The sequence below is a fragment of the Trifolium pratense genome, linkage group LG4 (genome assembly GCF_020283565.1).
Source record: "Trifolium pratense cultivar HEN17-A07 linkage group LG4, ARS_RC_1.1, whole genome shotgun sequence".
Classification (NCBI taxonomy): Eukaryota; Viridiplantae; Streptophyta; class Magnoliopsida; order Fabales; family Fabaceae; genus Trifolium; species Trifolium pratense.
The window spans coordinates 31,680,390-31,734,187 of record NC_060062.1 but is presented as its reverse complement, the minus strand read 5'-3'; the positions used below and the strand labels follow the sequence as shown (position 1 = coordinate 31,734,187).

The window sequence follows — 53,798 nt, the reverse complement described above, 5'->3', positions numbered from 1 at the left end:
TGTAATATTAAATGCAAATTTCTAATTATAGATACATTAACATGTGCCCTGTATGCACATGTTAACAGCACCCTTGCAACAATGATGCATAGGATAAAGTATTTACATTTATTTCTCAAAAAAAAAAAAAGTATTTACATTTACAGTGTTTTTAATCACCAAACGATCAAATGTAACTACAATAGTAGGGCTGGAAATGAGTCGACTTGACTCAAATTCGCCTCTAGTTTGATACAATTTTTTTTTAACTCGAATTCAGTTTGTTTAAATTCACTAATGATACGCTTTGACTCATTAAATTCAACTTGTTAAGTCAAATCACATGATTTTAAATTTTTTTTTAAAAAAAAAATTCAAAATTTGATCATTAACCTTTAATTTTTCGATAATTTGAAATAATTTATTGATTGCAAAGATCTTACAAAAATCATGTGTTCATGGATAAAAAATACACCAAGTTCAAAATTACATAACTACAAAAGAATATTTTTATCTAACTCATTAATTTTTAGAAGCTCCCCCAGTATTCTGCCCGCAGCTCTAAAGAGAAAAAAACCTAATTCTTTTTTCTTCTTCTTCTTGTTCATCTATTTGATCCAAAATCATCCCTCTTGATCTTTTTTAGTTAGGTTTTTACTTAAATAAGTGATTTTAACATATTCTTGAGTTTGTTTGAGTTTTTCATCTTTGTGATTTATTTGTCCGGTATTGTTTGACGTACCGTATGATGTTTGTTTTGAGTCCCGTCTTTATACGGTGTTTGTTTTGTTCAGATTTGCAGATTTGCTTCGATCTAGATTCAATGACTCTAGCGTCTTCAACGTTGCAGATTCGAAGGCATGACTATTCCAGACACTTGTATATCGTCATATCAATTGTAGGCTTAAAGATAAAGTCGTTTTATGCTATTAACTCAGATGCTGTGAGCTTGTTCACATATTCATCTTTTTTAGTTTTTAGCGATTTTGAATATGTAATCATTTTGATTGATGTAATATCTACCAATTTGAATAAATGAATATCGTTGTGTTTTGTTGGTAAAAAAAAAATATCCTTAATCTTAATGTGTCTCATTAACGTATCAAATTATTTACAATTTCTTTAAAAAATATTATGGATAATCCACGTATACATACAAATGAATTCTGAAATAAGTTTAGTTACATCATTGAATTCTTCTCTTTAGTTTTATTAATAATAATAATTTGACGTGTGTCGTCTAAATACTGTATTTTTTATTTGAAAATTATGTCCAAGCAAATAATTCTAAAATAAAATATGGATTGGATTATGATGCCGTCCCTAAACATGAGTTATGCAATGCTTCAGATCGTGCTATCGATCAGTAGGTGAACAACCCCCCTCAAGGTGATGATGATACGAATGAAGATAAAATATTTCTAGACATCAAAGTAAAAAGAAAAATAAATTGACCAAAAATGTTAATAGTCATCAAAATATAGGATTTATTTAGGGATGACAATTTGACTCATATTCAGAGGGTACCCGCAAAAATTACCCACAACGGGTAGGGTAAAAACCCGCATTTTGGGTACGGGCATGGGTATGAGTAATTACCCGCAAAAATGAACGGGTATGGGTGCGGGTATGAGTACCTTAGTACCCACCCCGCCTCATACCCGCATAATATATATTTATTTATTTTATTTATATTATTATATATGTAAATCAATTTAAAACAATACAACTCTACTAAACTATTACATATACATATTTTTAATAAAAATGTTTATTTATAACATAATATAAAAATAATGTGAATATTTAACATAAATATGAACTTTAACATAAGGTTAGTAATAATTTTGTTTATAATTTTCATTAATCAATATTAAAATCTTTGAAATTTTTTTAATTCTATTAAAATTATATGATATTTTATAATTAATAAATTTATTTTTAGTAAAAATGCGGGTAACGGGTACGGGTATGGGTACATAGTTACCCATAGGGTATGGGGACGGGGGCAAAAGTTATTACCCACGCGGGTATGGGGATGAGTACGGGTATTTTTTCAATCTGCGGGTATGGAGATAGGTACTATAGTACCCTACCCATACCCTACCCATTGCCATCCCTAGATTTATTTTGCACAATGAATCGAATCAAAGAGTATCTTTATAAACATTTTGCCCACTATAAATCTAGGATTTATGGGTTTATGCATTTATATATCTCTAAATTAAACTTACTAAACTAATGCAAATAAAAGTATGTGGTTAAACCCATTAGAAATCCCAACCAATATACCACCAATTCACTACTAAAAATATCACCATAGACAAATCACAAAACAAAACTAATTTTAAAACATTAAACCCACAATTAAGCGTTACCAATTGTAAAATCAATTATCAATATACTTCTCACAAAGTTAATATCCTCAAAATAAATCTAAACATATTAGCTTTACAATTTCAAGGGTTTGTCTTTCTTTCACCCTATTTTCTTCCCCTAGATTCATCTTCATCAAGTCAAATTAAGAAGATTAATTAATGACATAATGTGCTTGATATGTAGTAATTAATTAATTAATTAATGTTAAATACATGGCTGAAACTAGAGTAAATGCAAGCATTACCGATGTTACAAATAATGGAACAATATGGATATGTGAACACATGTTCAGGTATCAAAGGTCAAAAGGAATTTTCTTTTATGATAATCCATTTAGTTTCACATTGCCAGTGCTTTTTCTTCAAACAACCTTAGTTTCTGTCTCTACCACAACTTTACAGCTTATACTTGAACCAATTGGGACGAGTAGTTTCTTTCCACAACTGCTGGTAATATATTTAAATATTAATTTTATGAAATATATATATATGTTTGTTGAAATTGAGATAAGTAAGGATTAATATATATTTGCTATTATTATGACCAAATGTATTCAAAGATTATTAAGTTTAACGTCTGTAATGAACATATTACATCTCTGTCATTTTAATGATCCTTTAGTACAAAATCGCTTATGAGGCCGTTAAATAAGTGACGTATCATAAAAAATGCGTTTCATTTATTCAGAAGGCCCTTCATGTGTATAATTTTGTCTTCTTGTTTCTTTCATATTTTTTTTTGGTTCCCTTCATGGCACATATAAAAATGCTAATTAATTTTTTTTTTAAATGTATTCAGGCAGGCTTGGTACTAGGACCATCCGTTATTGGACAAAATGAGTTCATAAAAAAATGGCTATTCCCACCAAAAACATTCTACATAAGTGAGACAATTGCATTTTTTGGGAGCATGATGTATATGTTCTTAATTGGAGTAAAAATTGATATAAGTAGTGTTACAAGAACAGGGAAAAAAGCTTGGGCAATTGGAATATTTTCATTTATTATACCACTAATGTTAAGCTTATTAATTGCACTTTTTCTAAGAAAAACATTATTAACCCCCGACAAAGGTCTCTACGAGTCTATATTTTCCATTGTATTTATCTTTTCAACGGGTTCATTTCACGTCACTACAATTCTCTTAGCCGATTTAAAATTATTAAGCTCCGAAATGGGGCGATTAGCAATTTCTTCATCCTTGATAAGTGGATTCATTTCGATATTGTGGGTTACGTGTTTGTCAACATTGAAACAATCAGAAACAAAGAAAGACAACGGTCCTTTTAATTGGATGACAATGTCTTTCATCGTTATGATTCTCGTCATCATATATGTTCTACGACCGATAATGTTATGGATGATACGAAAAACACCTGAAGGAAAACCGATCAAAGAATCGTACATATTTTCGGTATTTTTAATGGTATTAAGCTGCGCATTATTTGGCGAATATATAGGACAACATTTTATGATTGGGCCTATTGTTTTTGGTATGGCTGTACCTGATGGTCCTCCATTAGGGTCTGCATTGACTGAAAAATTGGATGCATTGGTGTCAACAATTTTTTTGCCATTGTATTTTCTTTATAGTGGTATTAGATTTGATCTTTATATAATTGATGCTCAAAGCTTTGCAATTGTGCAAGTTGTTGGTATAGTTTCAAGCATTGGGAAGATTGTAGGAACTTTGTTGCCTTCAATTTATTGGAAGATGCCATTTACAGATGTACTATCTTTAGGACTACTTATGAGTACTCAAGGCATCACACAATTGCTTTACTTGCAGTCTTCTCTACACCTTAATGTAAGAATCCATAATCTCTTCTAAGTTTCCATCATGCATGTATGTCGTTAATTTACTAATTAAAAGTTAAAAATGAGGAATAAATATCAATTTAATTACTCTTTATCTCTTCCATTATATGAAATTTCTCAAGTTAGTCCTTAAAGTGACATATTTTTATATTTCAGGGATTAATTATTATATGTGTTTAAGTATGTTATTTATTTTCTACAAGGAAAAAAAAGTGTACTTTTTTATCCTAGTAAATATATCATTTTTTTGCTTTTAATTCTTGTAATTTTTTTTTTGCTGCATTTTGTTTATTATTCTTGTTTTAGACCCAACAATATTTATTTATATTGCAATTGATTTCTGTAATATGTTGAGTGTTTAATTTTAGTATTCAAAATAAGGACTAAAACAAATATTATTGAAACTAATTTTAATATCCATTTTTTTTTGTAATAATTAACTTACACAAAACACCATAGAACAAAAGCAAAAAAAAAATAAAAAAAATAGTGGTAAGAAATTTGGGTAGTATGCATGAAATCCTTTGTTCGATTCTCATTGGCTCCATTGTAAACAAAAAAAATGGACATAACTGAAAATAAAGAATAACATATTTGTTGTAGGAACTAAATTATATATATAAACTTTGTTATATATTTATATACTTTACGGATTAAATTGGAGAGATATTGATACATATATAAAAGATTAAATTGATGGTATATTTCTAGATTTATGTTCCTGTCTCCTTAGAAATCAAGGAGATGGTATATTTGAAAATGAGTGCAACAATATTATTCGTTGCTAGAGTTGCATATATATATTTGAATATGAATACATAATTTGTTGCAGATTATAGATGAACAGTCATATGGCAATGCATTGATAGCTCTACTATGGTTGACAGGAGCTACAACACCAATTATAAAATTCCTATATGAGCCATCTAAGAGGTACTTGTCTTTAAATAGAAGAACCATTGAACAATCAACTTCAGATATTGAATTACGTCTCATGGCATGTATACACACTCAAGATGACACATCATCCATAATCAATCTTCTTGAAATGTCAAACCCTTCATTGGAAAATCCAATTTGTTTCTATGTCTTACATCTACTTCAACTAAAAGGAAGATCTGCACCTCTTTTTATAGATCATCAACCATCAAGCAAAAAGTTGAATGCACCGCATTCAAATCATTCTCAAAACATAATAAATGCCTTTAGATCGTATGAGAAACAAAAATCAAACAATGTGGTTGTCAAAGTCTTCACAACGATCTCGCCTTATGAGACGATGCACGATGAGATATGTATGCAAGTTGATGAGAAAAGAGTTTGTTTGTTGATCGTGCCTTTTCATAGACAATGGAGACCAACCGGGGTTACAGAATCGGCTCAGCCTATTCGAGCCTTAAATCGTCATCTTCTCAGAATGGCACCTTGTTCAGTTGGGATTCTAATCGAACGCGGCACTTTGTGTAGGAACAACCCTTTAACATCTGTCTTGTTTTATAGTGTTGGAATAGTTTTTATAGAAGGAGCCGACGATCGCGAAGCGTTAGCTTACGCGATGCGAATGGCTAATCATCCGAATGTCAGGATAACCCTAGTTCGATTAATGGAACCTCGAAAGAAAAATAGGAACTTAATGCATCGGGATCCAGATGGCGATTTAATTCATAGGTTTAAAGTGGAGTGTATTCAAATTAAACGACACGATTATCGAGAGGAAATCGTAAGAGATAGTGTTGAAATGATAAATGTAATAAGGTCACTTGATGGTTGTTTTGATTTGGTTTTGGTTGGTAGAAGACATGCAACTGAATCAAATTTGTTTAGTGGATTAACTGAATGGAATGAGTTTCCAGAACTTGGTCCTATTGGAGACATGTTAGTGGCTTCTGATTCTACTTTTGATGGTTCAGTTTTGGTGATTCAACAACAAAAGAGATCAGGGGTTGGTTATCATGATTTGAGTTTAGATTCAGGTATCAATACAATGCAAGAATCAATAACAATTGTGGAAGTACCTCGTGAGAGAAAGGTGTGGCCAATTGCTTAATAACCAATTGTATATATTAGGGATTAGGGATAAAAATAATAGTTTTAGATTTTATTTTAATGTATAGTTCACTTTCATTATTCATGATAAACATTATGTAAATACTTAATTTGTTGAGTAAGATTACCCTTTAGATTTGTTAATAAATGTATGGTATTAAATGAGCCAAATTTAAATTTTAAATGTACTTTTAAGGTATGTGTATTTTGGCTATGTTTGGTAAAAAATAGTGGATAGCTGATAATTTAGCTTATAGCAGATAAGTTTATAGCGAATAACTTATAAGTTAGCTTTTAGCTTATAGTGAATAAACTAGTTGTTTGAATTTGTAGTGCTTGGTAAATTTAGCGGTTGAACTAGCTTATAATTATGAAATGACATAAAAATGATATGTTTAATTAATATTTAATTTTTTTTTCAAGTAAGCTGACAGGGATAAAATTGGAAGAAAAACTAATAAGCTATAAGCTACTTGAAATAACGTTTGAAAAATAAGTGACTGAAGTCTGGAAGGTGGATTAGTCTATCGTCGAGTAATAATTCACACTCTAGGTGTCTATAGAATGAGTTCGTATCCACAGGGGTCGTGCCAAGTCGATCGATCTCTTTTAGAAATTTAGATAGTTTTGCATTCGCTTTGGTTTTTAAAAAGGTTTTAAAACAGAATCAAATAATAAAAGATAAAAGAGTTAGGTATAGAGAATAGGTTAAGAGACGGCTTCTCACCTTTTCCTCTCGTGCAACTCTGTTGGTTCTATTTGGGATTTAGTGAGTTCGTGGATTGACATTCCTTTGGTGGAGTCCACTACTTTGCGTGATCATTTTGTCTAGTTTATATCTTTAGCAGGTGGATCTCGAGCGCGTCGATCTATTTTGCAGCTTATTTGGCTCGTATGCGTTTGAGTTGTTTGGACGAAAAGAAATCATCGTCTATATAAAGGCTCAACAGATACGACTTATATTTTGTTGGATAAGATCAAGCTTTTCTCTTTTAGGTGATTGAAGTCGACGAGTATTACATTAGCTTCAAACTACCATAGCTGGTGGTCTCGTCCTTTGCACTGTTTGGGCCTTGTTTGATCTATTTTTATATGTGGTTTTGGATTTTTTGACTCTATGTAAACATTTGTAGTCTACCTCGGTACGTCTTGTGCTGGGGGACTGTTTTATATTAATATATCTCATTTTAGCTTGTTCAAAAAAAAGACTCCCTCCTCTACTCCTACTTGTTAATTCGGTGTTATAGTATCATTATCCCTTTTGTTGCCGGCGGATTAATTACTATTTAATAATATGTACTTTCGCATTCTAATATTATCCTATTGCAAGTGAAAACGCTATTGTTAACCTTAGTATAAGAAAACCCTTGTTATATCATCACGAATTACCATTTTAACAAGTTCTGAACATTTATTTTACTTTAATTAAATAGCCGTAAACATGCAGAATTTAGTATTGGTGCAACTCTTAATCCTAATAACCCATAGCCTTGAGTACTTGTACTACCGTTCCCAGTTCCGACTAGTTATATTACCGTTATATGTCGAGATTAGTCATGCTGTCACGATATCAGCTAACCCGCTAAGTTCATTCAACAATATGGTCGGTATTATGAATAAAGCGTTAAAACAAGAGAATAATGATTAACAAACTGAATAATAATTAAAATAAAATTTTTCGAACCAAATTACATAAATTCAAACATTCATAATAGAGTTCATCTACTCGACCTAACCTAAATGTACTTAGCTACTAAAAGGCATATTAAACAATAAGGAAAATATGCACAAAAATAACCTCGTAGACTTGCAGATGAAGTTTTCTCTCCCATTGATGAGTGAGACTTGCCTTCCCTTGAGAGTTGCTAAGCCCTCTCTGCTTCTCCTCCTTGTGCTCCTTAGAGCTTTTTATTTCTCTAAAGTTCTGAATGAATAATTGTGGAGGAGGAGAACTTTATTTATAATTTTTAAGGCTTAACGGGCTTTTCCATCGCAGACCATCACACTCCATCGTGCCACTGATACGATATGGTCATCGTTGCGTGATACAATTATTTCTTGCTTAACAAATACGCATATTATCATGCTGTCATCATGGCGCTATGAGTATATTTGATTTCCTCATTTTTCGCTCTTTTTATGCATATTCTTTCATTCTTGCTTCTTGGCCAAGTAACTTGGAAACTTTAGGTATTTTGCTTGATTTTGGTCTTCAAAAGCTAATTAACTACTAAAAACTATACTAAATTCTAGCTAAAAATATCATATAATTGACTGTCATCAATAAGTTATAAGTTAGTAAAATAAATTATAACTTCATAATGGAAAGGTTTTTACCAAATAGAGTTTTTAGCTTATAATTAGCTTATTTGCCTGCCCAAACATAGCCTTTATATTTTGTAAGAAAAAAAAAACAGAGCCTTTATATGAAAATTATGAATACTAGTTAGAAATCAATGTTTGTGAAAGACTAGTAAAAAATCACGAATATTAAAAAATAGTGTTTGTATATAAATTTGTAGAAAGTGTTATATTTATATAATTAGCTACGATATATGATATAAAAAGTGTTTCGCAACTACTACCTCCGTCCCTAATTATAAGACTTAGTTTGACCACTGCACGTACGCTAATGCACAAATTCGATCACTAATATCTTTAATTGTCTATTAGTAAAATGTCAAACAAAAGGATCGAACTCACGTCCCTCACATAACAGGCGAGCTTTCCCAACTATATATTGAATATGAATAGTTTTGTAAAAGAAATATTACTAGTACGTGTGAAAGTTCGAAAAAACATGTTATATTATTGAAGATATAATTAGTCTTTCTAAAATTCATCGCTATTATAACCTTTCTACTCATTGCTCCAACGCTCCATCCGGCCCTAGTTTCATTTTACTTTGAGTTTTTTTCATTCTTCATTGGTGAGGGGTAGTTTTAGGTCATTTTTGGGCTAAAATCACCCCTCTGCATCTTTCTTTCTTCGTTTTTGATTTAAACAAGTGATTTTCATATAGATTGAGTCTTTTCGTTTCTTTCTTTTGTTGTGATTTCGTCGTCTGATTACGGCGCTATGTTGTTGGTGATCATTGGTACAATGTGTGATTTTCCGTTTTGTTGCAGTGTTCGTTTGATTCATATTTGAAAGATCAACTTCAATCAATTGCAGATCCAATCAATGATTTGTGCATCATCGTTGCAGATCCGGAAGCATGGTCATTTCAGTGACTTTAAGGTTATCATATTATTTGTATGTATTTTGTCGTTGTATGCTATTAACAAGGATGATGTGAGTTTGTTCGCAGATTCATCCTTTTTGTTTTTAGCAATGCTAAATTTGTACTTATTGAAATGAATGAATATCGTTTTTAGTAAAAAATAAAATATTAGTCTTTCTAAACTTCTACTTACAAGTTAAAAAGCAAAATCAACATTTCACTTTTACACTTTGATTGTTTGCGATGAAATCACGACAAGAAAAGATATGATGAGCGAGAAAGTGAAGAAAGAGAAAAGTTCTCATGTTTGTTTCGCAAAAAATTAGAAGAAAGAGACTAGAAATCATGGACCCCACTACTTTTTTCTTTATGTGCTATTTCTTCGCTCATTTGCAGAGAAAGGAAAAAGGTATTGAAGTTTATCGTTTCTAGTCCCTCTCTTGTAATTCTTTGCCAAAACCAATAGGAGAACTTTGCCCTTTCTCCGCTTTGTGTCTCGTCATATCTTCTCTCGTCGCAATTTCACCGCAAACAACCAAATTGTAAAATATCTTCTATTTCTTATCTATTTCTTATTTATTTCTATCATATTTCTCTCTTTAGACACTCTCTATTACCTATTTCTCTCTTTTTAATTTCTTCTTACAACCAAACAGACCCTTATTCTCATTTTCAACGACGCCCATTTCATCTTTCTCCTCCCTTCAACTTTACATCTTCTCCGTCAACACCCATCCATTGTGTTGCCTCATAGCCAGCGTGAAGCCAATCTTCGCCTCAAATCACCACTGCTGTGTTTTTGTACTTGAATTTGATTACAACGAATAGACAAATATGCATTAGTTCTACATAAAATATGCAACATTGACAAGCAATATTGCATAAAAATTCTGCTTTATTTCTTGAATTTATGTACTCCTGGTAACAACATTGCCACGACAACACCATGTGACCCACCATTAATGGATTTTTTGGGTTGAGTCTGGTTTTATCTGAAAACCGATTTTTTTTTTTTATGGATTTTTCGTTTTTGAAATCTTTATCCACCCAATTATCATTTAATTGGTCCAATTATATACTTGTAAGTAAACCAGATGACAAATAATTTAATTAGTTTTTGACAAATAATATCAACCAATTTAATAGGATTCCACCATCATGTATAAAATAATGTTATATAGCACTAAATTTTTTGTAGATACATACCTGAGTTCTATTATTCCGAAGAAACTCAATAACTCTCTTTGGAGGAATGGAAGGTCTGAAAGAAGTAGCAGAACTGAACACTACATCTGAGAATTTGTTGCTACTTGATTCATCGGTATATTTTTTTATCATGACCTTTATTTCGTCAGACCCATTTGAAGGTAGATTTGTCCAAGCATGTGCTGCTTGGTTCCATCCTACAAGAATTCTACATTAAAATGAAAATATAATTATAAGAAGCAACTGAAAATTAAATTTTGTATAAATTAAATAAATGAAAAAATTGAAAGCAAAAATCGAAATAACAAATCAAACCGAATCATAAATTAGATCCAGTTAGATTTGGTTTATTAACCATGCACACCCCTAATTAAAGTGATTACTTAGTACTACCCGATTGATTAATTTGTCTCATCTTTTAAAAAAACAACGACGGTCGTTTATCTTCTTTTATCTACTAATAATCACTTTTTCATCTTCTATCTACCATAATCACTTCTCTCCCTTCCAATTTTTAGCGCCATTTTTGTAACGACCCAAAATTTAGATGTTTTAAATTAACTGTTTGTTTATATTTATGAATTTATGTAGTTAATTAATTAAGTGGTAATTAATTAGTTGGGATAGAGGAAACAATTAATGAGTTGATATAGTAGAGGGAATGAATTAGTAAGTTATGGGTTTTGGGCTTAAGTAAATGGTCATAGGGTTGGTCATTGGAATGGGTATAAAAAGGCTAAGTTAGAGAGACAAACTCATTTTTATGAGAAGAAAAGAAGGAGGTAGAAAGAGAAAGAACCCTAGAGGAGAAAAGTCATAAAGAAGAAGAGCTAGAGAAAGAAGAAGAGCTAGAGAAAATCAGAAAAATCAAGGTATGAGAATAGATTATGTAATCCAGAGTGATTATTAAAGAGAGGAGAATTTCTATTTCTCCATTCCCAAACTCTCTACACTCTTTGCTTTGGGTTGGGGTTTTTATGTTAAGAAAAGAATGAAATCTTTTGATTCCATGAAACTTATTAAACTCTATTTCAATTGAAAGAATGAATTAATGGGTTAAAAGATGGGAATGTGTAGATGTTTGTCAGAATTTATGAGTTTTGAAAAGTTGTATGAAATGGTGAAGAATCTTGATATTTTGCATACTTTGATGTTGTTTTACACTTTAAGTTGTACTTATATGTGTATATGTATGCTAAATTCTTAAAGTTACTACCTTGTATGTTTTTGATCTAGAAAAATGGGATCTTTGAAGGTTCTACGTATGAACCGCAAGCAGAGTACCCTTTTCTGGGTAATCTCGCTCAACGATGTTGTGGCGACACACAGCGAGACGAGCTCGCTGACTCTTGCCCCCGCTTGCTGAATGTCTATTTTGATTCTGACTTGTCTCACCAACTCTCGCTGGGTCTCGCTAGGCGAAAGGTATTACGGTAGGAGATTGTTTTGGTTGTTCGAAGTTTATTGGATGATGAATGTTTATAACATGAGTTAATTGGAATCTTATGTGTATTAATGGATGTGATGATGATATTGTTTTCATATATTATATGTTGATAGTTATGACATGGTTTATAAAAGGAAATGTGGGCAGAGGGATAAAGCGAATCATTCCCTTATAAGAATGTTTCCTTATTTAGTGAGGAAAGGAAAAGTAGATCTAGATCTGATGGTTATAAGATGAAAGAATGTTGAGTAGGGAATTAGGCAATTATTTTAGTAGTCACTCTACTTGGGAGATTCTAGGTGTCTCGAACTACCTAGCCTATCTTTACATTTTCTGCATTTTATCATTCTATTTCTACTGTAATTTCAGCCATAGAATCACCTACCTTGATTCTATGAGATATTCAATATAACACTTTATTTTGTTCTATATTTTACTACTTGATCAATGTTTAATCGTAATCGAGATCGAGTCCTATCAATTGGTATCCAGAGCCTCGGTTACAATCCAAAATCCAATCATCGAATAGAGAAACGTGTTGATGCGTTAGAACAGAGGATGAGCAAGGCTGAAGTTGCAGTTGAGCAGCTTCGTCAGTTGGTTCTAGAGCTACAAGCACAACCTAAGGTCACGTTGGAACAGATTAAACAGTTGATTCAGGAGGAATTTCCACATCGTCGTAACCGCCATCGTCGAAGAGTGTACCTCGACGAAGAGGAGGAATGGAGTGATAATAGCACGTGGTCGTGGGATTCACGATCTCAACCACAACAAACTAATGGTGGTAACGATCAGAGATTCTACGGCGTCAAAGACGAAACTCACCTCAACAAATCAGAGTTTCAGCCGGAACCACCGCCGAGCATTGATGAAGTACTAGTGTCACAGTTTGATGGAGATGATTACGTGAGCATGATGGAGATGAAAGAGGAACAGGGAACAACGGTAGAGGAGAAAGAAAGCAACCACACAATCAGGTGTGAAGGAATTAGTTCTACGTCCTTGAAGATTCTGACAAATTTGTTGTTAGAGCCAGAATTGACAGATCGGAAAGGGCGAATAGAAAAAACTGAGATGCAGAGCATGGATGGAGTCGTGCAGGAACTTCCGAAACTGCCGGCGCTTCCACCACCATCAAAACTTCCGGAAACGGATATGCTTGTCGATATCGGAGAGGTCCAAACAACACCAATCCAAAATGTTCCGACACAGATGTCAGAGCCGTTAGACTGTGGTCAACCGGAGACCGTACTGCCGCGGCGATGTTCGCCGCCCAAGCCGCCGGATTTGGGCGATTCCGAGAATGGAAAGGGACATCAGGAAACGGAGGCAAATTTGCGTGTGTCAATTGGTAAGATGGAAGTACCTCCAGAGGGTACTCATGATAGGGAAGTGCTTACAATGTTTAATACCTATTCCATGTATGTTGATTGTGCTTTTGTGCTTAAGATTTTCCATGGAAGGCAAATATGGAACTTAAAAGATTGGCCCTCTGTAATTTTCAATTTGAAGACACAAGTTGAGAGAATTGTTGTTGTGTGGCCATGGATGGAAATTGAAGAGGTGTTGCCAAAATCATCAATTTGGAACTCATGGACTAATGACTTTGCACAACAAGGGATGCACGCTGAGTTTTTCAAATACTTCAAAGAATATGGTCATGTTTCTTGGGCAAGTGGGAGTTGTTATCAAGATCATACAAAATCTGATGGGTTCGCAATCATAATTGCCTGTAGAATTGTATGGTCATTGACAGATTATTTCGATGCAGCTGATGCATGCCACCAGAGACTGCAAAAGATTCAATTTGATATTCGTACTTGGTTAATTTGTGCTGCTCACTGGATAACAGTTCCACACCCATTACATGGGAGAGACATTACTGCCAATAATGGTAAAACCTTTTCAATTATTGTGGTTTCTCTAGTTACAATTGGAGTGTCAATTAGGACATTCACAGCAGCCCAAAAATATAACAATGGGATGTCAATGTTCATCATCAGTCTTTCTCTCATCATCAAACAACCATCTGTGTCTTCAACTGAGGTTTTACTTACTCAATACCACTTCCTTATGAAAGACAATAGGGTCAAGTTGCAACATTTGTGCTCCGGTGCATATGAATTGAATATAGATAAAGATTCTACACTCTGTGGGTATGCAACAAAGGGAAACTTTAACTTGTTCAATACTATTGTTGATCCACTTTTACAAATTTTTGAGATAGAAAAGGATTATGTCATCTTTGAAACTCTGGCTCTTGCAACTATAGTATTTTCTAATTTTCTTGTGTGGTATGAATTGTTACAAAGGACTATAGAACATGCCAATGATGAGCACAGTGTGAAAGTTTCTAATTTGGGTGACAAATTTCTAGCAGCATTCTTAATGTTTGATTGGAATCTCAGTGTTTGCTACCTAGAGGGGTTGTTTCATTTAGCCAATGTGAAAATGGTGGTATTAAATTCATCAGTGAGGATAATACCATGGGACCCAGGAAAATTCAATGTTTTTATGGCTAAAATTGCTTGTGAATGCTATTGGAAAAATTCTTTTTCAATCTATTGCTTGCTTAATTGGGTCTATGGAAGAAGGAATCATTTCCAACCTTTACCAACTGGTTTGAACGAGGAGTCGCAGCTGGAACCAGAACCTGAAGCGTTAGATACTCGAAGGAACGACCAAGGAGAAGTGGAAGTTTTAGTCAAATGGGAAGGATTGCCTAAATTTGAAAACTCTTGGGAGTTAGCTGGCAAGATGAGAAAAGAGTTTTCTAGATTCCTCCTTGAGGTCAAGGAGAATTTTGAAGGGGGAGGTATTGATAGTTATGACATGGTTTATAAAAGGAAATGTGGGCAGAGGGATAAAGCGAATCATTCCCTTATAAGAATGTTTCCTTATTTAGTGAGGAAAGGAAAAGTAGATCTAGATCTGATGGTTATAAGATGAAAGAATGTTGAGTAGGGAATTAGGCAATTATTTTAGTAGTCACTCTACTTGGGAGATTCTAGGTGTCTCGAACTACCTAGCCTATCTTTACATTTTCTGCATTTTATCATTCTATTTCTACTGTAATTTCAGCCATAGAATCACCTACCTTGATTCTATGAGATATTCAATATAACACTTTATTTTGTTCTATATTTTACTACTTGATCAATGTTTAATCGTAATCGAGATCGAGTCCTATCATATGTGATTGATGGTAATGTATCTTATGTTTGATATATTACTTAGAGTCGAAGAGTATAAATGATGAAATATCATATGTTGAATATTTGTGTACTATTCATGAATGAGTCTAGAGATGAAGATTGAATTATATTATCCATAATATAGAGCCAACGAATGGTACCGCATGCATTTAATTATGTCTAGGGTGACATAGCATGAACATGGCATTAGATGTATTAGGAATATGTGCATATTATATGATAAATGTTATGTGATATTATCGGAAATTGCATGATGTATTGACTACTTGTTTTAAGACTTGATTGAAGTGTTGAGATGTACATTGTTTCTAAATGTTGCTTCAATGTACTAATACTATGTGATCTTATAATTGATTTAAGACGATGATGTATGGTTAAAAGTTAGATTATTGATAGTGATATCTTAAGTGCTAAGTACGTTCTTGCAAATGGAATTTTATTGGTTACATTTTCTAACTCTCTGTTTTGTGTACGTGCTGGACCTTTGGGGGTTCAGATCCTCAGGTGGATCTTAGTGTCACGGAAGAGTAGGAGTTGCTATTCTCGCTTCTTGTTGTGGTAGGGAGTTGGCGTAGAGCCCTCCATCTTTTGTTGTCCTTATTTTGGTCTAGATTTGAACAACAGAAGAGGAGCTCTGATATTTGTAACATCGGGATCTTTGGATGTTATTTATTCACTTCTATTCGCAGTTGGTTGTATAAGGCCTTGTGCCAAATTTTGATACATGGTTCATTCTATTATGTTGAGAAACTTATGACATGAACTTTTATGTTGATAATTAAGGGTAGTTTTTAAGTTAATAAGTAAGGGTAGAATGGATTAGGGTGTTACAATTTTCATCTTCCTCTTCTCCCTCTCACAGTCACTGGAATCAATTCAATCGCAACTTGAAATATGGAATTCAAATGTATCAAATACAAAATGATATCAAATACAAAATGATATTGTGAATCATAGACCTAGAAGGAAATACACGATCAACCAACATTTCTCAAATTTGAAAAAGAGTCAGAAGAATTGTCTAACCGAGAGATCCATGAATAAGGATCCAATATATAAATACAAATGGTCCAATGGGAGCAAGAATTTCCAGGAATATTTGGACCGTTTCATTTCGGAGCAGAATAGCCGTTTTCAAGTAGTGTTCGACAATGCATATTCGCTTGATTGGTCTGAGGTTATCCACAAAAAAGATTTGTCCTACATTTCCATTGAAAAACCACTTATTTTCAGTAAAACTTCATTTTCACATAAAGTTTCCATTTTTTTAACTTTATCATGAAGATTAAACTAAAAACCAAACATTTGCCACCACTTGGTTTCACTTCCACAAACTTTAAAAACAACTTTGAACAAAAAATCATTCCTGAACTTGTGAACATTTTGCGTGGAACATGTCAGTTTGATACATATGATGCCATTGAAGGTGTTTTGGTGAATAGAGATATTAGACTAAGAACATAGATTCAACAACAGATGCAACATATGTTGAATTGGAGAAACTACAACTTCAAGAGAAGCTTCAAATGGAAGAGCGTTTAAGGATACAAGCTGAGGAAGAGGTTAAGAAAAGAGATAAACTTTGTGAGAAAGGAAAGAGAGTGGAAGAGAGTTATGAAAAATTGTTGAAGGAAGTGAAGGCTGGTATAACTTATAGAGATAATCGTATTATTAAAGAGCTTAAGAAGAAGAATGATGGTTTGGAGTGTGAAGTGAAAAATTTGAAGGAGAAATGTGATGATATAGCAATAAATTTGATGTGATGAGAACAAAGAACGAGGAATTGGAGTCAAAAGTTTCGGAGTTGAGGAAGATGAATGAAAAGTTGGTGGAAGATAATAATAAACATGGTGATGATACTAAAGTACGCGAGATTAGAATTTGAAGTTTTGGAGTTAAGGAAGATGAAGGGAAAATGGGAGAGAGATGCCAATGAACTTGGTAGTTTAAGAAAATTGGTAGGTGAATTACAGAAAGAAAAAAAAAATGGAGTTGAAAAAGTTGAATGAAAAGTTGGTGGAAGATAACAATGCTTTTGATGAGCTTCGAGGTAAGGTTCATGTATTCGAGGGTGATGAACCTTACCTCGAAGCTCATCAAGAGCATTGTTATCTTCCACCAAATTTTCATTCAACTCCAAAAAAAATTTCCTGTAATTCACCACCTATTTTTCTTAAAACACCAAGTTCATTGGCATCTCTCTTTCATTTTCCCTTCATCTTCCTCTAATCCCGCGTACTTTATTATCATCACACCAAGTTTATTACTATCTTCCACCAACTTTTCATTCATCTTCCTCAACTCCAAAATTTTTGACTCCAATTCCACGTCCTTTGTTCCCATCACATCAAATTTATTGCTATCATCATTACATTTCTCCTTCAAATTCTTCACTCCACACTCCAAATCACCATTCTTCTTCTTAAGGAATTTAATAATACGATTATTTCTATAACCTATACCAGTCTTCACTTCCTTCAACAATTTTTCATAACTCTCTTCCACTCTCTTTCCTTTCTCACAAAGTTTATCTCTTTTCTTAACCTCTTCCTCAGCTTGTATCCTTAAACGCTCTTCCATTTGAAGCTCCTCTTGAAGTTGTAGTTTCTCCAATTCAATCTTCTGTTGCAACTGTTGTTGAATCTCTGTTGTTAGTCTCATATCTCTATTCACCAAAACACCTTCAATGGCATCATATGTAGCAAACTGACATGTTCCACACAAAATGTTCACGAGTTCAGGAATGGTTTTTTGTTCAAAGTTGTTGTTAGAGTTTGTGGAAGTGAAACCTAGTGGTGGCGCAGGTTTTGTTTTTAGTTTAATCTTCATGATAAAGTTTAAAAAAAATGAAAACTATTGCTGAAAATGAAGTTTTACTGAAAATGAGTGGTTTTTCAATGGAAATGTAGCTATCAGTGACTGTGAGGGGGAGGAGAGGAAGATGAAAATGTTGCTACAAATCGGAAGGGGAGAAAAGTGATTATGGTAGATAGAAGATGAAAAAGTAATTATTAGTAGATAAAAGAAAATAAATGACCATCGTTGTGTTTGAAAAATATGAGACAAAATCAACCGGGTAGTACTATGTAATCACTTTAATTAGGGGTGTGCATGGTTTATAAACCAAATCTAACTGGATATTTAATATATGATTCAGTTTGATTTTTAGAAAACAATGCAATTTATACAACCAATCTGTTAGAGAAGATCTCTTCGGAGAACAAAATGGGTAGATAGAGAGAGAGAGATAGATTTGTTTAGTTTCAAACTTACAGGGATGAGATTGCTATACAATGAAATTGCGAAAATTCATTCCAGTTTTTTCCTCACAAACAATAATTTTTTATTTGTGATTCAATTTATAACTAGGGCATACAACAATATGTGTAATTTCCGAGAATGTTGTGTTTTATGATGAGAGAGTTGCGATAAATCGATTATTGAGGGGATCTGGAAGCTACATAGAGAGATCGAGAAAAAATCTAATTGATTTGGCTTGTAATTTGAAACTGATTTGAGATTAGGGTGGCGTTTAATGATGTGAAATTTGCAAGAAGGGTGTGATTTATCATTATAGGGTTGCACCTTAAGATGACAGGCGTGATAAATCGATTACTGAAATGGATTTGGCAAAAGGTGGGTTTACCGTTTTGTTTAAAATGGGCTGGTTTAGTTGATTTTTAAAATGGGTTGGGTTAATTACCAATTGTTAGTTGGTCCAATGATTAACGTTGAACTTGGTAAAGAGGATCACGGTTCGATTCCCCACAAGTGTGATCGAGAGGGTGCTGGAACCACTTGATGTCAAAACTGACCGCCGAACCAAATTAGGCGGTCTAATGGGCCAGATATTGATGGTGAAAACAAACAAAAAAATGGATTGGACTTTTAAATTTGGGTAAGGTTTGGTTATTACATATGTGGTTTTGCTAACCAACTTTTTTGAACACCTCTAGTGATATTTAATCAACAAATTTGAAAAATACAAATCAATTTGGTAGTATTTAATTAATATAATTAAGATTTTATTTTTGGAGAAACGAATTTTGGTGGTAATTAATTGAGATTTTTTACATCAGTACTATTCTTGCAAAAGTTAATGAGGGTGATACATAGTTGGAGATGTCCATAGGGATGGCAACGGCGCCCACGGGTGCGGGTTTGAGTGATACCAAACCCACACCCGAAATCAACACCCAAACCCAAACCCAAACCCAAATCTGTTCGGGTGGCAAAACCACACCCACGCCCACACCCATTGGGTTCGGGTTTTTTACACTCAAACCCAAACCCACAACGCATTTTGTACTACTTTGCAAATTTAAGCAAAACAAGGTAAATTTAAGCAAAAACAATGAAATTTAAACATATTGTCAATCACTTAGCAAAAACATAAGTTTAAAATTACAAAATAGTCTTTCAAAAAATTAAATTACAACTAAACCAAAATTAAGTTCTTCCAACTTTCAAGCAAAATTCAAACACAATTTTGGTTTGTGGTTTGTGAAAAATCTAATTTTACTTTTACACTTATATATATGTGGGGGTATTTAGGTAATTTTAACATGTTTCGGGTGGGTGTATGGGTTTCGGGTGTGGGTTTGAGTGATACCAAACTCACACCCATATTTTCGGGTGTCACCCAAACCCAAACCCAGTCAATTCGGGTTTCGCCCGTTGACTTGGATTTGGGTTCGGGTGGGTCTCACGGGTTTGGGTTTTTCTGCCATCCCTAGATGTCCAGAGTTTAGGTTTGTTTTCTTTGGTAAAAGTGAGTGTATCTTAACTGATGTGTATGTTGCCTATATGTGTCGCAAAATGATGGGATGTAGTGGAGTTGATAGTGGGCAACATTGACAAGCAATATTGCATAAAAATTCTGCTTTATTTCTTGAATTTATGTACTCCTAGCAACAACATTGCCACGACAATATCATGTGCACCCACCGTTAGTGGATTTTTTGGGTTGAGTCTAGTTTTATCCGAAACTTGATTTTTTTTTATTGTATTTTTTCATTTTTGAAATCTTTATCCACCCAATTATCATTTAATTGTTTCAATTATATACTTGTAAGTAAATCAGATGACAAAAAATTTCATTAATTTTTGTAAGTAAATCAATTGAATCCACCGCACAATTTTACCTGGTTCAACTAAAATATGGTTCGTTATGTTCACTTGATTGAACCAATCGGTCCAGTCCAATCATTTGAAACATTAATGCAAACTATAAAAGTATAATATAGTTGGGTACATGAATAATAATGACTCTCCAGCCCCACAATAATATCAACTAATTTAATAGGATTCCACCATCATGTATAAAATAATGTTATATAGCACTAATTTTTTTGTAGATACATACCTGAGTTCTATTAAAATGAAAAGAAGTAGCAGAACTGAGCACTACATCTTAGAACTCGATTCATTTGAGGGTAGATTTGTCCAAGCATGTGCTGCTTGGTTCCATCCTGCAAGAATTCTACATTAAAATGAAAATAAAATTATAAGAAGTAACTGAAAATTAAATTTTGCAGAAATTAAATAAATGAAAAAATTGAAAGCAGAAATCGAAATAACAAATTAGAAATGGTGAGCAGTGGCAGAGAGCTTCACCTCATTTTTTTTACAATCTTATGAAATCAGAGGAGCAAACATGTTTGGAGAAGCAGGGAAAGAAAGAAAGAAAGATACGACGGCAGTGATGATGATGTTTGATAGTAGCAGCTGCTTTTATATTGAGTATAAATTTAGGGTTATTGAAATATTGGGTTGGGTTTTTTTTTTTTTTTTTGTTACAGTGTAACGCTGATTAAGTTAATATATAGTTGCGTGTGTGAAAAAATCAAATATATAGAATACTATCATTTATAAAGATTGAATATGATTTCACATATTAATTAAATAAATGAATATATTTTTGGCAAAGTAGGCAAATGATTAAAAAGTTCTAGGTCAATTCAAACCGTCAAAGAATATTTTAAGTTAAATGATAAAAATATAAAAAATGAATTTAATTTATAACATATATAAAATGGAAAATGAATTTAAAAATGGAAAAGTCAGATAGATTACTAGTATAGTTATTGTATATTTTATATACTGTAATTAACAATTATATTTTTAAAAAATTAATAAATTGATTTGAGTCTTTTTTTATTGATAAAGATTTGATTCTTTTATATAATTTTAATGAGCATTTACATTCTCACACTCAATTTAAAAAAATTCTAGGTTAATGCAAATAGTCAGAGAATTTAATTCATAACATTTAAAAGGACCGAATCTAGCCATATAGTTTATTAATAGAGTTTAATTATTGTGCACGGTTAGTGTAAAATTATTTTACACATACATCCAATAATGTGTTGTCACATCATTTAATGAATGTGACACGTCATGTGTTTTAAAACCGATTATATGATGTGTCAATATATTATTGGATGAATGTTGTAACACCCTAAAAGTTTTAATGCAAAAACCCCTTGCGGATACTTATCAACTTAATTAAATAAACACGAAAGCTTCAATGAAAAAAAAAATGCAAGCATTCTAAGGTTTACATCCTATTAAAAACAATGCATCAGAGATATTTCGTTTAATAAACAGCAGAATAATTCAAATAGTATCTCAATACTAAATAATCATGCATCAAGTTAACATCTCAAAAGCCATAAATATTAATAATTCATGATCCAAACATATGGATAAAATCCTCATGCAACAAAAATTGCAAGCTTATACATAAATAAAAGGATCCAATAACATACTAACACGAAACCCGACTAGATGTTACAATATCAGAGCATTCTACTTATTACAACCCAACAAACTAAACTAGGATAACTAAGAGTAGCTAAACGCTAATCTTCTCACCAAGCTAGCCAAAAGCAAAGAAGCGACTACTCCTTAGAGCTAGAGTCCTTGACCTAGGAATCTAGATCCCCAAAAGTTCAGCACATACACAAAATAGAGAGTTAATAATTGGTATCAATAATAGTGCAAGTAATCTCGAATAGTACTAAACACTTGAATTAATAAAGAAGTATCACATAAGCATACAATCTCTTACACCATTCCTACTAGACATACTCACTTAATCACATAAGAGAACAATTAGATAACATATACACATAGTCATTAATGCACACTAATGAGATGCAATATCTCCTAATGCATATCTATATGCATGCGGTGCCATTCCTCTTGTGAATAAACTTATATCCCACTTGTGCACTCCATAGCTCACGGCTATGCACTTGGCCACAAACATTAGATTTCCTACCTTCACGAGGCATAACATATGCATGAACATGTCCATATATCAACCATATGATACTTACATCACCATATAAACAAATATATATATGTACTACATCATTAACATGATTAAAATAATTCATGTGCTTTCATCAATCATAATTATCACAACAATTAATGATCACTCTTACAAACATTAAGATATATCCTCATGATTTAATTCCACAGATCATTTGTTACACAGCAAGATTTAGCGCCAAAAGGAAAAGGTCCAGCTAGTGATATTGGGCCAAGCAACAAACCCAAAAGAATTATTAAGAAGCCCAAACGCTATGATGACTAAGGAGACTGCACTACAGGAGAAAAATCAATCATGAGGCAATATCTTTTTCCAATCATTATCTAATAATTTTTTAAGGAATATTAGTTGTTATTTTCTTTCGGTTGGTAATGGACAGGTGTCCTCTGGATCCTCAATTATAGGAATTTATTAGACTCATCAGTACTATTTATATGGTTGTATTGGTGATATTGAGTTTAAGAAATATATCAGTCAAATTTTCTCTCTTCTAGACTTTCCCTGAAAGGGGAATTTAATTTCTGCACATTCATTCTTATCATCATTATACAATTATAGGATCATAATAAAATCATGTTATAATCATACAATTCCATTTAGAAATGAAAATAATAAAATCTTGTCCTGATACCCTCGCTTAGCGAAAGCCAACAAGGTAGTAACGAGGTAAACCCGAAGGTTTCAGGGTCGAACCACGTTTAGAAATGGAACCAAAAGATATAATTTTTCATCAATAAATTCCCAAAAACCTGAAATTAGAGTGTAGGAAGAAAGAGATGGAGAAAGTAAGATTTCTCCTCTTCCATTGAATCACTCTAGACAAACAATCACTACTCTCATACCTTGATTCTCTAAATTCTCTAGTCCTTCCTCTTCAATCTTTCAATCTCTCTTGGCTTTTCTTCTCTTTTGTTCACTCTTCCTCTAAGAACTTCACTTTCTCTTTCTACCTCTTTCTATTCTTTCAAACTTATGATTTTCTCTCTCTATTCTTACTAAAACCCTATCTCTCTACTCTTTCTCTATTCACACTCCCTTACAATACTAATTGGTAACACACACTTACTAACTCTAGGCCCAACTCATAAAGCCCAACAATTATTATTCCACGAATTAATTATTTTACCCAATTAATAAATACAATTACACTTAATTAGTTACTTAAAAATGCAATTAATCACATTAAACGCATATGATGCAAATTAACCAATTAAATGCTAATAATTGATTTTAGGTCGTTACACATGTGTAAAATAACTTTACACTCACAGTGTATTCCCTCCGTCCTAAAATATAAGCAAAAGTTTGTCAAAAAAAGTGAATGTATTTGGTCCAAATCATTAACCAAATATATCAAGTTTCTTTGACTCATTTTTACTTATATTTTGGGACGGAGGAATTATATAAATTAAATTATTATTATTATTATTATTATTATTATGAATTTAATTTATATGCACCGTCAGTGTAAAGTTATTTTACACATGCATCCAATAATATACTGACACATCATGTATGATATTTAAAAACACATGATGTGTCACATTCATTAAATGATGTGGCAACGCATCATTGTATGTATGTGTAAAGAATCTGTACACCGACAGTGCACAACAATTAAACTCTATTATTATTAGGAGGAAAACCCTAGCGCAATCTATTACTCTCGCTTTGAAAACCTAATCGCTGCCACCACCTTAACCACTGCGCCGCCTAGATTCTTCATACTTTTGCCTTCTCTATGCACCTTTCACTGCACCACATCCTTGTTACAAAATTGTTTATCTTGTAGAATCTACGAAAGGTGGTGCGATGAGGGTGCCTCGACCTCCGGATCACCTTTTTCACTCCTGTACAGGATGCAACACCGTATTAGCTGCTTCGTCGATCTCTGCGACCGCCGTCTGCTTCTTCTAAACCTTTTTAGGGTTGGCTCCATTTGTTCTTGTTGTTGTTCATGGTGGGTGCTTCTTGTCGAGGTTTGGCCACGGAACCTTCTTTGATTTCAAAATTGTTCCTACTCTTTGTAGGCTTAGCTCCGACGTGATATGCTTTTTTCTGTTTGATGCTTTTGCAGTTCTGCCGCTGCCGAAGGGTTTCTCTACGCTATTTTGTCGAAAGCTTCCCACAAGCTAGATTCATGAAGCACTGATTCGGCCTAACATTGTTTGAAAAGGGCTAGGTGAGTGGATACTCCGTGTTGACGGTAGTAGTCATTCGTCGTGCTAATGGGTTCGCTGGTTTTTCGGTGATTCTTGTGTTCGTGGTGCTCATCCTTGTTGAATGACAATCCCTCGATTTGGATTTCGATTGATTCTGAGTTGCTTTGCATTCTCAACAACGGTTAATTTGTCAGAGGTTGATAGAGACGTCTCATATTGCCTATATTATGATGGGTCTATCTCAATATCTGTATCATTAATTCCTTGTTTTTAGATTGTTTAACTTGAAAAAGACTTCATTGCTTGCTACTTTTAGGAACTTATATTTTATCTAAATATATGTGGACCGTTTTCGCGTTGACGGTCGATTTGTTCGCCTCAAATTTTTAGTAACTTCTATTTTGTCTTTTAGGATATGTTTTATAGTCCTACGCGTTTTTGTGTAGACTCACTGGGTTAGGTTTATATCCCGCTAGTTTTTGTATATATATATATATATATATATATATATATATATATATATATATATATATATATATATATATATATATATATATATATATATATATATGGATCAGGATCAAATGACACAAACTAGTTTTATACCAAATGTTACACCTCTCAATAATGTTTTAACCAATATAAATTTTATAAAATCCATCATTGGATTGAAAGTTTATATCATATAGATTATTTGTGTAAAATTTTAGACAAATCCAAAATCATTTGAAACTACAAGTACGGAATTTCTATTAATGTTTAGAGTGACTAAGTTTGCTCTGCCGGTCACTCGCCCATGTCAACTTGAAACTATATGAGCCATATACTCAATAGATTACTTGATCAAATTACATCCAACACATCTATTTTATTATGTGTTTTACTTATTAACAAGAAAACCCATTTTTCTTCTACAAGTGGATGCATAAAAAAATGCCAAGGAAAATTAACTTTGAAAAAGAGAACTATATAAAATCAACGGCCTCCAAGAGATATTTTTACCTTAAAAGAAGTACAATCCATATCCTGTATTCGTACGTATGTTGTTCTAAAGTTGAACCATTTTAATTTAAGGAAAAGAAAAATATCATCGATCAATGTACTTATGATTTTATTCACTAAAACAGATGTACATTGATCTATGTATTATTATGATCTAATAGAAGTGAAACCAAGTAGGTGTATGGTCCATTCGAACTAGTATAATATTATATGGATGAGCTGGGTCTTAGAAAGGGATGCAAAAATAATTGTCTATTATTGGCATTGGAGAGAGAAGAGGGAATCCACGTGAATAGCTGAGTTTTTGTGATTAATTAATATCAATATTCAATAATAATAATAATTTGCTCAAAAAAAAAAAAAAATATAAATAAGATAAGAAAAATTAGTGTAAAATTAAAAGAAAGAAAGAAAATTTGTCTGCTTATTTTTTTTGTCAAACAATTTAATAGCTAAAGAATTTATATTTAAGATAAATAATTAAGTATTTGAAATTTGAACTCAACTCTTATATACACAATATGATATTTATTAGTTGAGCTAAATTTATTGATACATAAGTCATCTTGGTTTATTATACTACTATTTTTTACTTATAGTATATAGCGTGGCGATAATGTTGCTAATGTTTCTAGTTTCTACTATGTTCCATGTTTTTCTCCACTCTAATGTTTCATCCATTTATCTTTTTCTTGTCATCAAGAACGGTCAGAAGTACGATATTCCTGTCTCTGTAAGCTTAGCTCAGTTGGTAGGGATATCGCATTATATGTACAAGAGTCCGGGTTCGAACCTGGGATACTCCACTTATTCACCTTTTGAGGTGGATTTTCTAGTCATTAGATTATTTAACCAAAAAAAAGTATGATATTCTTTGTCCTTTATTATATGTTAATTTATGCTAGTTGCACTTTACAATTATATCTTTTTCTTGCGTCCTTTATTACTTAATAGTTTTATTGTGTATGTTTAGAAATAATAAATATATTTATAGTAATTTGAAATGAAACCTATATCTAGGAACATAGATGTAGTTCTTAATTCTTTTAGAACAAAAATGTATAAGTTTTTTATTGGAGGATTGCTGCAAAACTTGAAGAAGAAGATTGTTGTACAAATATATTTTAAAGTGTGTGTCACATCAAGCTTTAGGTTTGATTCGCTCCAATAGTTTATGTAAACCAGATGTAAGTGGGATAACGAACTAATCTCCTTTAAGACATATACTTTGAAAATCATCACATGGATTACATATTCGTATCAAACATATCAATCAATGATATTTTATAGAATAAAGTTTCGTCTATTTACTCTCTTCTATTAAAGAAAAGAAGAAATGATTTAAATATAATTTAGATAGAATTTACGCATCATATAAATATAATTTAAGTATCATTTAGTGAAAGGAAACAACCCTTAATGAGCTTTTTTATAGATTGAACCATTATATACAAGTAACATTCCAATTTAAACGCACAAGACACACTGTGGTTCAATTTTATATCAATGATTAAGTAAATATACCTTTTTAGATCCAAATAAATTTTGAAAATTCTCAAAAAACAAAATGCATATGTTATTAATCAGTAATCACTACAAGAAAATTAGGCCTTTGCGACAGTCAAAATTACAGTTTGTGAGGTTGAGACCGTCGCTATTTGACATTTGCGACGGTTTGTGAACGGTCGATGATTTCGGTGTCGCAACAACACTTTGTGAGGGTTCCAAAAACTGTTGTTACAACGGTCGCATGTGATTGTGTGACAGTTCTAAACCGCCCTTATATGCATTTCGCGTCTAACACTGAAATTAGTAGCAGGAGCTGCGACGATTATAAAACCGTCGCAAATGTGTTTTTTTAAAAAAAAAACAATTTAAAATATTTTTTCTTCATTTTGATGGCTTATTAGATAGCAATTTAAACAATAAATAATTAATTTAAATATACATACAATAGTAAGAAAATTAAAATGCACAATTATATAAATACTATTATTAAAAATATGAACCAATCCATAAACAAAAATATGACTTAATTTACTTCCATAAATCATTCACCTCAATAAATAGAACATAGAGAAACATTAAAATCAAATATCAACAGAATATTTTTTCAAAAGGCTTTACTTCTCTAATATCGTTAACCTCAATCCTCGAAATAATATTTCAACTTAGATATATTTAAGGGCAAAATTAAGGAAACAAAAAGAGGAATAGGGTTTTTTAGATTCCTACCAACCAGAGAGACTCGAAGCACATAGAAAGATGACGAGTCACAGATAGGCGGACAGAGAACAAATGAGTCACCACACAAGATATGTGAAGAACGACGAAGAACAAATGAGATGAAAACAAGCAAAATAACATCTAGAAATATAAAATAACACTTGAGATTTGTAAGATTTTTGAGGATTATAGGGATTGGAATGATAGATGAACGACTTACGGGTTTGAATTTGGGAGTTATGGATTTGAAACCTAGTTAGGGATTTTTAGTTGCAGGAACTTCATAGTGCTTGATATTTCCGGAACGCTATGACGGACCAACGACGAAGGAAAATGGCGATGCTGTGAAGGAAAAGGGTTTTTGCGTTTCAGAAGTGTTTTGCGTTTTAGAATTGTGGTTTTGCTTCTTTTGTCTGAGGGTTCAATTTTTTATTTTTTTTTTGGGATTCAATTTTGTTTTTGGTAGTAAAGGATTCAATTTTCATTAGGCGCTAATGTGAAATTTTTCCCGGTTTTAGCAGGCCCGGCCCAGACACATGTGTAACATGTGTTGTGCATCGGGCCTCCTAAAAATAAAGGCCTCAATTTTTTTAAGTGTAGTAGTATTAGTAAATTTAGGGTGTTAAAATTAATATATTATACAACAAACTACAAAAGTCCAATTGTTAGGCCCATAATCTCTTTTATGGTGTTGTAGTGTTAATAAATTAGGGAGTGTAAAATTTAATACATTACTTAATTGACGAATTTCCTTCAAAAAATATTCCAAAAATGACTCGTTTTATTTTGTTTGATAGAGAAAAATGACTCGTTTTAAGTAGTTAGAAAATATTTTATTATTATTGATTAAACTATGAGTCTTTTTTTTTTAAGACAAAAACTATGACTCTTTACTTTAATTGCATTGATGATTATTTTTTTATGCTATTTGTAATTTAAATTAAGGATAATATTTTTTAAAAAAATTGCATTTTTATTTATTAAAGGGTCACTTTTTATATTTGCATATGGCCCCCAAAAACTCTGGACCGGCCTGAGTTTTAGACACAAAACACTACGACGGTTGTCTAAACTATCGCATAAACCGTTGCAAACATCATTAAAAAAAGCACATTGCGACGGTTATCTTCAATCGTCGAAATTGAACTGTCGCAAAGTGATAATTTTCTTGTAGTGAATGTCCACCAGTGTTTTAAAAGTTATTTTTTTCGGGATTGGATTTCACACACATACAACGACACACATATTGTAGATCATCCTATAAAAAGCGAATGAATGAGATCAAAAATTGTGATAAACTGTCAAATTAATATCGCTTAAATTGAAGCAATCTTATTATAAATAGGGAGTCGAGAGATTGCCTATTGAGTATAACTGCGCGAAACTGGTACAACAAAAAATCTGGATCCATTTTCTTCCTCGTGCGTATAGTAACGTGCATGCTCAACACTTGGTTGTATGCTTTTTTTTTCTAAAGGAATTCTAAATTATAAAAAAAAAAACTTGTAATTGTTTATCCGATTTTTTCCATCCTAAATCGAACTCAAGTATTTCTATTTTACGTTAAAATTTATAATATATATGTAAGACAAGTAACAACAAATTATACGGTTAATCCTTTTCGTGTCTCCAAAAATCTTTATAAATAACAAATTCCACTACCTACTTCATTATATGTTATATTTTTTTGGTATATAATGAAATGTTTTGACATCTAAACATTAAAATAGTTGTTAATAATACACTTTTTTTTCGCCAAGAAATTATGTTAGCATTTCTCTAAAAAAATTGGTTAATATATAGTAGTGACTAACTAAATTCTACTAACCGAGGTTGTTGGATTGACTGAAAATTTTAAAATGAATAAAAGGCCTAGACGTACAATTGCCTTAATTAGGAGTTAGGACATAAATCACATAATCTATACTTTTAATTTTTAGCCTTAATTAATTATTTAGGATTTAGGATATAATCTATACTTTTAATTTTTAGCTTTACATCGACTTTTGATACGAACGAACCATTATAATGTTCTTTTTTCTGTTATATTGGACCAAGTTAATTTATGACAAATATTACAACTGTTCATCACCTAAAAGTGGCAAATTTATTTCATTTTTGGGACCCAACAAACTTGGTTAGTAATTGAAATAATATTATAAAGGGTCTTTTGAAGGATTTGGAGCATAGGTTAAAGAATTAAAAAAAAATATATATTAAAAAAAGTAAAAAATTAAACTTTTAATTGTTAAATATACAATTTAGGCCATTTTCTTTTTAAATATATAATAATAAAAGAAATTTAAATTTAAAATTTTTAACAAGTATTTCGAAGACATTATGATATGAATCTATGTATAGCTAAGTGTTTTAACTTTATTTATTGAGCTAATAGATTCCTTGGGGGAACATGTGTGCCTAACATACATGTTCCAATTAAATATCCAAAATTGAAACTCAAATTAATCATTGGAATATGGATCTAACATTTGGGTCATTAATTGGGTGCCAGCATATTATGTTTACTGTTTGGGGTCCAAATAATATTTATTAATCACAAAAAACAAAACAAAACGTTTCTTAAATTTTACATTAGATTGTGTAAAAACATTACATTAGAAGAAAATATAATCTTCATCACATAAACAGAAAAGGCAATATATACTTTTTTTAACTCTTATATAAGAAATAAGAAATAAATATAAACTTGAACTCTTGAATTCACCACTCTCGATTATTTTCTTTTCTTTTTTTCTTAAATTTCTATATGAACCAAGCATATAAGAATTCATAAATCCAAAGCCAAACACAAAAATAAAAAGATCAAACAAGAAAGCAAGGTAATATTTTTATCCACAAAATTTATAATATTATTAATTACATATATAAGAAAAAATTGAAAAGAGGTCATTTTGCTATAATAATTCAAGTAGTGAACCATTTTTGGTTCCCATTCCCCTCCATCATGCCAAATTCCGGCAAGATTTTGAAACACAAAACTAAGACAAATCTTCCACGATGCTTTCCAAATGAGGTTGCCACACGCCACTCCGGCTATGCCGGCGATCTCGCCTCGAGACTTTCATCTCCTTAGATTCACAATATTTCTGCGACGATGATTTATTATCATCATCACACTTCATACTCTTCTGATCAGAAGAGAACACTTTTTTGGTTTGAAGATCTTTTTCGGCTATGTTTCTTCTTACCCGCCGTTTTTTCTCTGGTAATGAAGTTGATGGGATCAAGAAGTATATGCTTCCTCTCTTGAGCTCAGTGTCCGGTAAAAGGATTAGAATCCGGCGAACAACTCCTTCGGAGCTTGGTTTGCTTAGAACATGATTTGGATTGGCTTTTAGAACTTCTCCAGCTGAAATTGGACGTGTAATCTCTTCTACATAGCCATTTAAATGAACTATACGAATCAAGTCTAGTGCTCCACATGGAAGAACACAAGCCAAACAACACCTTAAGCTATTACCCATTATTGTGTTTGGTTGGAGCCACCCTTTGATTCAATGCTATGAATTTTGATGTGTTATTTATAAAATGTGGAATGAGTTGGATGATGAGTTGTGTGTGTTTATATAATGTGTATATATTATATGGTAGAGAAGTACCGTATGTACACACATAATAATAATGCCAATGTGGAATTTTTAATAATAATTGTGAGGGGATTTAAATTGACGAAAATACCCATTAGAAAGAGTGATTTTCAATTTTTTGTCTTGGCTTCTCATGGTCACATTCACATGTTATGGTGGTGGGGTTGCTTCATTCTGTCATTCATCACACGCCGCCATGTGTTGCTTATAGAAATTAAATTATGTACTACGTACTTCTTTATAATTACATTGAGTTCGACAAAATTACTTTAATTAATATAGTAATATTACAAAAGTTATACTAGCTTCGTTTTTTTTTTTGATAAGCAAAAAAATGAATTATAAGGAGTATAAGGGGTACTCAACCCTTACAATTCAGAATAGATCACTTTAAATGCGTTGAAAACAATCTAAAGGATTATATTACGCCATTCAAAGTTACACTAGCTCCGTGTATATTTAACGGTACCAAAGTAAGTTGTATAAAATTACCGTGGCAAAGTTACCACGATTTAGTGCAATTTTGTCAAACTCATAACTTATTAAGTTAGTGATATCAAATATGCGGATTCAGACTAAATGTGGGTCTAGTTTTGGATTCAACTTTATATCGTAACGTTTTGAATATCCCCTTATACTTCTTTTAATAATACAATAAATTTAGCAACAATAATAAATTAGTTTAAGTGATAAGGATTTTGGTCAACTTAATCATGTAGTCAAGATTTCTATTTCTGATTTATGTGTATGAAAAAAATTCGATTGTGAGGGGACATAATCCATACGTGGAAACTTCGTACTAATATAATAATAATTAAAAGAAATTGCTTATAAATTTTTTTTTTATATCAAATATGCACTTTATGCTGTTTAATTACTTATTGAAAATGAACATTGGCATGTTGGTTTCCTTAGATCCTTATCCATTCCTTCAACTTACTATGTGTTTTGTTGTGGAAAATTGAAATACGCATGTATTTAATGTGCTTTTTACCCTAACTTTGTCACTAGTCAAAAGCGTTATCCACAATGGACGAAAAAACCAAGTAGGAATAGCATTCATGAATCATGAATTTGGAATCATTAGTCAAGTGTCAAAAAATTTGAGATACATTTATTTTAGTAAAGAAAAGTCAAAATGTAATACTCTGTTATCAACAATTCAAAAATCATCATGATTAAGACCAATCTAAAACATCACATGATATAATCGCTTTTTGATTATACGATTCTAACTAATTTCATTTAAGACTCTAAAAAACAATGAATACTTAAAAATATCAAGTTCATCAATCCACAACTTTTCTGGTATGGTTTATCAAGATCATTGAATAGTGACAAGAGCATATTGGAAAACAATTCCCAATCATATTAATATGGGAGGGCCCCTAAAATGTGTTTGGTAAAATGTCCATCTCATGGTATCCAAAGTTAGTAAACAATAACTATATGGGCTCCTTCAAAATCCTCAAATGGTTGAATGGACCCTTCCATTCTTGTATTTTAGGTGATGGTTCATCTCTCATTCATTATATGTTCAAATTTGTCGAAATACATTATCAGGAACTTGTTTCCGATAAAATGCCACATTTTAGACGGCCGGGGTGAAAAATCGTCTATAATTTATAGTTATTTATATATTGGATCCACGCCATGATTTGTGTTGTATAGCTTGTGTTTTCTCATTCATATTCAAAAACATGTAGAAGTAAGATTTTGTGGTTCTATTCGGAACCCTAACAAGACATAATTGACAACTTCCTATATATGGTTCTATTTTTTAATTTTTTTTTTTAACAAACCAAAATGATTTTATATATATATTAAACAAATTTTTTTTCAACACAAGACGTGCCAAAAGAGACTGAGTAAGGTTACAATAGAGACAAAATACAAGAACAAAAAAAAATTATACAAGACCCAAGCAAATGATAGGACTAGACCACCAAATATGGTAGTTCAAAGTTAAAGTACTACTCGTCGCTTTCAACCACCTGTAAGAAAAAGTCTTGATCTTGTCCAACATATGAAGTAATGAGTTTGCCGAGCTTTGAATAATTTGTAGTTTCTTTCGGTCAACACAACCCACACACAAGCAAACCATATGAGTTGCATGAAGGAACGTCCAGCACGAAGACCACCTGCTGAAGCAGTAAACTGAACAAAATGATCTGATGGAGCCTGAGCAGTCACCAATGAAGATCCAATCCAAGAGCTGACAAGATACCAAAAGGCACCAAAAGTGCTACAAGAAAAGAACAAGTGCTGAGCTGACTCTACCCCTGCATAAAAATCTCAGCCACGGAAGCCGATTTGTTTTCTATTTGTGTTGGCATCCTTAGATTTGACAGCTTTTTTTTTTATAAGCCAAAATTGAATTATAAGGAGTACAAGGGGCAGTCAAACCATACAATTCAAAATCGTTATAAACAAAGGAAACGTCCTAAAGGATTATTACACTAGTTCGAAAAAGCTACATTAGCATTGCTCCCTGAACGACAAATAAACCAAGACCATGATATATACATAATTTGGTCCACTAATTGAAAAACATTAACACAATCTCCTCTAAATAATATATTAGGATTCCTAGGGCGTATCTCACTAAACCATTGATCCATCAATTCGTTAGCGTCTCTCAACAATCTTGCACCTCACCCTCCTCCTAGCCTTCTAACAGCGCCAAATTTGAACCAAGCAGGGTAACCTTGACACCGAAATACCCTTGCGAATGGAAAGCGTTTTGGATATTATACGTCAGTTTCACTGCTACTCCTATGAATGACTTGTTGAATCTCTGCAAATCTTCCTACTCTGCCTTATATGATAAAACCACACCCTTTTGAGCTCCACCTTGTTTCTTTACACCCCCCGTTCGCACTTCCTGAGCATAGGTATCATCCTCCTCCGTAGAAACAGGATGTTAATGAGTAGATTGGTGTTGTCTACTTCTTCTTAATAAGGATCTTGGTCTGAAATAATGATCTTGTTGATTTTTACGATACCCCACCCTCTCGCCACTCTTGAAATCACCGCGTTTGCTCCCTTCTGGGAGGTGAAAACAAGATAGATTTACAGAAATTTTGGCACTTCCGATAATTAAGATATCCAACTCGAGTTCTAACTTATGAGGATCAGTCACCCGATCAAATCGCGCAAAGCCGAATCTTCTACCACCCTTGTCTCTCTTTGCTGGTATAACCACCTCCATAATATCCCCATAGTTATGGAAATTGTTGAGAAAAGACTTCGCCCCAAAGCTGTCCGGGAAATCTGTGAAAAAAAATGTCGTAAAAGATTTGATATTTTCCTTGCTGAAATTCCTTGTTTTTGCTATATCAAATCTATATTGATTGTTTCCTGTTTCGTCCTTTGACAGTTTTCCAACCGTGATCATCTTCTTCCCCCATCGTGAAGAGAAAAACCAAGCGACACCGTACCAAGAATCAAGACCCTTGTCAAGACCGATCCCTAGCCAAATAGGCCCTCCGTTTCCGGAGAAACCATGCTAGGACTTTAAACCATCGCTTAACAAGAATCTCAATTATGTATGGCGTTTAGATTTGACAGCTTTGAATTTGCATGCCAAAACTTACATCTAACTCTCACATTTTTGTAAGTATGATACTGACCGTCTAAGGCAGTAGATGTTGTAAAGACTTCGAAAACAACATTCCTCCAAATCAGTGACAACAATCTTCAGTATGTTGTCTTTACACTTCAAAAGATTAAGACACATCTCTATAACCCAAGTGAAATTATCCTCTTTTTCATTACAGAAATAAAGTGTTAAACAATTTCACACATTTTGGAGGTGCCCAAAAATATCTTGAACAATTGTAGACTCATCAACCATTGTAAATTTGTAAACGTATTTGTGATCTTCCACACATTTCAATGATTGTTGCATTTCAGATCTAGTACCTATGATGGACTTTTTGTGTCTTTGACGCACATTGCAAACTTATTTTATTTCCACCGCACTTTCTTTTTTTCTATCTTTCAAAGTTGACAAGAATATGACTTTCTAACTTTAATTTGCTCAATTTTATAACCGTGTACTCCATACACAACTCTAAGACTGAATTCTTGAAGACATGAGTACAACATGAAAATCCTAAAGAGCAAAGTTAAACCTTCTCTAACTACTCCCATATGTTAGCCCATTATTAATTTCACACAGATCATCGAGATTTTCCCTTTAAAAAATCTACTTCGCATCCTTGGAATACTTTTCACACTCGAACTTCATATATTCCATTTTTTTTAGTGGCTAAAATTTTATATTTTTAAAGTGAATAAGTGAGTGTCATAGAATTCGATGTTCGATCTCTGCATATTAGATGCAATGTTTCTATCAATTAAGTTATGCTCTCGGGAACATAAATCTCAATTTTGTTTTCCATATTTTCACAATAAATATGAGGAAAAAAAATTTATTTAAGCAATTTTAAAAATACTAAATTTTGGATTTTTTACATTTGGATAACCGAAACATAAATACTTTTTTTACATATTTTTTATTTTTATAAAATGAATGTCGACTCTTAAATTGGAAAATTTTCGCTTTCATCAAAAAGTCGAAGTTTGGTTAAAAAAAATTCGAAGTAGTAGCTAAATTTTGAAAAAGGAAAAAAAAAAAAATAATTACCTGTTTGAAATAATTTTGGTTTTTAGTTTTTAAAATGTGTTTTATAAAAGTGTTTCCTGTTTTACTTTTTTAGTTTAAAAAATTTGATAAACAGAAAACAGTTTTGGAAAAGACTTTTGTAAAATTATATTATCAATCAAGTTTTATAGTTTTTAATTTTTAAAAATAAAAAACAATTTTTGAAAATGGAATGAAACATGCCCTTAATTAGCGTGCACTTGGCCTACGGTAACAGTTGTTTGTTACATTTAATTAATTAAAATTTGAAAGTCAGTTTTTTTCAAAAGGTTAAAATTCTCTACACATATGTAACAATATCACTAAATTTAACCTCAAACTTTTAATTTAAGACTAAATACTTGTAATACTAATAACAATATCACTAAATTCAGAGTTTCCAACAGTTATCAACAAAGTTGGAACCACGAGGATTTTGCAGCCGGTTTCGCAAGTAACATTATGCATATCCACATTTTGAACCCAAAATAATGTCTGAAGCATCCCAAAGTGCAGGAGGGTTTCTTTAGTAATTTATTATTTTAGCTAGATTTAGTTTTATTATATTTTAGGTAGATTTCTTATTTTTATATTTCACCTAGATTAGTTATTTTTATATTTTAGGTATATTTATAATTTTTATTTAGCTAGGTTTGTTGTTTTTATTTTTACAATCTTTTAGAAGATTTGTTAATTTTATTTTTCACTCCTATTTAAACTAAATTATTGTAGCTTCGAAGACAACCTTTTGATTCAATAAAAATACAGAGATTTCTATCAAGTTTGGTGGATTCCAAATTACTCCTTTTGGTGGATTCCGGAAGTCTAGTGGATTCTAGATTAGTTACTCTTTCTGGTGAATTCCGGAGCCTTATCTAACAGGTTTGTCGCTTGCGAACCTGTGTTTTATTATAGGATTAGCGCTTTGCTTTTCCTTCACGCTTCCGTACTGCGTCACAAAGCCTCTCCTTCATGAACTTGTAAAATTGGCTACATCCAACCAGTAATTGAAACAAGTGTGTAATATTGAAAGATAAAGATAAGGGAAATTGTATTGAATTTCTGGAAACAAATCCAACTCTATAGTGAGTGGAAGATACAAGATGTAAAAATAGAGAGTTTAGAGACAGAGTAACAAACTTCACAATTCACATAACCAACAAAAATATCCCTAATACAAATTATATAGCTGATCCTTTTTTCACAAAGTCCTTCAGCATGCAATTGGGCTTGTGTGACCTCAGTCCTTTGTGTGGCCCAATCATATTTGCGATATTGCTAACGGTATTGCTTTCATGCATATTCTGTAGTCCCTTCCTCTGTTTTGCTGACTCACAAGCTTCTAGAATACCCTCACTAATTGACTTCATTACAGTAATTGCAACCATAAATGTACCTCAGAGTACTAGGCACTAAATGTTTTGTTCCAACTAGTAAAATAATGCTTGAAGCATCCCAAAGCCTCTCCTTCATAAACTCGTAAATAGTTTTTTTAATAGAACGATTGAAACTCGCATCCACATTACACTTTCAAGTACTAGGCACTAAATTATGTTTTGTTCCAACTTTTGTGTATAAATAAGACAACGATGACTTTTTTGGTAATTCAATAAGTTTGTTTGGGTGTGGGTGCCAGGGGTAAGGAGAAGTAACTTTTAACTCCCTCTTTGGGCTCATTACAAAATTTTAGTTTTGAATGTTTGCAAAATGGCTAAGCAAGAAATTGTGAGCTTTTTTTTTCTGTACATTTCTTCTAAACTCCTCGAAAAATATTTCTTTAATTCTTACTATTGTGATTAGATTTTAAAATTCAAATTTGTTTTTTTGTTTTTTTTTTTTTTTCTTTTTCATTTTTTGAATTATAGACTCTGAATCATTTTTTTTCATTTTTTGAATTATAGACTCTGAATCATGAGATCCTTTTTTGTTACTCTTTTTTTTTTTAATAGCATTTGTTTTGCTTTTGATAATATCATACAACTGTATTAAAAATTCGTTAATTTTATCAAATATTATAATTTCAATCAGTTATTTTATTCAATATATGTTAACTTATAATGTTTTTTACAAACTCATTTGTTATTTTAAGCTAACTTATAAACTATTCAATACTTTTTTTCCAAGCCTATCAAGTTTTTACCATTTCTTAGCCAAAAAAAATTAAAGTTTCCGCCATTTCCTTGTAAACACTTATGGTGCGTTTGATTTGTAAAACAATAAAATTATACCGGAAAGATATTGGACGATAATATTTTTATATTCGAAAATAAAATGGGTATTTTCGTATTTTCTATAGTTGCACTGTGGACAAAAAGTTGTCCCGTGGTTCAGTGAGGGACAAAAAATCTTATTTTTATCTTGTCCCTTGCTATCTAATTTGTCCAGTCTCATAACCAATTTCAAATTAAACAGGGTATAATAAAAGTTGTCCGTCCAGTCCCCTTGTTTTTCATGAAATCAAAATCCATACATGTTATTTTCGCTTACCTAAAATGATTGTCTTGCAATCTTTCTTACTTACAATTTGATTAATTACTTGAGTGTAGTTCTCTTGCAATTTAAAAATTTGGGTAAAATATAAATTAACACGTAGCTTATACTACGTCGTACTATGGACTATACATGAGTGTGACTCATCCTTAGCCTTTCAAATTGTAGGGTTCGACAATTTAGTCACTTAAACAAACTTTTAAATAATTTCACAACATGTGTAAAAAAAGAAAATCTCGACATAAAATTTTGAATCATAAGATATTTTTCTTCGTATTTGATAATTTATTCCCTAAAATTACATAAAAAAATCAATTGTTAAAAGTTTCATATTGGTTGCGAGATTATCTGAACATGAGTTCATAAAATGGAGATAATTATTACCTTCCAAACTGATTTTATAGGTTTGAGTTAGACCAACTTCCACACTTCTAAAAAGGTAAGAGAGTCTTCCAAGATTTGCAAGGTTACATGCTATTAGGTTTCTGATCGGACCATCCATCATTTATATCCGCGCATCAAGCCTAATAGTGTTGAACGTGAAGTGGTGTGTTAAGAGTCCCACATCGATTACAAGATGTACTTATATATGTTTATAAAATGAATTTCATTAAGTTGAAAAACCAAACAATCCAATACCTTTAATTTCAAGAAATGAAGACTCCACTCCACTATATATAGTTAGCTAGATTAAAGCCTTGTCACAATTACCATATATATGAAAAACTTCAAGTAATGGCTTATGCAATCCCCTTTATCATTTTAATGCAAGTTTGCACCATTATCAATGTTGTTACTGCAAGCAATGACTTGAAATTGAGATCAAAATTCTCATCCATTTTAGTCTTTGGTGACTCAACCGTAGACACAGGAAACAATAACTACATCAAAACATTGGCCAAAGGAAATCATTTACCATATGGTAGGGATTTTCCTAATCATGTACCTACAGGTAGATTTTCTAATGGAAAATTGGCTATTGATTTTCTTGCATCTACAATGAATCTCAAAGATACTGTCCCTCCTTTCTTGGACCCAAACCTTTCAAATGAAGAGCTTCTAACAGGTGATAGTTTCCTTTCGTCGATAACTAAATATTATTACTTCCGGTCCTATGTATATATAAGAAACGACTAGATCAACAAAAATTGATGTACACACTTCTTTTCTGACAGGTGTTAGCTTTGCATCTGGAGGATCAGGTTTTGATGATTTGACGATAGCTTTATCAGGTGCTATATCAATTTCCAAACAAATTGAATATCTCAAAAATTATGTGACAAAGGTTAAAAGCATTGTAGGGGAAAAAGAAGCTAAAAATAGACTTGGAAATGCTTTGGTGATTATTAGTGCTGGAACTAATGACTTCCTTTTCAATTTTTATGATATTCCAACTAGAAGGTTGGAGTTCAACATTAGTGGATACCAAGATTATATTCAAAGTAAACTCCAAATTTTCATTGAGGTAAGCTTGTTTATTTTTTTTTGGATATCATTGATTAAAAAAGAGTTTAGTGAATCGAATATCCACGAATAGTACGCGTAAATAATTTTATACGGACGTTCGTCTCGTAAGCTTAGCTCAGTTGGTAAGGATATTGCATTATATATACAGGGAGTCGAGGTTCTATCCCTGATCATCCCATTTATTCACTAGAAGGGTGTAATTTTTAACCACCAAATTAATTACTTGATAAAAAAAATTATATATTTTAAAAAAATTATACGGATGTTCATATCAATCATATATATTAAATCTATGTAACAAAAAAAAAAATATATTAAATCTATGTGTCATTTTTAATATATTTAAATATCACCGTTGTGAGACGTGATTAGATGTACCTATAATTTTTTTTTCTAACGGTGTATATATATTAATTAATTTATAAAAATAAATAGTAATTATAATTACTTATTATAAAAAAGTAATTATAATTATTCATTATTTTTACAATTATTACTATAATTATTACTTATAAATTTTCTTTGAATTTTTGTCTATAATTTAAAATATTTTTCTTAATAAATTGTAGGAACTATATGACCTTGGATGCAGAAAATTTGCTGTGGCTGGGCTTCCATCTATTGGTTGCATACCTGTTCAAATAACAGCTAAGTTTGTAAATTTAAAGGATCGGAAATGTGTGGAGGATGAGAATTTAGAAGCTAAGATTTATAACCAAAAATTGGCTCGGAGATTACTTAAATTACAAGCAGTTCTTCAAGGAAGCAGAATTATATATACAAATATATATGACCCTTTGATTGGCCTTATCTATCATCCTCAAAAATATGGTGAGCAATATTTATGAATATTTTTTATTCATGGACTATGTGTTATCTTGGTGGTTTTTAATATTATCCAGTAGAACTAATATTTTCTCCTTGAAAAAAAAAAGAATTTAAAATTTGTAAAGGAAAAAAAATTGAAAATATAGAATTTCTTTTATTTTGAAACGACTATCGTTAGTTGGTCCAGTGGTGATTGACGTTGGACTTGTTAGGGAGAACCACGGTTCGTTCCCCTGCAACTGCACCCCTAACCAAATTAAGCTGTACAGTGGGCCAAATATTGATGGTGAAAAAAAAAACTTAAAGAAGTCAAATTCAAGCATTTTTTTTTGGTAAAGTAGTATAATGACTAAAAATTCACATCTTGAAGTGAATAAGCGAGAGATTCTTGGTTCGAACTCCGACCTTTACATATAAAATACAATATCTTTATTAACCGACTTATGCTCACGCACACAACAATTCAAGCGAATTACTATTAGAGGATTTGACACTAAATCATCTTGAAGTTAAAGAAAGTAAAAAGATAATTTTAAGCACCAATATTTTAATTGATAAAAGGAAGAAGAATTTTAAAAGTTAACAACTCCTATTTGTTTCTAGTATTATTTTTTTTGGTCTTATATTTGTTTCCAGTATTTATTTTGTATTCTTTTAACTTTCTATTATATATAGGTTTCGTGGAAACAAGCAAAGGATGTTGCGGAACTGGCTTATTTGAAGTAACTCCATTGTGTAATGAACTCACACCAGTTTGTAATGATGCCTCAAAATATGTATTTTGGGATAGCGTACATCCAACTCAAGCAACCTACAAATATATTGCTAAGTACTTAGAATTGGAAGTCCTGCCTAAGTTCCAATTTCAAAGAGATTATAATATATTTGATTGAAGTTGAGAAATTTGTACTTCATTGTATATAGTACAAAGAATATGAGATCATTTGGGAGTCTATGTACTACTCGTTCATTTGTAGTAAAAATAATGCCACTCTTATAAAACGAATGAATCAATGTGATGCGGTAGCAATTGCGAAAACTACATGCACTTTTTGCGTATAATTGAATCAGAGTAGTACATTTTTAAAGAGATGCCCAAACAATATTTAGGTTTGATTCAAGGCCAAGTCTAACATGAACGAGGTGCACCATGCACTAGTCTCGAATAACATTATAATGAATACAAATTTTAGAAAATCGACCGTTGGATTGAAAGATTATATTATATAGATCATCCATAGAGATTTTTAGAAAAATTGAAAATTATTTGATATGTTATTGAGACCCATCAAAATTAACGGTATTTAATAAAACTCATAAACCGTTAATTTTGATTGATCTTAATAACATATCAAATGATTTTCAATTTTTCTAAAAATTTATACGAATGATCTATATGATATAATCTTTCAATCCAACGATCGATTTTGTAAAATTCGTATTCGTTATAATGTTATTCGAGACTTGTGCATGGTGCACCACATGAACCACTTGTTTATGTTAGAAAAAGCCTTGATTCAATGACTATTGGTTATGGAAAGCATTAAGCATTGACCTAGGGTCCCGTTTGACCCAGTTTTTTTTAGAGTTTACGCAAACAGCTTATGCAATATAAATTATGTTTTATGCAATTTTATAAATTCACACTAGTGAAAATTGTAATTTTATAAGGAGTTTAATTGATATGCACCGACAGTGTAAAATAGTTTTACACGATCGTCCAATAAACAACCATCATTTTACCATGTCATATCAAGAAAGTGGGGTGAAGTATTGACTGATAGTGTAAAACTATTTTACACCGTCAGTGCATATTAATTAAATCCTTTTATAAGCTATTTTATCATAAACTACCTTGACAAACATATAATAATATATAAAAATTACATAAGCTATTTGCATAAGCTCTAAAAAAATTTAGGCCAAACGAGCCCTAACAACTCAGAAGTTAGATGAAAAGTATATATAATTAAAAAACAGAAACCGATTACATCAAGTTCCAAAATTCATCCCAAGAACAACATAAAGAGGTTAAACATTCTTTTGTGGAAGACTTGGAAAGCTCGAAACAAGGTTATCTTCGATAAAGGCAAGATTAATCCGATTGTGGTGACAGTCAGCTTTTGGAGTTTGTTATTAATAGTCCACAACGGATGTGAGATGATCTGAAGAATTATAGGAAATCCCAATTTTAAGATGGGATCAGAGGATCTTCAAAATTCGTTGGGTCACATGCTATACGGTTTTTGCTGCCATCATTGACAAAACCTGGAGAAATGTTTATAATTGAAGGAAATATTTACGGTCAAGTTAAGCCCAAATCTGAATTTTTTTTTTGATAAAGTGAAGAGCATCTAAACATCAGGGGATAAAGCAGGAAAAAGTATATACAATAACCAGGGGACATAGACCTAACCCAATAAGTCCGAGGACAATGAAACATGAACATACCAACTTCTAGTTAATCCCAAAGGAAAATATAAGTCATAAAAATTCTAGGCGAATGAACCGACCATACGTCAACAAGGAAACGGTCCACATACTGCTACTCCCTGTAGTTAGAAGCAAGCAATGACGGCTTTTTCAAGCAAACCGTCTGAAATCATGAAATGATACGAATATTGAGAATGAAGTAGAGGCAATATGAGACCTTTATCAATCTCTTGACAAATCACATCTTGTTGAATGCAACTCAGACCCAATCAAAAGCTAGATCGAGGGATGGTCAATTAACCGGTATGAGCACCAGCATGAGAAACACCAAGACTAGCGACCCGTTGGCACGACAAACGATGCTATCGTCAACACGGATTATCTACGCACCAGCCCTTTCGAACAAAATCAGGCCGACTCAAGGTTATACTTTAATGATGGTATCAGAGGATCTTCAAAATTCGTCGGGCCACCAGCTATACTTTTCGCTGTCATCATTGAATTTGACCTGGAGTAATGTTTATAAGCGAAGGCAATATTTACGGTCAAGTTAAGCCCAAATCTGAATTGTATTACAATGGGATGGAATGTCGTTTTTGCTGCAAAGATGCAAGAAATCTGAGGAAATCCAAACACTCCAACACCGGCCGAGGGAACTGGCCATAATTTAATCTACACAATTTTCCTTACCTCTAATTATTATATAAAAAATTTGACATAAGTTTTTTCTTAAAGGAAAATAACCATCCAATTGGTCCAATTGGATTTGTAATTTACTATGCCCCAAACTCTAGATTCAAATAGCTACTACAAACAACTTCCTTCTCAACATTTCATACTGATACTACTGAGAAATTTGAAAGTTCTTCATCAGAATCCAATTGTTCACTACCAAATGATTGATCTGGAAAATCAATAGAGCCAGTTTCTAAAGGCAAAAGTGAATAAAGATATTCAGATGATGAATTCTTCTTCATTGTAGACTCAGTAGGCATGCAATGATTATGTGTACCTTTATATAGTGTCTCAATAATTTCACCATCAATATTTCTTTCAACTCTTTTCTTCACAACACAATTAGACCCCACACATTTATAGTAACTTCTCTGATTTTCACTTCCTTTTGCAAATTTTTCTTCATATCTTTTCCAATTATAACCATCATTATTATTCATTCTTCTTCTTAAAGATTGGAACTCATTTTTGTTTCTATCTACAGCATCAATTTCTATAGCTACATCATCTTCTACTCTTAATGTTCCAATTTCGTGTCGAGAATCTAATTTCGAACGAAGAACCATAAGAGAATAACAGAAGATTGCAGCAATTATAGATAACATCAAATTGATTTTCATCAAATGAATAGTAAGCATTCCAAGGAAGAAATTAAGAAGATCAGATTCAAAACCAAGATCAATTTGTCTTGATAAACAAAAACACATTAAAGCAAAAGATGAACAAGAAATAAGACTCAATAAGTCTGGTTTTTGATTCAAAGTTTTATAATCGGATACAAAACTGTAAAATGATGCGAGTAACAAAACAAGAACACCTAAATGAGCTTTTAGCAAGAATCTCCTTGAAAGTTTCCATTTTTCCAAAAATAACATCATGCTAGTGATACTGAAACTTACCACTGTGTAGATAATGATTTTGATGAAGTTCCAATTTCCAAAAAGTTGATTGAAAGAAGAGCTTATTGCATAAGAAATGAGTCCAATGATACTTGAAAAAAATCCTAATATTCTCCATAGCTTTTTCTGTATTAGTCTATTGGGAATTCTTATGGGCATGGTACTTAATTTCCAAAGGGTATAGGGTAGTAGTGTGTTAATTTCTATTTGGCTTAAAAGTTAAAAGACTAATATGTTCTTCTTAGTTTGTTTGAGATGGAAAGGAACCTTGTAAAATCAGTGGAAATTATTGTTGCTTTTTATAAAGAGAAAGATCTATTTTAATCTGTGGTCAAGACACGTTGTTGACAAAAGAAAAATGTTTTTCCTTTTGTAAACTCTATAACACCGACACTTCTGATAGGAGAGTCAGGTATCCAATACGAAAGTAACTGGTGTCACTTTTCATAAATTATTATTGGTTTGATGTGTCAGTGTCGTGTCGTGTGAGTGTTATGTAGACTACGAGTTAGATTTGGACAGTCGAACTGATTAACACTAAAGTCAAAAACTTGTGGCAGGAAATAGTTTCAAGACTTTTTGGTCCTTTGATAGAAATTCCATCTGAAATAGAAAAGATATTTTCAGATCCAATATCGATTTTTAATCCAAACATGACACTCATACTGATCCATATTCGGAGATGGATGATGAATACAAAAGGATGGAAATTTGTTGGGTTTGCTTCAGCTGTTGTTGGACTTGTTTGTTATGCTCTAAGCTCTTCCTTCAACCATCTTTTGGAAATTGGAATTTGTTGAAAATTATTCTTTACACTGTTTTCAGTTTCATTATTTGTCTATTGATTTTGTTTGCAAGTACATGGCAACACTCAACAAGTCTTCGATTCAAAGCTCATTCAGCATTTTTGGTATTGACTATCACTTCTGTCTATTCCTTTTTCTCTGATAAAATTATGAATGGAAAACCAGATGCATATAGTCTGATTTCATGTGCTGCCTTCGCTTTCATGTCACTCAGTTTATCGAGGCAAATTCGGTGTGGATTTGAAGTGGATCTGATGTACTTTTATCTAGGATGTTTAATTGTACAACTCATGAAGATTAATTTTTTGTTAGCTATTGTTGGAGTTTGTTATAGCTATTGTCTTATTATTCTTCGTTCTTCTTTCTCTTCGGTAAATGTTCAACATGAAACTCCGTGTCTTAGTCTTGAAGAACAACAAGTAGTCGTTCAAGTTGATTCAGAACACTTTCATACAAGTTTGGAACTATTGTTGCAACAGTTCCTGACTTGTATGAAAGAGCTTATGCAGAACAACTCTATTATTGCCAAGATGCTTTTGGAGAAGGTGAAAGGTAACTATAAGTTGGTGGTTACTGATCATAACTTCATACTTGATGCAATTCCGGATGAAACAATCAATAATCTTCGTGAAACGGTTAAACTGATGGTGGATGCTGGGTTTGAGAAAGAGTGCTCTGACTTGTACATTAGTTTGCGTAAAGAATGGTTGAAAGATTTATTAATAAATAAATTATTAGGATTGAGAAAGATGGGATTTCAGGATTACATGATTGGAAGATGGATTAAAGCTTCCAAGGTTGCTCTTAGAATATTATTTCCCTGTGAACGTCGCCTCTATGATCGTGTCTTCTCGGAATCCTTTATGTCATCTGATCTTTGTTTTTCGGAGATTTGTCGTGGAGCAACGATACAACTGTTGGACTTTGCTGATTCGTTTATGAATCAAAGTCCTTCTGCATGGCGTTTGTTTAAAACCGTTGACATGTTTGAGACACTTTGTGATCTCATTCCCGAATTTGAAGCATTGTTTACTGATTCCTTAGTGAATGAAGCAATAAAAACTAAGAATAGATTGGGTGAAGTAGAGATATTTTCATGGAATTTGGGAATCTGATCTTTCTTACGCCGGATGCAGAGTTAGATTGTTGGGTTGACGGTGGGGTTCATCCAATGATCTGCGAGGCTACAGGCTACATCGTTTTGGCTTTCTGGTCAAGACAGAAACTGGAGCACATTTTACGAGACTACCCGTTGGTTGTTGCTAATGGAGAGGGAACATCTTTATTCGATTCGCAGATAGAGCTCATAATGGAGATGTTTGAGAGAAATTTGGAAGCTAAGTCACAAACTTATGAGGACTCCGCTTTGCGGTATTTTTTCATGCTGAATAATATAAGTATGATTAAGTACAAATTGGAAAACTTTTGGGATGATAGGTTCTTTAAAAACACAAGGCGATACTTGGAACTCTATTGTAAAAGCTCATGGAGTAATGTTGTAGATATTTTGAAAATCGATATAAATCAGTCAGCAGCGTCAAATTCTGACGCAAATTCAATGAAAGACAAGCTCAATCTGTTCAATCAAAAGTTTAAGGAGATGTGTGGAATTCAGTCTACATGGTGTGTTTTTGATGAACAGCTTAAGAAACAAATAATAATTTATGTGGAAAAAATGTTGTTGCCGGATTATGAAAACTTCATTGCGAGGTTTGAGAACGTTCTTGGTAAAAATGCTGACGAGTATAGAATGTCTGACATTCAAGCTCAACTCAATCATTTGTTTCTGTTACAGGATATTGATGTTGATTCTGTTAGCTTAATAAACTGTACTAATAGAGTTATTGTATCTTCATAAACTATATCTCAATTTCCAAGCATCTAACTATGGTTTCGTCTAATTTTCTCCTTTTATTTTTACTTCACTTTTACGAATTAAGAGCTAGTTGAAAGAAAAGGAAAGAAGACTCACAAAATTGGTTTTGAACTGGAACATTTTTATCATCGCAAACACGTTGTACGGGATTAATGTTCATGCCCGGCATATCAGTTTTGTTTACTGATAAAAAATCATAAAAACTGTTGTATTTTTATCCTGCCTGGGGGCCTTTGTACTGCATGCCAGTATAAAGTGTGATCATGAAATTGAAGAGAAAGATGATACTTACGAGCTCCAGATCCATTGCATCGGAAGCAGGGCTGCGTAACCTCAGTGTATTCCTTTTACTTCGGTAAAGTGATGAATGAAAAATCAAATGCATATAGTCTCATTTCATGTGTTGCTTTGCTATCATGTTACTGAGTTTTGTGGCCGTAACCTCAGTGCAGATTAGATGTTGATGTCTAACTGTATTACTCATGAAGATTAAATTGTATTTATTCTTTATAGTTTGACATTTTCCTTATATTTACGGCTGGAGTTAAGTTGTTAAGGTCATCAAAGTTTACATGAGACAGAAAATGTAAATGTTACAAGAAAGGTAACAAGAGTTTGAAGCTTTATTATAATATATAATATACTCATTATGAAAATTTGTATTGCATTGGAAATGGCTCAATTCGTATTTCTGCTACAGCTAAAGTCTTTGAAATTAGAGGAAGGGGAAACTTAGAGATAAAGGAAACCATAGTCTATCTTAAAGTACCTATTTTATACTTAAAAAACTTAAAGGACCTATCTGATACAAACATAAAACTTAAAGACCTATACATGTATTTTGCCTATATAACATACACATTAAGAAAATCTGTACTGATTGGAAACTGATGTACAACGTCCAACTTTCAAGTGTTTTATTTATATATTTTATCATGTAGTAACTATCTCAAACGCTAACTAACTAACTAATTGGTTTTCATCAATCCTTTATCAAAATCAACTTCCTCTAACAGAAACATATTGAGTTGATATTGAATGTCAGAAATTCCATAGTCGATATACTCATCTGCATTTGTACCAACAATATTATGAAACAAACAAATGAAGTTTTCATATGTTGGCAACAAAATGCTTTCAATCAAAATTATTATTTGTTTCCTTAGTTTGCTCATTATAAACACACCATGTAGATTGAATTCCACAAATCTCCCTAAACTTGTTATTGAATAAATTGAGCTTGTCTTTCATTGAATCAGATTCAGAATTGTGCGCCACCGACCCATTCATATCCATCTTCAAAATATCTATCACCTTATTCCAAGAGCTTCTACAATAGAGTTCAAAGTATTGCTCTGTGTTTTTACAGAACCTATCGTCCCAAAAGGTTTCAAGTCCGCACATAACATGACTTAGATTGTTCATTGATGACAAATCGTCACACTCTCTATTCCATGCCTATTTTAGCAACATTAGATACATTTTAGTAGGTTTTTAGCAATAAATATGAGAGAAATCTAACCATTAGCTTGATTACTTGTTTTGCAAGAAAACAGGAAAAACTGCAGGATTTGAATGATTTTCACTACGCTGGGGGCGTAGCCCATCACGCGCCGCGTGATGGAGCTCACAGGGAGCAAGGATTTTCACTCTGATCACGCGCGGCGTGATACTTGACCACGCGCGGCGTGAAGCTTGGTGCAGGAACTGGATTGCTCTCTGACTTGACTACGCGCCGCGTGATACTTGACCACGCGCGGCGTGAAGTCTTGATTGAAGATGAAGATTGCCTCTGACTTGATCACGCGCCGCGTGATTCTGTTACCACGCGCGGCGCAGTTGATGGATTTGCAACCACGCGCGGCGTGATGGATCTGGCGCGCGGCGTGGTTGCGTTCTGTATATATATTTTCTGCATAATTCTGTTTTGGGGTTGGAAAATTCTGCGAAATTGGACTACATTCTGATCTTGGAACTTGAAGATCGTGATTCACACTCCAGCGGAGAGCTCCAAGCGCATCAGATCATGGATTCACAAGCCGTGGCGATGAAGCGAGGAAGCGTACGAAGAACGATGAGGAGCTAAACTCCCTCGGAGGTAGAATCTAGGTAGTTTAGGATGTAGTTCATCTGAATGTAACCTGCAATTGTGTAAGATCATACTCTCTTTATAGTATTCATTCAATTCAAGTCTGTTTCTAATGCTTTACAATCCTTCATTAGTGTTGTAATGATTTTGAGTTAAGTCACGTGCGAGAGTATTGATTTAATGTCTGAACTGAATTGAATTGAGCGCTCGAGTGTCTCCGGTCGAGAGATTGAGGCATAGAGTGTAGCAAACGATTGACGTGCGTTAATATCATTCGTTGTAGGTAGCTTCCGCCCGAGAGATCGGGGGAGTATCGACAACGAATAGAGTGGATTTTGACAAGAGATTGCGATTCACTATTTTGTCGATCTAGTTGTGAATACTTGAGTAGTTCTTATACATTGTAGGTTGCATGCGGTTAGCTATAGCCTAGATGATTCTGATGATTCTACCTCACTTTTTCATATTATCAAGCACATTTTCTAGCAATTCATTACTCAACATACCCCCAATTCATGTGTATTTTTTGTATAATGTCTATGAACACCGTTCGACTAGTTTGATCACACAATCCCTGTGGATCGATATTTTATTACTACGTGATTTTCGTACACTTGCGAAATTTATCATCAAGTTTTTGGCGCCGTTGCCAGGGATTGTGATTGATTCAACTAGGCAATAGTGTTCATATTTTCTGTGTTTCTTTATTATTTTCTGTTTTACATTTTTCTCCCGGAGCGTTCTACTTGTGTGTTTCATTGTGCATGCGGAGAACAGGTCCTCAAGAGTTGCACTTTGATCCAGAGATTGAAAAGACAGCTCGCGCAATTCGAAAGGCAACAAGGGAAGCCCAAGCTTTAAGGGGAACAGCTTTGCTAAGGGATACACCGGACTGTCAAGGACAGAATTCAGCAACAATGGAGGAAGAACAGGTTCCACCGGTTCCTCAACCGCCAAGGCGTACCCTTGGTGATTATGGAAGGAGAGACAATGACGCGTTGGCAAACCAAGGCTTTCAGCCGGCGAATCCTGTTTCATTCGACATCAAGAACACGGTCCTTTCCGCTTTAAAAGAGAATCCGTATTCAGGTTCGGAAGCTCAATGTCCGAATTTACACTTGTCTCACTTCTATGAAGCATGCGACTATACCGATCCACCGGGGGTGAGCGAATCGGACAAAAGACTGAGGTTATTCAAGCATTCTCTCACCGGCCGTGCTAAAGATTGGTTAGACACGATACCCGCCGGAACGATTGAGACTTGGAGACAGCTGGAGCGGAAGTTCTTAGATCGTTACTTTCCTATTCATAAGTTTCTAGAAAGAAGGGCTGAAATTAGCAACTTCGAACAAGCGGATGGTGAAACGTTGTATGATGCTTGGGAGAGGTTCAAAGTCTGCCTTAAAAGGTGTCCGAATCACGGTTTCGATGGCCACAATCAGATGCAAATGTTTACCCAAGGTTTGAGGGCTCAAACGCGAATGATACTTGATGCATCAGCCGGTGGTTCGTTGAAGAACCGTGATGAAGCTGAAGCAAGAGAATTGGTGGAAAGCATGGCTCAAAACGAGTATAGAGCTACTAATGATAGAGGAGCCAAAAAGAAAGGCGGAGTGTTGGAATTGGATACTCAAACAGCTCTATTGGCGCAGCAAAAGCTCATGACTAGCCAAATGGAAGCAATGATGAAGCTGCTGTCCAATCCGCAAGTCCAAACTTCTCCAATAGGTAAAATTGACAATGTGCGCTGTGATTTTTGTTTGCAGGATCACCCAAATGGCGGATGCTTCCCGGAGGGTTCAGAGGAGGCTCGCTACTTGGCCAATTTTCGGAAGCCGTACAACAACAATAACAACGGGTCCGGATGGGGGAACGGTATGCAAAGTCAAGGTGCACCGCAACAGCAGCAAAGGCCTCCATCAAGGATGGAAGAGACTCTAAATCAGTTCATGCTCATGACTCAAAGCAACTTTGAAGCGATGAAATCGAGTCAAGCAACCTCTAACAAGAATCATGAAGCTTCTATCAAGAATCTTGAGGTGCAAATGGGGCAGCTGTCAAGGCAGTTTTCTATGTTGCAAAACCAAGGAGGTTTCGGTGGAAACACTCATGATAATCCGAAAAACGAAACTTGTAATGGAATCACGTTGAGGAGTAGGGAGATTCCGGAAAGGCCAGCTGTGGAGAAACCCTTGAAAAAGAAGGTCATTGAGGGAGAAGTTGAAAATAAGCAAGAAGTTGTGGTTGAAAATGAGAGATATGAGGGAGAAGTAGAAAAGGAAACTATGACCAAGGAAGTTGAGATTAGTGAGGATGAGAAAGAAGAAGTTGAAAAACAGAGGGAGATAAAAGAAAAAGAGAGTAAGAAGGTTGAGAAAGGTAAGGGAGTTGACGAATCGCCATATGCTAGGATGCCTTTTCCTAGGAGAAAGAAAGTGAAGAATCTTGAGCGGGAGAAGGAGTTCAAGAAGTTCATGAAAGTGTTGAACAAGCTTGAGATGGCTATACCTTTAGTTGAGGCTTTGGAGCAAATGCCGAGTTATGCAAAGTTTTTGAAGGAGCTGCTCACAAGGAAAAGAAAACCATTGGATGATGAAATGGTAAGTATGACGGAGGGGTGCAGCGCCCTCATCCAAAGGAAGCTACCTCAGAAAAAGAAAGATCCGGGGAGCTTTACAATTCCTTGTTCTATTGGAAATCTCACTATTGAAAAAGCTTTGTGTGATTTGGGTGCTAGCATTAACCTGATGCCGTTATCAATGATGAAGAAGATACCGGGAGCGGTAGCAAAGCCGACAAAGATGAGTCTCTCTTTGGCGGATAGATCGGTTGTGCATCCGGAAGGTATTCTCCACGATGTGTTGGTTAAGGTAGCTGGGTTTGTGTTTCCCGCGGATTTTGTGGTCTTAGACATAGAAGAAACTAGAGAGTGGGAACCTTTGCTGCTTGGTAGACCCTTTTTAGCAACTAGCCGTGCCCTAATCGATGTGGAGATGGGGGAACTCATGCTAAGGACTGATGATCAGCAGGTCACGTTCAATGTTTTTGATAAGATGGAGTGTGATGATGGTGACCCCCAATGTTTTAAAATCCAGGTTTATGATCATATTGTTAAACATGCGCTTAAGTTACCTTGGAATGCACACTACTTGCCACATGGTGGCGCTTCTTCTCCGTGACCCTTAGGGGCATGGAACGTCAAGCATCGGGACGTTAAACAAGCGCTGGTTGGGAGGCAACCCAACGGTTTTTAATGTTTTCATGTGTTTTCTTTTGAAGTATGTAGGTCGGTGTGTAGCAGAAGCAAAGACGAAAGCAGAACAGGGCAAAACAGAGTCTACTACGCCGGGGGCGCAGTACAATCACGCGCGGCGTGCTCCTTCATCACAGAGGAGGAAGTTTTCAGAAGGCATCACGCGCGGCGTAGGGGTATATCACGCGCTGCGTGAAGACTGGAGAAATATGGAGTCTCTGACTAGTTGACTACGCGCCGCGTGATGGTGATTACGCGCGGCGTGGCCTGTTTGAAAGAAGTTCTTGACCGTTACAATTGGTACTACGCGCGGCGTAGCAGGGGTCACGCGCGGCGTGGTTACACAGGAAAGCGTGTCAAATTTGAATTTCTTCATCTTCTCAACCACTCCATCCGTCCCATCATCAATTCACACGGTCTCCCACACGGAAAACTCCATTAACAACCCATTTTCACTCTCCAAACTCCTTCAATTTCACTTCCAATCACCTCCAATCATCCATTTCATTCACATTCACATTACACCCATATCACCCACTCCTAATTCCACTCCAAATCCCTCATTTCATCTCATTTCACCATTTCCCCAAATTAACCCATTTCAATCGACCATCACCATGTTGAC

The 53,798-nt window shown here is 33.3% G+C and overlaps 4 protein-coding genes and 1 pseudogene across 4 annotated transcripts; 3 read left to right on the top strand and 2 right to left on the bottom strand.

The window, feature by feature from the left end:
* Positions 1-2,570: 2,570 nt before the first annotated feature.
* LOC123923490 (cation/H(+) antiporter 15-like) lies at positions 2,571-6,331 on the top strand. Its single transcript, XM_045976178.1, has 3 exons — positions 2,571-2,807; positions 3,157-4,164; positions 5,008-6,331. The coding sequence occupies exons 1-3, from the start codon at positions 2,571-2,573 to the stop codon at positions 6,220-6,222; spliced, it is 2,460 nt and encodes an 819-aa protein (XP_045832134.1). The 3' UTR covers positions 6,223-6,331.
* A 24,517-nt stretch (positions 6,332-30,848) lies between these two features.
* On the bottom strand, positions 30,849-31,623 carry LOC123923502. Its single transcript, XM_045976190.1, has one exon. The coding sequence runs from the start codon at positions 31,524-31,526 to the stop codon at positions 31,041-31,043; it is 486 nt and encodes a 161-aa protein (XP_045832146.1). The 5' UTR covers positions 31,527-31,623; the 3' UTR covers positions 30,849-31,040.
* A 7,873-nt stretch (positions 31,624-39,496) lies between these two features.
* Positions 39,497-42,043, top strand: LOC123923496 (GDSL esterase/lipase At2g30310-like). Its single transcript, XM_045976184.1, has 4 exons — positions 39,497-39,853; positions 39,963-40,252; positions 40,824-41,085; positions 41,758-42,043. Exons 1-4 carry the CDS (start codon positions 39,523-39,525, stop codon positions 41,973-41,975), a joined length of 1,101 nt encoding a protein of 366 aa, XP_045832140.1. The 5' UTR covers positions 39,497-39,522; the 3' UTR covers positions 41,976-42,043.
* Positions 42,044-44,065: 2,022 nt separating this feature from the next.
* LOC123923499 lies at positions 44,066-45,415 on the bottom strand. Its single transcript, XM_045976187.1, has one exon. The coding sequence runs from the start codon at positions 45,306-45,308 to the stop codon at positions 44,349-44,351; it is 960 nt and encodes a 319-aa protein (XP_045832143.1). The 5' UTR covers positions 45,309-45,415; the 3' UTR covers positions 44,066-44,348.
* Positions 45,416-45,658: 243 nt separating this feature from the next.
* Positions 45,659-47,814, top strand: LOC123923492 (annotated as a pseudogene).
* Positions 47,815-53,798: the final 5,984 nt, after the last annotated feature.

Bases quoted from the DNA above. Each gene is read 5' to 3' on its own strand.
- LOC123923490 (XM_045976178.1), top strand. From the start codon at position 2,571: ATGGCTGAAACTAGAGTAAATGCAAGCATTACCGATGTTACAAATAAT. The intron at 2,808-3,156 runs GTAATATATTTA...AAATGTATTCAG, and splicing joins GTTTCTTTCCACAACTGCTG to GCAGGCTTGGTACTAGGACC. The intron at 4,165-5,007 runs GTAAGAATCCAT...AATTTGTTGCAG, and splicing joins AGTCTTCTCTACACCTTAAT to ATTATAGATGAACAGTCATA.
- LOC123923502 (XM_045976190.1), bottom strand. From the start codon at position 31,526: ATGGGTAATAGCTTAAGGTGTTGTTTGGCTTGTGTTCTTCCATGTGGA.
- LOC123923496 (XM_045976184.1), top strand. From the start codon at position 39,523: ATGGCTTATGCAATCCCCTTTATCATTTTAATGCAAGTTTGCACCATT. The intron at 39,854-39,962 runs GTGATAGTTTCC...CTTTTCTGACAG, and splicing joins AAATGAAGAGCTTCTAACAG to GTGTTAGCTTTGCATCTGGA. The intron at 40,253-40,823 runs GTAAGCTTGTTT...AATAAATTGTAG, and splicing joins AACTCCAAATTTTCATTGAG to GAACTATATGACCTTGGATG.
- LOC123923499 (XM_045976187.1), bottom strand. From the start codon at position 45,308: ATGCCCATAAGAATTCCCAATAGACTAATACAGAAAAAGCTATGGAGA.